The sequence below is a fragment of the Dreissena polymorpha genome, chromosome 5 (genome assembly GCF_020536995.1).
Source record: "Dreissena polymorpha isolate Duluth1 chromosome 5, UMN_Dpol_1.0, whole genome shotgun sequence".
Classification (NCBI taxonomy): Eukaryota; Metazoa; Mollusca; class Bivalvia; order Myida; family Dreissenidae; genus Dreissena; species Dreissena polymorpha.
Window position 1 is genome coordinate 108,382,516 of NC_068359.1, and position 54,836 is coordinate 108,437,351.

General features: G+C 36.5%; 2 protein-coding genes and 1 non-coding gene across 7 annotated transcripts; 1 reads left to right on the forward strand and 2 right to left on the reverse strand.

Moving 5' to 3' along the window:
* Positions 1-3,978: 3,978 nt before the first annotated feature.
* Positions 3,979-30,825, reverse strand: LOC127832242 (hairy/enhancer-of-split related with YRPW motif protein 1-like). 4 transcript variants are annotated; one of them, XM_052357559.1, is made up of 5 exons: positions 30,780-30,825; positions 15,922-16,109; positions 7,479-7,574; positions 6,080-6,167; positions 3,979-5,472 (listed from the first exon to the last, which is right to left on the reverse strand). In XM_052357559.1, the coding sequence occupies exons 2-5, from the start codon at positions 15,958-15,960 to the stop codon at positions 4,334-4,336; spliced, it is 1,362 nt and encodes a 453-aa protein (XP_052213519.1). In that variant the 5' UTR covers positions 15,961-16,109; positions 30,780-30,825; the 3' UTR covers positions 3,979-4,333. The 4 variants fall into 4 exon arrangements, with proteins under 4 accessions (XP_052213519.1, XP_052213518.1, XP_052213515.1 ...); XM_052357558.1 differs by lacking the exons at positions 15,922-16,109; positions 30,780-30,825 and adding an exon at positions 8,861-9,324; XM_052357555.1 differs by lacking the exons at positions 15,922-16,109; positions 30,780-30,825 and adding an exon at positions 8,861-9,324 and having other exon boundaries at positions 7,479-7,590.
* A 10,250-nt stretch (positions 30,826-41,075) lies between these two features.
* On the reverse strand, positions 41,076-51,214 carry LOC127831764 (uncharacterized). 2 transcript variants are annotated; one of them, XM_052356806.1, is made up of 7 exons: positions 51,125-51,183; positions 46,900-47,007; positions 46,378-46,600; positions 45,924-46,076; positions 45,410-45,614; positions 44,964-44,986; positions 41,076-42,360 (listed from the first exon to the last, which is right to left on the reverse strand). In XM_052356806.1, exons 2-6 carry the CDS (start codon positions 47,005-47,007, stop codon positions 44,971-44,973), a joined length of 705 nt encoding a protein of 234 aa, XP_052212766.1. In that variant the 5' UTR covers positions 51,125-51,183; the 3' UTR covers positions 41,076-42,360; positions 44,964-44,970. The 2 variants fall into 2 exon arrangements, with proteins under 2 accessions (XP_052212766.1, XP_052212765.1); XM_052356805.1 differs by lacking the exon at positions 44,964-44,986 and having other exon boundaries at positions 51,125-51,214.
* A 1,880-nt stretch (positions 51,215-53,094) lies between these two features.
* Positions 53,095-53,184, forward strand: Trnaf-aaa (transfer RNA phenylalanine (anticodon AAA)). The gene is given in 2 exon segments: positions 53,095-53,131; positions 53,149-53,184. It is a non-coding gene; the product is annotated as a tRNA-Phe (tRNA).
* The last annotated feature ends 1,652 nt before the right edge of the window (positions 53,185-54,836 follow it).

The following is a 54,836-nucleotide window of genomic DNA, read 5'->3' on the forward strand; positions in this document are numbered from 1 at the left end:
CAAAATTTTTCCGCCATTACACTCCATGTGATGATTATCGATTTTAAAATATATTATTATTATATTATATTTGAAAATATGTTTGAATGTTGACCATACATAAAATATGCATTTCATTTGTTTGTAGAAAATTAAACTGCATCCAAATTTAAAAGAAAAGATACAATTCAGTAATTCTTGCAGCTCTTTACTTCCGATTGCCCTTTTAGCATAAGAGAGGGACCCGCTGTGTGCAGTTTGGAGGTAAACAACTTTTGATATAGCCCTGCGTCGACACAGGTGGTGGCGCACGCATGCGTACTGAGCAATAGCCGGGCGTGAGAAAGGTAACTAAATTGCTTATGTGATATGCCCATTATATTTTTCACATTTAAACCCATTTTTATGACTACCGATGCATAGTAACACAAATGTTTCCCAAGCAAAACAACAGTAACTCGAGATTCAAACCAGTTGTCGTGGGAAAATAATCAGAAACGACTGACAATCATGACAGTTATGCTAACGGGGAATATTAAATAAACGTGGGGAGGAAATGGCATTTTTTTTTAAATTTATGACCTTTTTGGAGTTTGCATAATTATTATTCAACCATTTTAATGATCTGCAGCAAACATATTGAGGAAAGAGAGCATTTAATTTAGATTTTGATTTAACATTACTTTGTTGTACTTAATGATTTCCGGGGTTATATATGAGTATTTAACAGTTAAAATGATAAACTGGTTTGACTCCAATTTCGCTTAAGGCTAGTTGACAGAAAATGACCTATTTGTGTATGTTATTTTAAGAAGGCCACATTGTAAAAAAGTATTGATTTATCTGCTTAATATGTATAATTTGTCATTTCCGTTATGTGTAACCTTCTGTAAATAAAGCTTTTATTATTATTATAAATAATATAGTGGCAAAATATTCGAAAATATACTGTAGTTCGTTTCAGGCAGTTGTAAATGTTTCCTGATAATAATAAAACCCACATGATCAACCCACATTACTCTTTTCCATATGTTACAGCCATGACAGATATCCTATCAACATGGAACCGCCCAATCAGTTTTTTACATTTCAAATGTCTCAGGTTTGTTTAATAACCCGGATTGCCAATAGCTGCATATTTCTGTTTTATGCATCCTTTCCGAAATTTTGTATCGTTTATGCCATGTTGCATCTTAAATGGAACGTTGCATCCTTTATGCCCGATTGTCTGTAGCCACACAAAGTCACTTACAATTTGTTTATGTATTGAGCATTCCTACAAGTAAAGTTCGGTGTTGTTAGATGAAATACTTATGTACGCAATATTTACTTATTCGTTTGTGAAAACAAATAAAAGCGTTGAACAAGTATATGTTTATTATATTGACGATAAAAGTATGTATCTATTAAGAGAAAAACAACGTTACTGCGTAAAAATGCCGATTGCTTACATGACAAAATTAAGTTGCCTCGTTCTCGTAAAACGGAGCTAAATGCTTGTGCGTAAAGTGTCGTCCCAGATTTACCTGTGCAGACATGGAACTCAATGCTTGTATGTAAATTGTCGACCCATATTGGCCTGTGCAGACAGCACAGGCTTATCAGAGACCATACTTTCCGCCTTGATGGTATTTTTCGTTTGGCGATAATACAGTATAGACGGACTGTACAGGCTGATCTGGGACGACACTTTACGGACATGCATTAAGTCTAGGACTTCACTTTACGGACATGCATTAAGTCCCGTTTTCCCAGAGCGAGGCTCAAATATTTTGTAAGTAACTCCTTAATGAGTTAAACATATTCAGATATGCGTTTTAGATGTTTCTGTACTGTTGACAACATACAGTTCGTGTGCGTCACATATGAATCTCTGGCAAAAGGGGCGCGACAATATTTCCATGTAATAGATTTATTGACATTGTACTATCTGTCTGTTAGAATGCTTTTTTTTATATCGGTCAAAAGCTAGCGTCTTTAATTTGTTAAAGCAAAATCTACTGAAACTAACCTCGCGTGCAAAATACATTCACTCAGTGCTTTCAGCCACTGAATGCGATTTGTTTATAATTAATACTTAAATATCCATCAAACAAGTCACTTTCAAAATCGATTTTTTTCTGTCTAGATTTTGGCCTCACACCATCATGTTGTTGTCAAAATTCTTATATAAAATAATTGCACAATGTCCGTTTTTATTTCCTTACACATTTGTTAAATGAAAAAGTAAAAACAACGTTACATTAAACTTCATGTTTTCTTTTCGTTCGGTTAAATGATTTTGAGGTTTGGAAGGGAGAATAGTTATCAACAAAAACACATCACGATGCACAACACAAAAGAAAGAATTAGAACGATGTGCATTTTAGTTTCCAGTTTTTCCAACAAGCAAGTTTTTTTCGCTTTAGTTCAAAATGACATTTTCGTGTTCTGTGTTATGTGTAGAATTGAAAAAAAACATTTTTTTTCTACAAAGTTAAGAAAAATTGTTGAACAATTTTGAACCTTAGCAAACAAAGCGGAGTTTGTTTAGTTTCACTGTCTCAGTTGTTCAATGTATTGTATTGTTGAAGAAAGTGCATACTGGTGTATTATATATGGTCCGTGCTCTCTGGAAATGGGGTTTAATCCATGTGCGTAAAGTGTCATCCCAGATTAGTCTGTGAAGTTCGCACAGGCTTATCAGGGACGATACTTTAAGCTTTTATGATATTTTATGTTTCAAGAAAGTCTCTTCATAGCAAAAATCAAGTTTAGGCGGAAAGTGTCGTACCTGGTTAGCATGTACGGACTGCACGTGCCAATCTGGGACGACACTTTACGCACATGCATCAAAGCCCCTATTCACAGAGCACATATAGTAGACTCTAACAAAATTACATATAGAGAACTTCCCTTAAAGGGGCCTTTTCACAGATTTTGGCATTTTTTAACTTATTCATTAAATGCTTTATATTGATATACATGTAAACATTGGATCGTAAAAGCTCCAGTAAAAAATCAAGAATAAAATTAAAAAAAGGAAAAGAACATTGCCCGGAGCAGGTTTCGAACCAGTGACCCATGGAGAGTCCTGCCAGAGTCCTGAAGTAAAATCACTTTAGCCTACTGAGCTATTCCGCCGAGTACACATACTTAACGTATTTTATACATTATATAAGCAATCTTCGTAGTTGCACAAAATTTAACGACAAAAACAGAACTCTCCAAATTATTCAATCGTTACGCGTTGCAACGCTTTATAATTTTTAGGTTTTAAAATCGTCAAAAGATGCATATAATGGCTATATTAGAGCATGGTAATTGTTCAGTATTACTGTTTCCTCACAAATATCATAACTAAAACGAAAATTTGCGAATCTGAAACAACTTTTTTCAATTTTGTAAATTTACCAAAGCGTGAAAAGATCCCTTTAAGGGCGGTGTGGTAACGCAGTGTTTATAAGCATTATCTTATCACAAATATTGTTATCTTGTCATTAACACAATTGCATAAAATAATAATTATTCAGAACAAAAGTTCTTTATAATCGTTTATATATTTAATTTAGTGTATTCGTTTATTTAATTTGTTTAAAGGCAACTATATCCACTCTAATTTGTGAAACATGTGATGGTAATTAGTACGTTTTGTTTCGTAAATTAAATGCGTTAATTACTCGACTATACATTAATAAAAGTCGACAACACCACGTAGTTTTAGGCAAATTTCAATTTGTTTTCAGCAGAGCGAGCGAATTACACAGTAATTTGTAGACGAATAGACGATCAAAACTAGCGCCTGCCCATGTGTACTGTCCTTACTAAAAATATACGTTAAACAGCTATGAGTAGAAACACTAAACTTTACAATATTTTGTTCTTTTGTACGTTTTAAATACAACATATAATGAGTTGTATTTTTATAGTATATTTGAAGTTGTAACTTCAACTCAATACTTTTTCTACAAAAGAAATATATTGATAAAATCTTTTTCAAATATAACACACGTATAACCATAATATCTTAACTTTTATTAACATACATAGGTCTGTGTAACAACAATATTGCAACTTTACATAACGATATAAATATCACAAACTTGTGGAGATCTTGCACATTTCACGTTTGCCTTGTCGTTCCTTCAAGAGAGATGTGAACGAGAATAGTATTCTTACAATGGTCACCAATGTCAGGGCCGGACCAACCTTCAGTCCGGTCGTAAGATTTAGTACGGTCCACTATGATCAGTTCAATCATCACACAACGCTTCAACAATACAACGTTCATTGTATTTTGGTCGTTTCCGTCCAGGCAGGAGCTGACCGTTATGTTCTCGTCATTTTCGCACAGGCCTTACCTGACCGATATGTCCTACCACGGTCTCCAAACGGAATGATCTTCGGGCCGAGGCTGCTCGGGGTCGGCATATCTCTCGCTTAAACGAGCACGCGAAACATCCGGCGCATCACCTCGGTCATGGTTCATATGAAGGAAAGCAGACCGCGCATAGCTCTGGTTGTAAGACTGAGAACAATATGAAGTGTTTAGAGCAGGCGGTTTGGGCAAAATAGCACATCCTTGCGGGGGTTCCAATCGTTTTGCCACAGGCGTATACACTGGTGAACACGTGAGTTGTGCTGGTCCCGTTGAGGTTCTCCTGATAACAGTTGGTACTGAAATTGTTTTTGAATCGTCAGTTCGTTTTTGCGGCATCTGAGTCTGAGAACTATTTGGCTGAGCAAAGTGTTCGGTCGTGTCCTCCGCATTAGTATTATCTCGATACACAATCACTGGTGATATATTTGTTGTGATACTTGCACTACATGTATTACTATTACTAGTATACGAAGGTGAAATTCCAAACACTTGAGGCATTGAAACAACAGTGTTTATACCGGATGAAATTGTGGTACAATAAGAGTCTAGCGCCGACGCTTGTGGAGAAAGGTACGGAATGGCGCCGCTAAAGGCCACGGGAATGAAAAACGTTCCGCCATTCTGTGTTGTATAAATATTCGCCGGGACTAATATAGTTACCGGAACATTCGGTGCGGCCGACTGTGCAGCCACTAAGTCGCTATTGCCCGCTTCCTGTATCGGAGAGATCTGACGCGGGACTGTACCGGGCAACAGAGGCGGAGGGCGCCACACGGAAAATAGCTCGGGAGCGGCATTGTCTTCTTCGTGTATGTTTTCTGCCTCTACACCGTCTGTATTGGCGGTATTGTCCGTTTGGGCGTGCGCGCTTGGACTCGTCGTAAACTGTTGACGCTCTGAGCATTCATTTACGCGCGGGGAAATCGCCGCAGTGCCAGAAGAACGAAAGTTCGCCGAATGATTAGGAGACGTGCCGAGCCTGTTGGAGATGTGAGTGAGAAGCTTGCTCTTCATCTCTTGGCCCGCGCCGTCAACCTCAGTGGAAGAGAGCACACGCATAACCTCCCCTACACACGTCTCGATGCCGCTCTTGTAGTCACTGTCGCTTGTTGACGGCGTGCACATTCGCTCACCTTTAAGTGGGAAAAAACGTGTTTAATGTTTCTTGTACAACATTCGGATAGATGATTCTTTACAAAACGTCTTTTCTTAAAAATCTTTTCTTTGTCTGACTTCGATTACTTAATAAAGTTATGACACTAGAATTATTTGCATTCATGTGTTTATAAAAAAAGGTGTTTATATAACAAGTCTAAGTAATAAGTGTATTTTTTCTGATCAGTGAAGATAATATATCAAATAATCATTTGATATATTCTCTTCACTGATCAGAACAAAAAATGATTTAAAACTTGAATGCAGCAGTCTAACTGTAGACGTATGTCTTCTGTAAAGAAAGATGAACATAGCTGTGTACATGATTAACCCATTTATGCCTACTGGACTCTCCAATCCTTTTAAATTGGATCAATTTATTTCCAAAATTAGGGATGTCTAGTTCCTTTAAGCAAACAGCGCAGATCCTGATGAGACGCCGCATAATGCAACGTCTCATCTGGGTCTACGCTGTTTGCCTATGCCTTTTTTCTAGACGCTAGGCATAAATGTGTTAACTTGATCGTGTCAACATGTTTATCTATGATATATTGTATTATATATTCAACACACAACAAGTCGTACCGGTACGCGACTGTTTCTGAAGTTGACGCACACAATCGACCGTCATTTCTAAAATGTCTGCCTTTTCCATCTTTTCGAATCTTTCACCCTGCAATATTATAATCATCAGATACTTGTATTCTTCAACACAGTTTAAATGCGCACAAAACATACAATAGAAAAATAAGAACATGTCAAATATATCAATAAAACTAGTATGAGTTTATACAAAAGGCTCGACTTTATATTATACTACAATGAAAACTCTCATTTAATTCAGAAATAATCTGGTGTCCGCATTCCGATCATGGTTGTGTTACATTTGATCACACGACAGAGCTTGTCAAAGATACATTCACACATATATAGTTTAAAATATCAATATATTCAACATACGAGCTAGCTTAAGTCACACGAAATCGGTGACAATAGATCAAGATAATGCAAGATAATGCAACTTACATTATTGAACAGAAAAATATTATTTTCAAATCATGTATATGTAATTGAGTCGCGTTCTGAGAAAATTTGGCATAATGCATGTGCGTAAAGTGTCGTCCCAGATTAGCCTGTGCAGTCTGCACAGAATAATCAGGGACGACACTTTCCGCCTAAATTGGATTTGTGCTAAGAAGAAACTTCATTTAAACGAAAAATGTCATAAACGCGGAAAGTGTCGACACTGATAAGCCTGTGCGGATTGATATGCATCAAAGCGACGACGTCAACGGAGAAGCAGATCAAGGCCTTGAAATGAGCATAAATCAGCCGCGCTTTGGGAACACGGGATTTAATAACTGTGCGTTAAGTATCGTCCCAGATTAGCCTGTGATCAAGTACGCCACTTTCCGCCTAATGCATTCTTCCGATTAGAAGAGATGTACTTTAAACGAAAAAATATAAGAGCGGAAAGTGTCGTCCCTGATAAGCCTGTGCGGTCTTGAAAGGCTACTCTGAGACGACACTTGCATGAAACCCCGCTTTTCCACAGATTGGCTCAAATATTCGTGGAAACATATGGTCGCAAGAAAAAGGTACCAATGGTAGGATCCGTGTAAGACAACCAAATATTTATTCAGTTAAGTCATGATAAGAAGACAAAATGTCCATTGGCGAATTAACACAAAGGAAAATAATCAAAAACGCGCAATGGAAACCAGTAAAATTAGTTACATCAAACCAACTAAAAAAGAGAGAAAATTCCCTGGAGCTACGGCAACATCAGAAATATTCCCGATAACAATGCTAAAAATCTCATTGATTGAAACGTTGGCACCAAATACCGTAAATCCGCCAACCACCCAACCCCACCCTCTAACCACCCAGCCAACCACCACCCCCACCCCCCCCACCCCCACCACCCCCCCCCCCAAAAAAAAAAGGCCCGGACATTTCGCAACCAGAGAAATGCCTTGACTACCTTGTGCGTCACCATGCCAGCCAATATAGCCTTTAGCTCTATGAGACTGTTGTTTATGCGGGCGCGCCTCTTCTTTTCCATCGTTGACTTTGTCACCTGAAGACATTCAGTCCTACATATAAAATGCATGGAGCAGATTTTAAATATTATTTTAAATATAAGATTAAAAGGGTAAATTTTGTGGCATTTAGTTTGGAATGTATGAGCACAAAACTAATCGCGATGTCGACGACGAAAAATGACAATACAACCGTATAGTAATGGTATTTGCAAAAAAAAAAAGCCCGTTTTGCACATTTTGCTGTTTTGCTATAATAGGCGGTTTGTTATGAAATTAAAAAAAAAGTACAAAAAAACATGTTTGAGGTTATATAAATTTTACGAGGGTCAGAAAAAAAAAATTACTTGATACAGCTATTTTTTAAAAACCTTTGTTAAAACCATGTTTTGCTGCCCTCTTAACCCGTGTATGCCTAGCGTCTAGAAAAAAAGGCCTTGGCAAACAACCTAGACCCAGATGAGACGCCGCATGATCAGGGTCTGCGCTGTTTGCTCAAAGGAATTTCTGTAAGAAATATTTTAAATATAGGAATAAATATACAAGACATCCCTAATTTTGGAAATAAATTGATCCAATTTAAAAGGATGGGAGAGTCCCCTAGGCATAAATGGGTTAACGACTTCGGATGCCGGTTCAGCCTGCGACAATGACGGCATCGTGTCGTTCGACGTAAAAAGTTGAACAGTATTTTAATGTCGATCGGACAGTACCCATATTAAGAACATACTTGTTCCTCAGACTGCATTCGATTTCGAAAATAAAAATGTGTGTTTAACATAAGTAACATCACCATTGCCTCGTGTGTACATGTGTTTACATATAAGTCGCGTTCTGAGAAAACTGGGCTTAATGCATGTGCGTAAAGTGTCGTCCAAGATTAGCCTGTACAGTCCGCACAGGCTAATCAGGGACGACACTTTCCGCCTTTATGACATTTTTCGTTTAAATGAAGTCTCTTCTTAACAATAATCAAATTTAGTCGGGAAGTGTCGTTGCTGATTAGCCTGTGCGGATTGCACAGACCAATCTGGGACGACAATTTACGTACATACATAATGCCGAGTTTTCTCAGAACACGACACATATTATTAAACGAATAATATGTCGTTGGCAAATCGAGGGATGTACAACCAACACAACGAAGACATAAAGGTAGATATGTTGTAAAAATAATAATGTACTTTTAGCTTTTAGCAAAAACGATGATATGATGTATTTGTTATAAAACACACCTGACCACACATTAGGTAATATATTTTGGCTGTTGTGAAATATTTCCGCGTATATTCCAAACTCTGATGCAACATCACGTCGGAATTACCTTTCGCGTATCGGACAACGAACTTCGAGGTTTTTCGGACAGCATCTTTGCCCTGCGAGTTTTCCCGAACACAATAACGGAATCGCCTTGAAATCTGTCCACACAATCGCAGTAAAAAGGTTTACAGGTTCAAACACAACATTATTCACATATAACATATTAGTAATGTAACATAAAGAAACGTTTTCATGTGCGTCGACACTGAAGCGTGACCAATTTCTAAGTAACAGTCCTCACTTAAGTTATTTTAACAACGAATGTCCTATCTCCGTTTGTGGCTACTCAATATGTCCTGTTTAGATCATATTTATTTTTTAATGGTCCGAACGTGTACTTTCGTCATCAGGCATTTTCAACAAGTTTCAACTTGTGTGGATTCTTCATATGAACATCTGTGTTAATCATATTCGCATTACAAACTTCATCATCGCCTGACGTGGACCAGCCCAGCAATAATTTTAACGGTGCGCGTGACACACTGTCGCGCTCGTATTGGCGGAAGCGTGCCTCGCATGAGCGACCACGTGGTGCGACATCAAATAAGATCGGTATTTGTCGCCAAACGGGCGCGTGCGACTTTGATAGACATGCGAGGCGCGTGGCAAATTTCGAAACGTCTTCGTGGGAAAACTCCGCCCACTTGCACAGGTAAACGCGACGTTCAAGTATAACGAAATTCCCATTAATCTTACATACCTATGGAGATGGTCTCATAAACGACAGGTGATTATTTATTAAGTCTCTCTTTCGGCTTGCCGTAGCGTGGGAAAGTGGTGACATCAACGGGATGTTTTGCTTGAAATCAGTTCTCGACATGAAGTATATCCAGTTAATTAATACACACGTCTCGAGGTGCTGGGAGTGGATTAAATACGTTTAACAAATAGCACTGGGCCTCATTATGTGACTCATTAATTAAAAATGTATTAAAAGAGTAAACCGAGTGATTTTTCTTGATGAGATTTACGAGGCATATATACTGGTCATGCAATGACTTGAGGCCAACCCTAAGTGTCGGCCATACTTTTGCACCGGCAATACCAACAGAACTAGTAAAACAATTTAATTAAGGCGCACGGGTCTAACCCCAATTGTAATTACGCTGCCTTTCTAAGGAAGCCGAGCTTTAACGCTTACGATCCGCTTGTCGGAATGGGACGATGTGATTAGAGATGGTAAGGTAAACTTCTGGCGTATTCATCTATAGACACCGTCCGTCGTTGTATTTGATACAACCAAATGAGACAGTTACAAATTCGTTTGGTTTTAAGTTTCATTGGCAGGCGGGCTTAAATTTCAGTTTTAATTGTGAGATGTTATCGTTTACGAGATAAAGAAAGGTTCTCATTATTCACGATGGGGATGACCCATTATTAAGTGAGGGTGCTTAAGTAAATGTAAACAGTTATATGGATCTTCCAAAGTCACTTCTTGTAACGTGACGGCGCATGAGTTGTATTTAACTGGTCCCCCGTTGAATATAACCGTTGACTCCGTTGACTATAATATACAACAGGTACAGGCTAATGTATCGGCGATTTTAATTGGATAACGCGAAAACCAATCGGAACGTTGTTTATTACTGTCGGGAATTCATGACGTTAACGTTTATCCGCTAACATGCACGCGACGTCATGTATACTATCGACGTCACTTTTCATGTTGTATATTAAACAACTTCGTATGAACGTCTAATAAAATGTCGACACTAACGCAACTGTTTTCGTATTTCGCAGTTTTTTAAAACCATACGATCATCATACGCAATAATAACGATCTTTTATTCTTACCTGTCAGCTGTCAAAAAGTTCGGGAAATGTTTTGTTTCCGGTTTGGAAATGGTACACGGATTACTTCCCCTAAACCTCGAATAATCTCGCGATATGTTAACCGGTCCAAATTTGGACCGGTAAAATTAGCCTGTACCGATCCCTATATAGAGAGTATGCGATAGATAAGGGGAGGTAACCAATCTAGAGTTGTATATAACGTTTTTACCAAACGTCATAAATATAAATTAGCGGGTTTAGATGATGTATTATGTATTATGTATTTCTTTTTTGACATTGAAGTCAAGGATAACCCATGAAAGTGCAAGCACTTATTTCCAATGGGGTCGTTTTTTGCTGAAGAGACAGCAAGCAGAAGAGACAGTTTTGAGATACAAAGAATCCGGGTGCGATACCCTCGCTCTTTGCGAATAGATCCCTTGGTTCTTTTACGTGCTGAGTGTATAGCACCGATACACGCGAGAATAACCTGGGTTTCATACCAGTACATCTCATCTCATGATCTGTAATTGTGTATTAGTTTTGAGGGTCGTTCAAAATTAAAAACCTGTGGCAACCATAATTGCATGTTCAACTAGTGGTTCATGTCAGATTTAATGCATAGGACATGTGAAATAGAGTTGGTCGTGTGACATTGTGTATTTTACTCGTGAATATTGTTAATAAAACTGTGGGCCAAGTCTCAATAAACACATGTGTCATAGTAGTTGTATATTTTATTAAAGTGACGCATAGTACATAAATATCATTGGTATTTACAGCATTAATACCATATATATTGATATATATATATATGTATATATATATATGTACAAACATTGTACTACCCAGCCATATAAATGGCTTACGAGTCACTGAGTTGACATGTTATCGGTGAAGTCATGTAATCACATCAAAATAGTGCAGGAAAGATCACGATAATAAAAAGAGTTAAATTGTATAAACATGGATAGTTTATATCAATAACTTCTGTTCATTATAAACAGATGTACTTAAAATATTAGTATTGCAAGTTCATATAGAAGTAACTAATATTCTTTACATAGGTTATATAATTTACATAATGGTTTGTTTTAATTTATGTCGGATACATATAATGCTTCCGATCGTTTCACATAGCAATCTTGAATGAATAATGCAGATTTATAAATAAGTCGTTTATCAGTCAGCATACATGCTAGCCTCTCGCTATACGGGATGGTAGTTATGTTTGGTTTAATATTTGATATACAGTTATAAAATGATAATCTTAAAAAAAGGTAGAAAGGACATTCAAATAAGAAATGGTATTCTGTCTCGACCTTATTGGGTTCTTTACACAGAAGGCAGAGTCTTTCTTCGATCTTTAAGTTTCTAAACCAACCGGTTTCAATCCGCAGCGGTAAGGTACCTGTTCTTATTTGAGCAATGTAAGATCTCAAATGCTTTGGTAGTTGCATAGACACATAATTTTCACAACCAAGTTCGTGTTTAATTTGTCGGTTAGTCCTGAGCTTGGGTTGGGAAACGAGATCTTGTTGCAATTGGTCAGCATATATACGTGTAAATGTCTCTTTAGCATGGCACAGCAAATTGTCCAGCGACAGGTTGCTCATGGATTTAATACTGTACAGGTGAAGAAAATTTAATTGTTCAAAAACACGTTTCACGTCCGAACACCATTCATGGCTGTGTGCGTTATCCCACAAAAATACTTTCTTCGTAATTCTGTCATCTGGCATTTCGACGAGGCGGTCCCATAGGCGGAGCATGTTCAGGTGATGTCGCATTGTGGGCGCTTGCCATCCAGTATCGCCATTTATCGCCAAGTTCGACGCATGTTTATGGACGACTAGAAACGACCGGATGGCCCTGTGCTGTATCTGTCATATGGATCGCTATTTTGACTGGTGGGTCGTGTGACATTTCGCCTTTTATCGCGGGCCATGTCACATTAAACCACTTTGGCATCTGACACTGCGTATTTTAATCGTATGTCATGTGACATATAAAATGAAGGTCATGGTACAGAGCGTATTATGCATAATGGTCATGCATTACACGCGAGAATCATAGCACATTTAACATCTTGGTTGTGTGATATTGCGTGCGGAACTCGTTTGTCGTGTTGCATTGAATTTATAGTTCGTAGGTCGTAAAATATTTCGTTAAAACACACGAATTAGGTGATGACACGAATAAGGTGATGACGCGTATTTTATACTTGTATAGGCAGAAGTATTAGGGAGCGGGAACGACGTACGCCTCGAACCCTTATACCTAATGCTTACTTATTTGATTGAAAACTTCGCTGATTGCTTATTTTCGTTGGTCTAGAAACCGTTCCGAATTAAAAAATACGTTACCGCGCCATTTCTGCCAATTTAAATGGACCTATTCACGGTTTGGTAAAGTGACGAAATTGCAACAAAAAACTGTTGCAAATTTTCGTTGAACTTACGTTATTTGCGAGGAAACAATAATACTGAACATTTTCCATGCTGAAAAATATCCATTATAAGCATCGTTAGGCCATTTATGGATCTGAAAATTACAGAGCGATTCAAACGCGAAACGATTGAATAATTGGGGAATTCTGTTGTAATCGTTACATTTTGTGACGCTACCTGGATTAATGAAAAAAATAGTAAAACACTTAGTACTTAGTACCAGGATGGCCTATTGGTTTAAGCGCTATACTATTACTACAAAGGGTCAACGGTTCGCCATGATTTGGATGACTTGTTTGTGTCTAGAGGGTCAACGGTTTGCCATGATTTGGATGACTTGTTTGTGTCTAGAACTTTTTCTTGTGTTGTGCCGCAGAATTTAGTTGCTATGTTTACATTTGTAAATACATAATGATACATTGCAAAATATGCCAAAATGTGTGAACAAGTCCCTTTAATGATATAACGTGTTTATGTGTTATATGTTTTAGCGGTTGGAAATGGTTGCCTGTTCGCTCCTAACATCCAACAATTTTGTTTCAGCCCCTGACATGTGCCATTTAGCATTTTGTATTAATCACATCAATTAAGCAAAATTGCGTAAAAGTATGAAACACACAATATTAATGCATGATTAAAGAACATAACATGTTATGCCGTCTGATGTTGCGTTTGAAACACACTGGTCCTTCGACATTAATTCCTAAGCACTTATGTCGTGTTTAAGTGCGAATTACGCACAATGTCATAGGACATTGGTTATGACCGGTCGTAATGGCATTCACGGTGAAGATGCATATCGGTGGCCTCTCTGTCAAAATGCTGCCTCTCTGTTCATTCTCGGCTGCCTCTCTGTTATAAACATGAACGATGGATTATCGTAATTCACAAAAGAGATAAGAAAATCTAAAATTAAACCCCGTGAACACATGTGTGCATAAAAAGAGGAGGTCCACAGTATTCCGCAGGTCCAACCACTTACCATGAACTCTATCGAAGATGGAATGATGACGAGGGTGGTGGAACAATCGTGCCTACATGACACTTTAACATAGCTTTTCCGTAATATGTCAAATATCTAATGTCATTGAATTATCATCTCTATGATCAAAACTTTACGTTCAATATACGCTATATAGTAATGTTCGTCAATTTTACTTAAAAAATGCCTACTTTCGCTTTCGTTGTGGCACGGAAAGCCTCTCGATCGGCTCACTTTTCTGGCACGGGATGCCTAGTCGTCGAACTAAACCGATTGATTTACCATACTTCCCTTCTCGAGTGGATATGACTTATTATAGGCTAGACTTTTACAAAATTGAATCTTGTATGTGTGCAATTTTAGCTGTAAATATTTCATTTTTTAAATATATCTGCACACAATTTTGTGTTTTGGCTATTGGCGAAAATTTAAAGATAAAAATTGCTATGAAATGAATAAATTTTGATACCAGGGCTCAGTGAACCAGGAAACAATACGTCCTGGACAGGGAAGTCATGATACTTATTGACTGGTTCATCCAGTTGTAAAAAGACGTTTTAAAAGGACCAAATATATAATGGGCATTTTTCATAACCTGAGCCCAGCCGGCGACAAGTTACTTGACTTGCACGAGAAAATCCATGAACTCATGGCAGTTAACCAAATCTTTGCTTATTGCATTAAGTACTGTAATCACGTTGTCAATGTGTGTTCATTATTTCTGCAATTCATCAACGCGATCTTCATTACTGACGAATTTATACATGTACATTAATATACTTCAAATATGTAGCCAATAGCGTTAGTCCAAATAATTACGTTAAAAGTCCCCTTTTGCCTTTGATATTTACATTCAATATTCTGACATTTTAATTTTTTACTATACATCAATACTTTTAACAAATGTTAAACTAATTTTACTTAGAAAAATAAAAATGTCAATCGACGACTAGGCTTCCCGTGCCAGAAAAGTGACCACCCTCGCCATCATTCCATCTTCGATAGAGTTTGTGATAAGTGTTTGGACCTGCGGAATACTGTGAACCTGTAGCTTCAACTCGTGGACCATCTCCTTTTATGCACAAATGTGTTTACGGGTTTTAATTTTATATTTTCCTATCTGTTTTGTGAATAACAATCATCCATTTTTCATGTATATACCAGAGAGGCAACCAAGAATGAACAGAGAGGCAGCATTTTGACAAAGAGACCACCGATATGCATCTACACCGTGGCATTGGACATTGTGTTATCAACGGTCGTAATGTAATAAGACATTGGTAATCAACGGTCGTAATGGAATTGAACATTTTGTATTTAAGGTTATGATGGCATAGGGCATTGCTGACGCTTATTTATGAATCCAGTTAAAAAGTGTGAAGCATATATAAAACTAGGAATGACATGCAATATCATATATATAATACTGACATGCTATATCACAAACGTCTGTATAAATAAAGTTCATGACAGAAACATATGGATCATGTCTCATTTTAAATAAAACACAGACGTCACTTGATACTCTTATACTAGTTAATGTTTATCAAACAACAGGTGTGTAAACTTATTTATACAATATGACATTACGTTAAAAAATACCCATGTTCAGTTTCTTATGATGACATTGCAACTGGTTAGTCATTGTCATATCACTGTAACAAGTGAAAATTTAATGACCTAAATATGCGTTAATCACGACGGAACATGCTTATTTACATACGTGAACGCATACACTAGCAGGTCACGGCGTTTGTTCGGTAATATGCACTGAACAGTTATGAGGACACACACCTCCCATACCATGTTTCAATATATGATGCAGGCAGGCCAACTTAGAGCTATAGGACACTTCCTTACATGTTGAGAGAGGCTAGATACGGAATGGGTAGATTCCATGTCAAGCAAGCGAATGTCTCGAAAGGTTCCGGACCGTGTAATCACGACTCATGTTGGTCCAGCAGTATTAGTGTCGTCAGACGTTGGGTTTAACTTTTTCATCAAACCTTGCAACTGATACTTCAACCATCTTGCCGGTGCAAGTGAACCTGTAATTACATAAGGATACGGTTACCGTGTGTTTGACATGCGAAATTGTTTACTGTCGTACCCGCCATCTATCATGGTGTGTGATACCGCAATTAAAAAGCTGGCACCGCTGTTTCTCGGTGTCACATGTGACGCGCGTTCATGACCCTGGCTATCGGAACACAGACCTTCCTGTCTATGCACCATGTATCAAATTATATGTCATCTTTCTTAATGCTTGAACTCTCTTGTATCAATTACTACTGTCATTACGGCTAAATTATTTCAGAGATAAGATGTGCTGTAGTTGTTGTTGTAAGGATTGTTTTTTGGTTGCGAATAATTTATTTTATAAAACTGCCTAAGAGGCATACGTATAGATATAAGGCTGGAGAACATTTATTTTGAGATTCTTATCCGCGAATGCCCGTTTTAAAACCGCAGCCCAGAAATGGTAAATTTTATTTTTTAAATCATAAAAAAAGATAAACGCAAACTAGAAAATTCAAACATTGGACACAGCGACCGTTTCGCTTACTCCATTCTGTAGCTTAGTTTCAGATCCCGAATGCAATTCTCACGTTACACCTGTATGTGTTAGTGTGTTCCGAATGCTATAAGGTATTTCGCGTCTGTGGTGAGTTCCCGAGTACTCGGAGTGTGTCGCAGCTTTCTTAAGCAAATTTACTTACAAAACTCACGAAAGTTAGGACGATTTTTTTATATTATTATTGCAATGTCCAGCTATTTAGTTGTAACTATAGGATATTTGATGTTGATGTTATTGCAATGTCCAGCTATTTAGTTGTAACTGTAGGATATTTGATGTTGATGTTATTGCAATGTCCAGCTATTTAGTTGTAACTGTAGGATATTTGATGTTGATGTTATCTTAAGATATCTTAAGTTGTTATCTTGTGCAGTGGGGTCGGTCGTAGTTCCTTTAGGGAACCCTACCTGCCCGGTATTCCCTTAGGAACCCCATCTGCCCGGTATGGTGACCACCAACCAAACTAAGATGCGCCTGGAGCGGAGAATGAACCCGGTGCCCGTAGGTGAGAATCGCGAATACCAACCACTGATTGACAGCATCTCACTTGGCACGTTTATTATAATTAAAAAGCTTATTTCACATCCCGTTACGAAGTTAATGTGTTTTTTACCAACTTTCTTCAAAAGATTACATCGGCGTCAGGCATATTCCTCGTCGCCACTGTGGCAATCTCAAGTTGACACTGGTTGTAGTTAATGAGTTAGAAATATCATGATGTAAATGATGCGGTCAGAAGAAATAATTTCCTTTTAATGACTGTGTTAAGTGATTCCATCAACATGTTAGTTGGGTCAAGACAAACAGCCGTATGCAGATAAAAAAATACTACCATTGTGCAGTGATTGTGAAGATGCACTACAGGGAAAAAAGTGCAGTGATTGTGAAGATGCACTAGGGAAAAAGTGCAGTGATTGTGAAGATGCACTAGGGAAAAAGTGCTGTGATTGTGAAGATGCACTAGGGAAAAAAGTGCTGTGATTGTGAAGATGCACACGGGGAAAAAGTGCAGTGATTGTGAAGATGCACTAGGGAAAAAAGTGCAGTGATTGTGAAGATGCACTAGGGAAAAAAGTGCAGTGATTGTGAAGATGCACTAGGGAAAAAGTGCAGTGATTGTGAAGATGCACTAGGGAAAAAGTGCAGTGATTGTGAAGATGCACAATGGAAAAGGTGCAGTGATTTTGAAGATGCACTAGGGAAAAAAGTGCAGTGATTGTGAAGATGCACTAGGAAAAAAGTGCAGTGATTGTGAAGATGCACTAGGGAAAAAAGTGCAGTGATTGTGAAGATGCAGTAGGAAAAAAGTGCAGTGATTGTGAAGATGCACTAGGAAAAAAGTGCAGTGATTGTGAAGATGCACTAGGGAAAAAAGTGCTTTTCAGATAAGCTGATAGTTGTTAAATGTAGCCTGACAGTGACTGAGAACTGCGCATTCAACATGAATTGTAAATGTAGTTGTTAACTGTAGCCTGACAGTGACTGAGAACTGCGCATTCAACATGAATTGTAAATGTAGTTGTTAAATGTAGCCTGACAGTGACTGAGAACTGCGCATTCAACATGAATTGTAAATGTAGTTGTTAAATGTCGCCTGACAGTGACTGAGAACTGCGCATTCAACACGAATTGTAAATGTAGTTGTTAAATGTAGCCTGACAGTGACTTAGAACTGCGCATTCAACATGAATTGTAAATTAATATTTCTTTAATATGCGTATTTAAGAATGGGTTAAACTGTTTAACACTGTGTTTTTATTTAAATAACGCCGCAAAAAAGTTGTTACTTGATATGCTGGTGTTACTATGTTGTTCGGTTGCTAGGTGGTTTTGTCAATATGTAAGTCAGTCGATCAGTCCGCATTAAATGTTATAAGTTTTTTGAACGAACTTCTACATTTCTCCAGCGATTGAATTGAAACTAGAGACTTATCAGCACCGTAAAGTTTATTGCAAGACACTGTTTTAATACCCAGTGATTCTAACGTTCGAGTTATATGCCATTGAACAGGGCAATTGTTATGACAGAATCATTAATTGTTGTAAAGTTTGGGAGAATTTTTTTTCACATCTGTCAGTTCTTAAATTGAAACTTATATGTGTCATCACTATAAAGTGTACATGCGCAAGATGTTTAAAGTAATATACTCGTGAATTTAACCTAGCATGACTGCTGTAACTGTGGCAAAGTGGTCCGCGGGTAATTTGTTGTTGTGTCGAATATATAGTTTATAGAAACAGAAATGGAATGGTTTGTAAATCATTTTTCAAGTCAAAGAATGTATATTGTCACAAAGTTACACACTTGCAAGTACATATATCAATTAATTATTAATCGGTATTCATAACGCAATATAATTATTGACATTCAAGAAATTAAAATAATGGTATAATATAGTTAAACACATTTACCTGATATAATGCAAACGCGCCAAAGCAAGTTTGTGTTGTTGTGTCCTTGCACTTCAAATCCGCCTACGCGCTAGAACGTTGCCTACGCGCTAGAACGTTGCCTACGCGCTAAAACGTTGTCTACGCGCTAGAGCATTGCGTACGCGCTAGAACGTTGCCTACGCGATAGAACGTTGCGTACGCGCTAGAACGTTGCGTACGCGCTAGAACGTTGCCTACGCGCTAGACCATTACATATGCGCTAGAACGTTGCCGACGCGCTAGAACATTGCCGACGCGCTAGAACGTTGCCGACGCGCTAGAACGTTGCGTACGCGCTAGAACGTTGCCTACGCGCTAGAACGTTGCTTATGCGCTAGAACGTTGCCGATGCGCTAGAACGTTGCGTACGCGCTAGAACATTGCCTACGCGCTAGAACGTTGCGTGAACGCTAGAACGTTGCCTATGCGCTAGAACATTGCCTATGCGCTAGAACGTTGCCGACGCGCTAGAACGTTGCGTACGCGCTAGAACGTTGCCTACGCGCTAGAACTTTGATACGCGATATATCGTTGCCTACGCGCTAAAACGTTGCCTACGCGCTAAAAACGTTGTCGACGCGCTAGAACGTTGCCTAAGCGCTAGAACCTTGCCTACCCGCTAGAACGTTATGACAAAATCAGCCAATTAGCATGCGTGTCCGTTTGCGATTGGCGACTTATTCAATGTTAATTGCTCCCCAGATGATTCCAAATCGGTTCAAAACTTGTTGAACAGAAATTGTTCATATATGTACGTGCATCCAGAAAAGTATTGCAACCGAAATTGAACATGTATAGTCTTAGCCGCGTTAGTGTCAGGAGTTTTAGATAATTTCACAGACATGTAAATGCACGGCGGCACAACAGTTAAATATTTGGGGACACGAAGTAACTATCGCGCGCACAACAAATAGCTATTTCGTATGCATACAACTATCAATTTAAAAGATAATACGTTACGCCCCCCCCCTATAAAAAAATAATCATAAATAAAAACACACACACACACAAACAAAACAAAACCGAAAGTCATATTCATAATAATGCATTTCTTCGACTGAAATACGTGCGTTTGTCTGCAAGACATGAGGCCAATATTCGGAAAATTTAATTTCCCAACAATTGTTTCGTAAAATACGATACAGCTATCGGGGAATTCCCGCAATAATGTATTGAACTTAAAATGCGATGCTAAGATGCACACAGAGCCGCGCCAGGATCTACCCTGTCCGTTATGAAGTCAGACAATGTTCCGTGGTCAGATTAGAGACATCATGACTCGTCATCAGAGTATACCGATGCAGGGGGATACATGGAAATGCATTTATGGGGCTACACTTTTCGGATATGCCATAAAGCCAATTTCCGCAGGACGCGCCTCCTATCTTCGACTGCACTTTTCGTATATCCCATTTATGCCGAGTGGACTCTCCCATCCTTCTAAATTGGATCAATTTATTTCCAAAATTAGGAATTAGTATTTCTATATTTAGAATATTTCTAAAAGAAAGTCCTTTAAGCAAACAGCGCAGACCCAGATGAGACGCTACATCATGCGGCGTCACATCTGGGTCTACGCTGTTTACCAGGGCCTTTTTTCTAGACGCTAGGCATAAATGGGATATGCGCCAAGTAACGTTTTCGCACGACGCCGCTCATGTACCGATTGAAATGTTTCCAGAAGTACTCCTGTGTAACTTACAAAAGGACCATCAACGCATGATTGTGTTTTGCAATGCGCCAGTTTTCATATTAAATGACAAATATTAGTCAGAAACGCAGCCGTTTACAGGTATACGCGTTTTTAATTTCTATGGACTTTTCCACTTTCCTGGCGTCATAAAACCAAAGAAACAAAACAAAATCCATATCTAACTGCCAGTGTTCAGTGACAGTCATAATATTATGAAGAATGTTTCTTTTTTTTCACATGTGCAATTATTATTTCAGCTATTCCGTGCGTGACGGGTGTTAAATTACCAGGCGACCATACAAAGGCGGTGTATTAGTTATTAACATCAGCTATGGTTTCAACAGTTAATCTGATGATATTGCGATTTCAGTGGTAAGAAAGCAATTTCATTTTTAATCTTTCCATTTAGGAAATTGGTAATAAAACTTTTACAGCGACATTTATTAGTTTGCGGAACATATTTCAGCGCATCTTTGCGCTATCGTGTCATCTTTCCTGTTCGTCACCGACTTTGATTAAAGCACGGTAGGTAATCTTGTGCCCCGTCGAGCAAAACACAGTAGGAATTCATATGCCCCGTCGCATGATTTAACAGCGCGCATCGCATCTTACTATATTCAATTAGACTATTTCAAATCACTGTCACCTTCATTAAATCACTCGAAAATATATATTGCATTAAATCCCATCAGCTTTGTCTGCAGAATTCAATCACTCTTCTCAATTATTTACTAACGTAGATAAGTATGCTTTCATTATATCCACGTCGCCGTGTCTGCATCATAAAGGGGAGGTGTGTACGTACAATTAAAAAATAAATATTGTTTTTATTGTTTCGAGTTTTTGATCATCGGTAAATATAACAAAAATTCAAGCGTTGATAGTTAAAAGACTTCGGCTTTCCGTCCGGCCGCCTGCCCGGTATTTATACAAAGAAAAATTATCCAACGTATTTATTTAAAAAAATAAACATTGTGCTAAGGTTGATCATATCTGATTTATGTGTTAAATCTTACGTAAAACTGTCAATAATAAACACGCAACGTCCTTTTAGATACTTAATAAAAAGAAAACACTCGCTTTGATATATGAAACATAACAGTTTAAGTATATTAAACATGATATCCGCTGATAACGTTTATTGCTTAACTTAATAGTTACTCAATGAAAAAAGTCATGGTACTTTGTAGATGCATATAAACGTTTTGTACTGATTTGGTTTAACCGTCATGGTAATGAGTGTTGTTATTTGTTTTACTCATATGAATAACTCGTACTGTTCTTCTGATTGAATGTGTTTTATAAATTTATATTATAAAAAACCTACTGTTAACGGACAAACTAATTATTTGTAAAGCGACCTAAAAAAATGCCAAGCATATCAAACAGGCAAGAACAATAAGTCGATATTAAACGTTTTGGTAAATTGACAAATTTAAAATCTGTTCCAAATTCGCAAATTTTCGTTGTAGTTATGATGTTTGTGAGGAAACAGCAATTATACTGAACAATTAACATGCTCTAAAATATTCATTATATGCATCTTTTAACGATTTAAAATCCTGAAAATAATAATGCGTTGCAACGCGAGACGATTGAATAATTTGGAGAGTTCTGTTGTTGTCGTTATATTTTGTGACACTACGATGATTGCTTATATAAAGTATAAAATACTACTGTATTCTCATTGTATGAGCACGGATGACCGAGTGGTCTTACTTTTACTCCTGGGCTCTAGGTGTCAGTGGTTCGAGCCCAGTTGAGGGTTAATTTTTTCGTTTTTTAATGTATTCTTGTTTTTTTTACTGGAGCTTTTAGATCATATGTTTACATTTATCAATATAAATCATTTAATGATAAACTTCAACACATGTCCAAATCTGTGAAAAGGCCCCTTTAAAGGGACCTTTTCACGTAATTGACAAAATTATTAAAAAAATGTTCCAAATATTCGTTGTAGTTATGATACTTGTGAGGAAACAGTAATACTGAACATTTACCATGCTCTAAAATATCCATTATATGCATCGTTTGACGATTTAAAAACCTGAACATTATAAAGCGTTGCAACGCGAAACGATTGAATAATTTGGAGAGTTCTGTTTTGTCATTATATTTTGTGACACTACCAGGATTGCTTATATAATGTATAAAAGACATAATTGATTGAATGAGCCCAGATGGCCGAGTAATCTAAGCGTAAGACTTTTACTCCAGTGGTCAGCGGTTCGAGCCCAGTTTAGGATTAGTTTTTTTCTTTCTTTAATTTTTCTTGTTTTTTACTGGAGCTTTTTATGTAAAATGTTTACATTTATCAACATATACCATTTAATGACAAACTTCAATACATGTCAAATTCTATGAAAAGGTCCCTTTTACCTTCAGTGTTTGCATGATAGTGGGGGTATCGCATGTAATCTCTGGCGAGTGTTTGCATGATAGTGGGCGTACCGCATGTAATCTCTGGCGAGTGTTTGCATTATAGTGGGCGTATCGCATTTACTCTCTGGCGAGTGTTTGCATGATAGTGGGGGTATCGCATTTACTCTCTGGCGAGTGTTTACATGATAGTGGGCGTACCGCATGTAATCTCTGGCGAGTGTTTACATGATAGTGGGCGTACCGCATTTTCTCTCTGGCGAGTGTTTACATGATAGTGGGCGTACCGCATTTACTCTCTGGCGAGTGTTTACATGATAGTGGGCGTACCGCAAGTAATCTCTGGCGAGTGTTTGCATGATAGTGGGCGTACCGCATGTAATCTGTGGCGATACTTTACCGCATGTAATCTGTAGCGATAATTTACCGCATGTAATCTCTGGCGATTCTTTACCGCATGTAATCTCTGGCGATACTTTACCGCATGTAATCTCTGGCGATAATTTACCGCATGTAATCTCTAGCGATAATTTACCGCATGTAATCTCTGGCGATAATTTACCGCATATCTCTGACGATACTTTACCGCATGTAATCTCTGGCGATACTTTACCGCATGTAATCTCTGGCGATACTTTACCGCATGTAATCTCTGGCGATACTTTACCGCATGTAATCTCTGGCGATACTTTACCGCATGTAATCTCTGGCGATACTATACACCGTATGTAATCTCTGGCGACACTTTACCGCATGTAATCTCTGGCGATAATGTACCGCATATCTCTGACGATACTTTACCGCATGTAATCTCTGGCGATTCTTTACCGCATGTAATCTCTGGTGATACTTTACCGCATGTAATCTCTGGCGATAATTTACCGCATGTAATCTCTTGCGATACTTTACCGCATTAAAATCTGGTGATTCTTTACCGCATGTAATCTCTGGCGATACTTTACCGCATGTAATCTCTGGCGATACTTTACCGAATGTAATATCTGACGATACTTTACCGCATGTAATCTCTTGCGATACTTTACCGCATGTATTCTCTGGCGATACTTTACCGCATGTAATCTCTGGCGATAATTTACCGCATGTAATCTCTGGCGATACTTTACCGCATGTAATCTCTGGCGATTCTTTACCTCGTGTAATCTCTGGCGATACTTTACCGCATGTTATCTCTGGCGGTACTTAACCGCATGTAATCTCTGGCGATAATTTACCGCATGTAATCTCTGGCGATACTTTACCGCATGTAATCTCTGGCGATTCTTTACCGCATGTAATCTTTGGCGATACTTTACCGCATGTAATCTCTGGCGATTCTTTACCGTATGTAATCTCTGGCGATACTTTACCGCATGTAATCTCTGGCGATACTTTACCGCATGTAATCTCTGGCGATTCTTTACCGCATGTTATATCTGGCGATACTTGTCTTTGATGCTGCGTACGAGCCGCAGGCGCTCATGAGAAAACGGGATATTCATGAATGTGCGTAAATTGCGGACTGCACAGGCTAATCTTTGACAACACTTCACGCACATGCACATGTATTAAAACAAGTTTGTACAGAACGCGCCTCCATAAATTAGTGACACAACTCTACTTCCCACATGGTTTTAATCACAGGAAATGTTGTTTTTTTAAATGTGGATGGGGAGTACGGGTAAGTTTAAAATTACGTTGACCCTATTACCCTGCGGTAATATTTACCACATTTTTCAAAGGGGGCAATGTAGTACGATTCTGAAATGTAATTAGTCATACGATGTAAAGACAGATGCAATTATTTTGCAGTTTGATACGTGAATAGTTTGAAATGCTGTGACATGGCGGAATTTGAACCAGATAAATGTTTCTGCCTGCGTAAAGAGCAAATTTATTGTAACAGTAATGGCATATAATGCTTTCTTTTTATTAGCATCACCATTATCGAAACCAACAGAGATGTATTGTCGTCCGTAAACTATGCAAGGGACGTCAATATTGAATAAAATGTGCTTTTATTTGGATATGACGGTCATATTGCTGAATACGAAAGAACAATACCAATATATCATTGAGACCGTCGAAGTTAAAAGTGAAACAAATCTCTGCGCATCCTATCTTTCATTACTTGAGTAATCACAACTAATAAGAAACTGCAAACGACGTATTAATGAAAGGCAAATTTAATTTACATCGGAGAATATTTCACCGTCTTTGAAAAACGAGTTGAAATTCGTGGACTTGAAGGATGGTATCATCAAGTCACGTGGCTTCAACATTATGCGTGTCTATATTTCATATAGAAACCAAGAGAAATAGGTGGCCACGTTCAACTTGGGTTGAAACTGCATAGTAAAATAACACGAGTGTTCCAGGCCATTTGGGGCAAAGAAGTATTAATAAATGGGGTAAAATTAATCGACTAAATAGGACGATTAGGCGGTTGTGTCGAATTGTGTCGCGGTTGTATTTTTTGCACTTAACATTTTTTAACTGCAACACAAATCATCACAAAACGTTTTGTTTTGTCCTTAAAAAAATTTGACCTAAGTAGTAACTTAAAATTGTATTTTGTTATATCTTTCAACTTTAAATCTCATATTTTTTCACTGGATTTTTCAATCATCCGATCACGCACTATTTTGCCAAGACCCTTCTTGTAACATATTTACATAATTAATTTTGAAGCGTGTTGGTACGAATCCTAACATGTAGATGGCACTAAATATGAAGCCTTATTTGCATACTCAGCGTATACATTACGACGGCATGACATATCTCGACCAGAAGTGAAGACAAGCATGTGACCGAACAAATATATCTTCAAATGTCGACACGGTCACTGCGGGGAATCACGTGATCACAAAAGTACATCGTACGCACAAAATGGCGGAAAAAGCTCTCGCTTAATGACGAAAATCAAGGTATTCTCATATTTTATAATATCTAAATTAATGATAACTATGCGCATAGTACCCGCTGAATCTCGTTATGTACTCTGGTAATTGTCGTTTTTCTTAGATTTCTGTAGTTTTCTCAAACATTCAGACACAATAAACAATGAAAATTGTACATCGTCTGAACATACTTTATTTTGACGCGTTTGCTATTCAAGATGACAAACAAACACATAAATACAACAGTTTTTGCTTTCTATCATGATTAGAACATTTCGTACAAGGTTTTCCACGTTGTTTAAGCTTTTTTGGATCTGTTGCGAGGGATTCGGAAAATAGTACATTGTCTGAACGTTTTTTGTTTGAGTACATCGTCTGAACGGTTTTGAGTACATCATCTGAACTGCTTCTGTTTTTACTTTTAATGCGATGTTTATCATAATAAAATTGTAATAACATCTGTGATCAGCCAAGCGATTTTTCGTCCAAATGACGTTGCGTTCTATGATCAGAAAACACAAAATCCTGTGTTATTTTATACATGTTTACATAGTGTTTAATTTTATTAAATTAAATTAATTCAATTAAATACAAATCACGCTCGAAAAAAGTTGTTATTTATATATTTAAAAGCATGAAAATAATGTAATAGGAGGTATGTCATTTGGACGAAAGATTCTTGGCTTTTCGCATATTTATATTTAAAAAGACCAAATGTAGTTTACAGTTAAACTAAACTGAACTTAACATTTCTATTTACATACTTGGCGCATGTGACATTTTTTTTTACATACTTGGCGCATGTGAAAACTTATTAAAAATATAATGCTCGGCTCGAAACAGTGGCAGCTCTGAGCTTGCGGTGATTTTGTCAAATTCAATAATATATGTAGTATTTAATATTAAATGTAAATTGTTAGTCTGAATTACATGTATGTGGCAATCGATATATATGTGTATATATATATATATATATATATATATATATATATATATAGTATATATATATATATATATATATATATATATATATATAAATATATAAATATATATAATATATATATATATATATATATATATATAGTGTATATATATATATATATATATATATATATATATATATATATATATATATATATATATATATATATATATATATATATATATATATATATATATATATATATGTTATATATAGCTGTTTTGTTATTTCAGAATACGCCAAAAGTCAAGTCTATCACTTCATCGCTTGAAGAGAAAGCGCTTGAAAACATCGCAAACATTACGATTAGTTACACCAAAATGTATTTCGTCAACTACATGTCACACTGGAGTTTGTCTGCAACAAATTACACCTGTGTTAACGCCCATTAAGTCACCATTTCGTTCACCATTGTATAAAGTATCTCCACCCAAAAAGCGAGCAAAGAAAAGCATTTCTGCGAGGGCTCTTTTTGAGCAGCAGCCATCTTGTGAAAATATGCCGTGGCATTCATGACGCTACTGAATCAGATTTTCTTCTAAACATTAACAATGGATCAGTCAAAACGAAAAGCAAACAGTTTAGTGGAATCGATATCGTGTGAATCTCAGTGAGAAGCTATGAGAATACTACAACACAAGCAGGCAATTTAACGAGATACATATTCGTAAAATAGTTTGTACTAATGTATCTAAGATATGAAATAGTTGTATATCTACATCTCAAATATTAAAGGGGCCTTTTCACAGATTTTGGCATGTTTTGAAGTTTATCATTAAATGCTTTATATTGATTAATGTAAACATTGGATCAAAAAAGCTCCAGTAAAAAATCAAAAATACAATTTAAAAAAAGCAAAAAAGTAACCCTCAACAGGACTCGAACCACCGGCCCCTGGAGTCCTGGAGTAAAACGTCTGCGCATTAGACCACTCGGCCATTCTTCCGTATACAACTACCTAAGTATTTTATACTTCATATAAGCGATCCTAGAAGTTTCACATAATATAACGACAACAACAGAACTCTCCAAATTGTTCAATCGTTTCGCGTTGCAACGCTTTATAATTTTCAGGTTTTTAAATCGTTAAAAGATGCATATAAAGTCTATTTTAGAGCATGGTAAATGTTCAGTATTATGGTTTCCTCACAAATATCATAACTAAAACGAAAATTTGCGAATATGAAACAACTTTTTTCAATTTTGTCAATTTACACAAACGTGAAAAGGCCCCTTTAACTCTTATCAGATTCTACCACCTCCTTTTAATACCAATTTTATGAATTGTTATAGACTTTCCGAATGCTTTAAGAATGCTTTGTGCTATTTTATGCCAAATACAAATTATGTTAATGCTATGTCATGAAATAAAGTTTAATGTTAATAAAGAAGTCATTATGACATAGTGTTATAATTTATATGCAACATCATATAGAGGCCCTCGAATACATGTATGTGTTATTTAATCTTGACTGGGGTCAGAAGTTGCCACACGCAGGAAGTAAAATATTGTATTGAAGCTAAATAACTGATAATATAACTACCTACCGGACATGTGCCCAATTTGATGGGTGGGGGGCAGATATAAGTGTAACGTGTTCGTCGTTTCTTCGGGGTATATACGGTGGCTCCAAACACCAGTGGTATGTTTCAACACACAGCTTTTCCTAGGGCTTTCCTTAGATAATCAACTGCCTCATTTAAGACTGGAATCAATGAATATTCACACTGTAAATGATTTGTTATTGTTGTACCATTGGTATGATGAACGTTTAATTACTTTACAAGCCGGTTTCATATGCCATGTGTGACTTGGGTTGACTTGGGTCAACTTGGGTTGACTTAGGTGTCTTGGGTTGGCTTGGGTCGACTTGGGTTGACTTGGGTCAACTTGGGTTGGCTCGGGTAGACTTGGGTCGTCTAGAGTTGACTTGGGGTGTCTTGGGTTGACTTGGGTCGACTTGGGGTGTCTTGGGTTGACTTGGGTCAACTTGGGATGACTAGGGTCAACTTGGGATGACTTGAGTCACCTTGGGTGTCTTGAAATGACTTGGGTCACCTCGGGTGTCTTAGGTGACTTGGGTCACCTCGGGTCGGGTGTCTTACACATATAGCAACGAGTGTGCAGTGTCTCCCTCTGTGTTACGCAAGGAAGACAATCGGTCAGTGTAGTACAAGCGACAATAAGTAGCTTGACAGACTCAGGCTGACCTACGAGACCAGACACGTGCACTAACTGGAATGGAAACCTTTGACCCGGACTTATATACGAGTCTATAGGCTACCCAGCAAGCTATGGTATGTTGAGCGCAAAGTTGCCAGGGTCACCCTTCACTCGAAAGTATCCAAAGTCACAGAGATGTCCCTTGCTCAGGCTGAACTGAGAGACCAGAAACGTGCACTGGCTTATAATACCAAAGGAGACCTTTGTCCGGACTAGTATGAGTCTCAAGCTTACCCAGCAAGCTATGGTATGTTATGCGCAAAGTTGCTTGGGTCACCCCTACTCAATAGGCATCCAAAGTCACAGATACTTCCAATGGTATTTGGTCTCTAATTACTATAGCTTATTACACGTTGTGTTCTGTTCGACGATCGAACGCAGACTGCAAGCTCCCGTGTGTTGTTGTAGTTTATTTACAGGTCGTTCCCGCGTCTTCACGACTACATTTGGTATCGACCTGCCCCTGTGATGTTTCAGGGGAGACAATCTCCAGATAAATTCTTGTCTGGACGCCTCCGCCAAGGGAGTGCAAGCACCGCTCTGCCTTTATGGCCCCTCTCGCTGTCACCGGCTGTCGTCTTCATCCCCGAGACGGTTTCCCCAGCGCGTTGAGCGCACTAGGTACCGCCGCCCCGGGGTCCCTCTTTAAAGCCACACCCTCGATGTTCATGGGTTCCCTCCCACAACGAAGGAACCCCGAGTCCGTCCCGTATGTCCTTCCACTGGTGGTCCTGCTGTCCCGCCGTACCCGTCCCTCTACAGACGGGACCTCTGGACCGGTACGGGCAGGCGAGCTCTCGACGACAAACAGCGGATTGGTCAGATCCGCTGCATCCTGGAGAGGACAGCAGTCTCAGCAGTGAAGAAGACGTCCGCCTCGAGGGTGACGGACTCAGCTGGATTTGCTGAGCCGTCAGCAGAAGATCAAACCGCGAGAATCAATCTTCTGCAGGCGGCTCCTGGCCTCGGTCGCGACGAGCACGCTCCAGCTGCTGACCGAGACTGCTCGCTCCCCGTGTGTGTGTGTGTATTTCCATGTTTATGAGGTCCCTCCGCGCCAGAGGCTGCATTAGGTGAGGACCCGGAGTGTGTCCCAGCACTCCTTCCTAATCAGATTTTAGACTCACGAAAGTTGGGACGAATTTTGAATAATAGCTGCAATTTCCAGCTATTTATTGTTTTTACTGATTTTTTTTTAATTTAGGCGTGGTCTTGTGCTGTGGGGGGAAACCGGAGTACCCGGAGGAAACCCACCTGTCCGGTATGGTGACCACCAACCAGACTCACCATAATAGCAGCGCTTTATATACTGATATATATACCACGTGATCCGCTATCTAAAGACATCACCCTTCTATTTCATGTAAACACAACCCTACCGTTTCAAACAGTAATTGTATAATACTGTGGCTATATTATGAAATACATATTGTGCATCTTAATAACCGACTTGTATTATTAAATCATCAAATTATGAACATAAAAATACAATGATCAATCTAAAATACACACGCTATTTGCGAGGAACTTACCGAATAGTCGAATGGTTGCCCGCGGGAAACGTACTTTCGTTTTAATGTAAACAATAGGAATGCACTCAAAGAATAATGAACCTAAAGGTTAAAGTACCGGATAAAATCGTCACATAAGACATAAGGAAAAAACAGCAAATACACTTTACAAAAGTTATGATGCTTCAAGAGAAATGTACTGGATTAAAGCATTTTGAGGACTTTTATATTTATTATCTATTTTATATCTATTATACCCGGTACATGAAAGTCTTCCTATCAGAATATACTGTTGTTGATAGACTAGTGCAATGTTGAAATTATGCATTTGTACACTTCAGCATGTGGTGCATTACAACTAGTGTTTTGTGTATTTTCTTCATTGTCAGATATTTCCGATAGACAACATCAGTGCAGTAATATTTTTTTATAAGCGATAGTGTTAACAAGGTTTTGCTATAGCCATACACGGTAAACTGCCCCGCTTCTTGGTGACCATGTTTTTCAACGGACCGTAACAATTTTCGAATTAAGCCGATGTATCATAACAACAAAATGTTCGGACCAAGTTTAATGAAGATTGAAGCATAAATGTGACTTCTATAGTGTAAAAAAGGTTTTACTATAGCCATGTGTGCAAATATGCCCCCCTGGCGGCCATCTTTTTCAACGAACCTGAACCATTTTCAAAGAAAGCTGATATATCATTAAGACATACGTTGTGACCATGTTTCAAGTTTCGAACACGACAAAGATATCACTGGGACATTTTTTCTTACCAAGTTTCATGACAATCAAGCAATAAATTTTACCTATAGAGTTCTACCAAGGAAAAATGTTGACGACGCATTAAGTACAAATGGTGATGCTAAAAGCACACCATGAGCACCTTGTGCTCAGGTGAGCTAAAAATAAGAAACTAAACGTTATATGTTTTATGTAACAAATGTAATTTTTATTTGCACTAAACTAAATTTCCAGTGCTTTGTATTGGTTATGTCATAGTCAGAGAGGTAAAGATTATGCTCATATACAGTACATAGATTGGCATGTTCACAAATTCAAATATATGAATGTAAGATTAAATAAATTCTTTTTCACAGTCATTCTCAAGATTTATTAAAGTCATATCATGGTGATAATTTTCTCACCAATCCCTTGACCGGTTCGGCTGTTTGGGGGAATGAGGGGCAACAATACAGAAATCCTTCTCCAGTCAGGTCTGTTGTGTGCTGCTTAGAGTAATTCATCCATAGAAAGGGATGTCCACTCTTATATTATCCGTCCAGCTTTTCTTCTGACGGTCTCGGCGTCGACCTCCCTATAACGTGCCCTGGATAACAGTCTTGCACAGAGATTCGTGCCCGGTGACGTTTCCAAACCAAGCCAGCTGTACCTAAGCACAAATATTCGTGGTCATGGTAGTGCAGTTGTAAACATGCCCTTACTGAAGCTTGTTTCATTCCGTTCACTATTGTCTATTTCTCAATATGAAACAATCAAAAGCAATCCAGTGTAATTTGTCCACTTCATATTGAGGGCTTAATTTATTTGCCAATCGATATGTAGAGAGAACATTACCGGAATCGATTTGCTGTTGGCATACATGGCAAAGTCTTCTTGGACCATGTGTAGTACAATCTGATCTCAGTTCTGAAATTTAAATATAATAGCATACAGTTGACAATATAACAGCAAATACATTTTTAACACATTGAATAAACACACATTCACAGATGGGCATGAAGAATGTCTTTGCCTATTGATTTTTGTGGTAAAATTAAAAGAATACTAGCGTTAAAAATAAAGTTATTGGCTGATCACAGATGTTATTACAATTTTATTATTATAAACATCGCATTAAAAGTAAAAACAGAAGCAGTTCAGATGATGTACTAAAAACCGTTCAGACGATGTACTCAAACAAAAAACTTTCAGACGATGTATTATTTTCCGAATCCCTCGCCACAGATCTAAAAAAGCTTAAACAACGTGGAAAACCTTGTACGAAATATTCTAAGCATGTTAGAAAGCAAAAACTGTTGAATTTGTGTGTTTGTTTGTCATCTTGAATAGCAAACGCGTCAAAATAAAGTATATTCAAACGGTGTACAATTTTCATTGTTTATTGTGTCTGAATGATTGAGAAAACTACAGAAATCTCAGAAAAACGACAATTACCAGAGTACATAAGGAGACTAAGCGGGTATTTTGCGCATAGTTATCATTAATTTAGATATTATAAAATATGAGAAAACCTTGATTTTCGTCATTAAGCGAGAGCTTTTTCCGCCATTTTGTGCGTACGATGCATTTTTTTGTGATCACGTGATTCTCCGCAGTGACGGTTGCGTTTCTTTTTTTTCTAATTCATCATTTTTTTTCAACTTATATGCATTTATAGAGTTTTGTGTTTTTATCGTCAAAAATACTAGAAAGTGACAAAGTTTAAAAAGGCTTACTATGTTATGATCAACTTACAGGCATTTTCTCGCAATTTGGTAAAATAATACGATTAAAAAGACTGAATAGATTATACATAGATGTTAAAGGGACTGTCCAACAGATTAAAGCGTCGTTCGACGCGAATCGATAATTTGGGAAACTACGAAGATTAATTATATAGCGAAAAAATACCTCCGCATTTGACGTGAGCGTGTATGGTCGAGTGGTAAAGTCGGGAGACATTTTACTCCAAGCTTCCATGACTCTAGGGATCAGTGGTTCGAGCCCTGTGGAGCTTAACGTTTTTTCTTCTTTTTTTTTAAATTGTATTCTTATTTTTTTACTGGAGATTTTTAGTTTAAATGTTTAAATTTATCAATATAAAGCATTTAAAGCAGTAATAACAAGCTTTAATACATGCCAAAATCTGTTGTACGGCCCCTTTAAGAAAATATGCAATTGTATTGCAATTCGATACGTGATTTAAACAGCGATGTAATGAAATATGCAATTACATTGCATTTCGATACGTAAATACTTCAAAGGGGCCGTCAACCAGATTGACAAAAAAAGAAAAGTTACAAAATACCGTATTTTTTTACAACCATTAGTATATATTGATATTTCATATTTTCAGTATATTCGGTAATACAATTTTACTGAGTATGTCTACCAGGTAACTTTACCAGTAAACTATAAATAACGCAAGTAGCTTGATCATCATCGTCACGTGGTAAACCCAGAAATGCAAATTGTGCATGCGTAGTGAATTGTATATATTTAATATATACAATATCCAATCTACTTGCGTTATTTATAGTGTGTATATCGTGATATCACCTATTTTCGCGATGTACTTTCGATTTCACATCGCGAAATTTTATTTTAATCAATATAAACTAATAATTGTAAAAAAAATACGGTATTTTAGAACTTTTCTTTTTTCGTCAATCTGGTTGACGGCCCATTAAAATTTTTGTGACATGGCGGACTTTGAACCTGGTAATTGATTAGTTTTCCTTTATGAGGAGCAAGTTTACCAGCAATTGTATCAGTTATTACATAAAATTGCTAGTATGACTTATATCGCCACCAACCGAGATGTTATGGTCGTTCGTGAACAAAGCATGACAGTATTGATTGAAATGTGCTCTTTATTCGAGATGATGGTCGTGATTTGACGGCTAATAGGATATGGAAGAACAGTACGAATATATTATCGAGCACTTTGAAGTCGAAATAAAAACAAATCCCTGTCCGCTCCATATTTTGTGCCTGAGTTACCCGTACCTCACCAATTACAAACGCCGTAAATGAATGGCATATCATCTGTTAACACAAAACCAGTTCAAAATGAGATTTCAAACTGAAATGTTAATGAACTGAAAATATTTATTTTCAATAAAGCCACTCATAGTGTTGAGAAACGCCCCTTTTCGGTTAGTTATAGCTTATCATAAATGCAAAATAAATAAGTCAATATATCAAAACTGGCAATAGCCTGCCTTATGTCGGAAAGAGTGCGATGAATTCAAGAAATCATTTAAATAATTATTAATCGCCCAAAGGGATCTTTTCCTCAACTTAAACACATTTTTTTAAAGGTAAACTTACTTCGCTCAAGGCTGAGTGATGGTTTTTATCGGGTTTGTGATTGAAGAATTGGCCGCGAAATAAAATTAGCTTTTTACGATGTGTTTTGGGTTGTGTGGTATTAATATTGTGTTTACTGTGTAATGCGTGTGACGTAGTGGTGGCCCTCTGTGCTATGTTTCTTTGTGTTTTACTTTTCATAACATTGTCTACGATCGTTTTGAAATATTGTTTATCAGTTCCGGATTCCCCATTCGGCAGGGTAGGCAATGGCTTAGAGGCCCCGCGTCTTTAAAGCCCCGTGAGACATTGAGAATATTTTTTTTGTTACTTACTTCGCCCAATCTACTAACTTGTTTTCTTAAATTCTTAATTATCGCGTCGTATTGGCATTACGGTATTATAATGACAGTTAATGCATTTGAAATGTCTTGCCAGCCTTAGCATTGACTTAAACGAATTTAACCGAGTAAAAATCGACAGGGCACTGGCGTTCTAGAAGGCACTAGGTCGACCAGGGGCCTTGGGCGTTTGTGTGTGTTGCCCTGTTGGGGATACTACTTATAGTAACTCCAAGTTATCGGGCATTGCTTTTTGCTTTGACTTGAATTTGTGAGATATAAATGAACGTATTAATGGTTTCTTCTTTCTGTGTTGTATTTGGGTAAACCGTTATTGCCATATTTGTCATTGTTTTAAACTGTCGTTCTCGTATGGCAAGCTGATGCACGAAAGTTTATTGAACGGTAGACATTCGTGCCGTCTGCAAACATATGAATACGATTACTGACATTTATTGACCTGTAAATTTGGCAAGTACTCATGATCGACAATTAACACAAGCATTTTAATCAATTTAAGTCTTTAGAACTTATCACACAGCACTTCGTATACTAAATTTTTAAGTCTATATGCCAGGACGAAATAACATCAAAATTGTATTTTTAAAGTGATAGTGCTAAATATGGTTTGTTTTGGCACCAGCCCGGTGATTAAAGAAACCCGGGCATCTTGCTTTTGTATCGCCTTTGCGTGATATTCACTGTTATAATATTGCATTTTGTCAAGATCACGACATATATATGACGTAAACTGATTTGTTTTTCAGGCATCGATGTTGTAAAATCTTCATTCACTTCAAACAGTTCTAGTTTGTGAACAAGTTCACAATGATCGACTTTATCTAAATCTTGGGCATTACCACAGGTGGTTAGCGTGTGGCTATGATATTAATTAGTAAAATCATCATTTTGAATGATAAATAATCATATTATAACGAAAAATTAAATTTCATGAAAAAAAATTCACTATCAAATATATATATAACTATATATATTTGATAGTTATTTTCTTTTTCATGAAATTTAATTTTTCGTTATAATATGATTATTTTTCATTCAAAATGATGTTTTCACTAATTAATATCATAGCCACACCCTAACCACCTGTGGGCATTACTTATGTCCAATATGTAACAAGCATGCATTGACCTTGATCTGAGCTTTTAACAATGTATTGTATAAAACAAAGGAACTGCGTATCACTGCTGTGTTTTGAAACCATATTGCTGAGGACAGTTCACGTATTTTGTGTTGGCCACATTATGTCATCATATTGGAGACAATTTTGTTCCTCTTTATTATGGCTTCTGTGCATCTCAGTGATATAGATCAATAATTAGTGTGCTTAAATCTGTCTGTATGCTTTTTAGATGCTGTAATGATTCCAAGCATTTTGGTTTTAACTTTCCGTCTTTAAATGTGTATGTACATGTAATTGTAGACCGTTTAATGAAATTGCAAGTACAATTTGATACGTCATCAACAACATAATATAAATAATTACATGGTCAAGTGACAATCAATCTTCAGATATTACATAATGAACTATTAACCAATCAGTCAATAATTGCATAAACAATCGGTTATTACTTTACATTGACACTGGCATTTTTATGTTGCAGTTTATTTCACTTATCAGTTGATGACGGCAAACGATATTCTGTTCTATCCCAGGCACAGCTGGTTAGCATGTGGCTATGATATTAATAAGTAAAAACATCATTTTGAATAAAAAAGAATTAAATTATAACAAAAAATCAACTTCCCTAAAAAATAATTAATTATCAAACATATTCAGGGGCGGCTCAAGGAATTCTGGTTAGGGAGAAGGGCAGGATATTGAAAGATTTGCAGATTTGCTGGTGGGTGCAGGCCAATTCCCTGCTAGGGGTTCCAGGGGGTTGGAGGCAAAGACCCCCGGAAGCTCCACGATTTTAGTGATTTTGAAGGCATTGACAACCACTTCTCGAGCATGTCACGCCTTATGTACTTTCATCAAAATACCTTCTTACAATGCTTTGGCGATTTTAGGGGGGGGGGGGGCGTACGCCGTATCAGCTCCCCCCCCCCCATTTGAATCCGCATATGAACATATTTATATATTTGATAGTGATTTTTTCTTTTTTTATAGAAGTTGGTTTTTCGTTATAATGTGATTATTTTTTCATTGAAAATGATGTTTTACTTAGTAATATCATAGCCACGCGATAACCACCTGTGATCCTAAGTAGACACTTAAAATTATATTGTATATGTATTGTTTACAACGTTTAATCACAGAAATGTTCCCTGAATCTTTAATCAGCGCATAATGCACTTGATTAAATTTTTCAAATACCCTACCGTTAATCTATTAACATAATTACTTTTTAAACAAGCTTGTACAAACCATATTACTTAGATGGCATTAAATATGAGGTCTTATTTGCATACACAAGAGATACATTTCTGACTGCATGACATATTTCGACCGGGAGTGAAGACAATTACCTTAGAAAGGCGTATGACCAAACAAAACGGGATTATCTTAAATGTCGACAGGGTCGCGTTTCTTTTTTAACTTAATCATTTTTTCAACTAAGATAAATGTAAAGAATATGTGTTTTGGTCGTCAAAAATAATGGGAAGTGACAAAGTTCGTACAGACCCACTGGTTTACGATCAGCTTACAGTCCTTTTCTCGTGTTACAGTCTAAACCAACCCCTGGATATGGATGGCCGTTTTATTCAAATGGACGTCGTGAGAATGTGCTTATCACCGTGGCACGCGCCCTCATGTCATGGGCTAGCATTGCTTGTCAGATCAGCTCTTGTTTGATAAAGTGAATATTGTACAACATATCAATAAAATGGGAGACGGTCGTTGATTAATGGTTACTTTCAGTTGAGCCTTTGAGTTTTGACACTTCTAACCACAATATACTGAATTCAAATAGGTACGGTGTATTTCAAAATGTGTAAACATATGACGTTAATGTAAGTTCATTACGTGCCAATTTGTATAGATGTGCGTGATGATATTGGCATGCATTATTGATCTTTATTTTGTCAGCATTTTTTTTATTGACTGGTTTGTTTTTGTTTTGATTTGTAACATATCGGCTAGTATTGTGGCTAGAGATATATGCTATTATCTGTATTTCACTTATGTGATAGACGTTCTGGCATATTACTTTGCTACGAAACACTATGTTTAGAGTTAAACTTCGATAAATGCACGTCTATGAAAATTTGGTTATCTATGTATTTTATCGTATACGAACGTTAACTGCAGTTTTAATACGCCGTGCACATGCCATTTCTAAATTGCAATCCCAACATTACAATCTGATAAGGCCTATCATAAAACGAATGACGTGTATATTTCGTAATAATGTACCATCATGCGCTTCATCTATGTGATGTTGTATAATTATACCTCTTAAGTATGATAACAGATTTACATCTCAGATTTGGTTCTCATTAAAATACTTCGAAAACAACCAGCTAGTTTTCATACCTTGAAATAAAAGCAAAAACCGGACGACTTTGTCTCGCGGAATATGTTACACCACAGAACTCGTGAACGACTTTGTCTCGTGGACTATGTTACACCACAGAACTCATTGACGACTTTACCTCGTGGACTATGTTACACCACAGATTTCGTGAACGACTTTGTCTCGTGGACTATGTTACACGACAGAACTCGTGGGCGACTTTGTCTCGTAGAATATGTTACACCACAGGATTCGTGAACGACTTCGTCTCGTGGAATATATTACACCACAGAACTCGTGGGCGACTTTAATCGTGGAATATATTACACCACAAATCTCGTGGAAGACTTAGTCTCGTGGAATATGTTACACCACAAAACTCGTGGGCGACTTTGTCTCGTGGAAAATGTTACACCACAAAACTCGTGGACGACTCTGTCTCGTGGAATATGTTACACCAGATAACTCGTGGACGACTTTGTCCCGTGGAATACGTTACACCACAGAAATCGTGGACGACTCTGTCTCGTGGAATATGTTACACTACAGAACTCGTGGACGACTTTGTCCCGTGAAATGCGTTACACCACAGAAATCGTGGACGACTCTGTTTCTTGGAATATGTTACACCACAGAACTCGTGGGCGACTTTGTGTCGTGGACTATGTTACACCACATAACTCGTTGACGACTTTGTCTCGTGGAATATGTTACACCACAAAACTCATGCAAAACAATTTATCAAAGAGAAAATCAGACTTGTTATATTATTTGTAATATAATATATATTATTTGTATAAGTTGTACCTTATGATATATGACTAGCCCATACGTCTTATGTGAAGCGCAATGCACGGCACGGCCAACATAATGTTATACAAGAGCACCGCATAGCGGTAGCCAACGCTCTGCTGTGGGTGCAGTTTTGAATAAATGAAAGCTTGTCAGAAGTGACCATGACCTTTGACCTAGTGACCCAAAAATGGATGTGGCGTGTAGAACTCATCAAAATGCATCTACATATGAAATTTCAAAGTTGTATGTGGAAGCACTTTGATTTTAGAGCCTGTTAAGGTTTTAGCACGACGCGGACGGCAGACGCCGGACAGCGGACGACGAGCCGACTATGGCAATACCTCGGGTTTTCTCCGAAAACAACCGAGCTAAAAATTGCTGGTTGCGAATATATTGACACCATAAATATGTGGTCAACCGTGTAAACCTTACTCGTGACCAACCAATAAAGTCAATTATACACTGAGCTAATTTCGGCTTAAAGTCTGATGTTCAAACATTCAGTAACAAGGGGCATATAAAAACTATCGCCTTTATTAAATATGTTCGTGTTCCATCCCGATACCGATTCTAAATATTCATTGCAGATAAATCGATTTAAACATCGTGAAATTTAACCAACTTAAGTTGTCTACCTTTATGTAAAATTTAATAGTCAATATTATACCGTTCTAGTAAAAAGCCTATTGATTTGCGTACAACTGCAGATAAATAATCTCTAAATTGAATCTTTCGTCCTTGTATAACTTTATATGAATGTTGTTCATCCGGTTAAAGCGGGGGAGGGGGTAGCTTTCGTCAAAATACAAGATAATCTCTGGAAACTAGACAGCTGAGTGTCCAGGAATACGGACAAAACCCCTCCCGCCATCCATTTTCATATGGGGCGAACAAAAACCCTCCCATGAAAAAACGGGGGCGGACAAAAACCCTCCTATGAAAAAACGTGGGGGGGGGGGGACAAAAAATCCTCTCGTGAAAAAACGGAAGCGGACAAATGCCCTCCCGTGAAAGAAGTTAAACACCGACAAATGTAATTGTTTCACACAGTGTTGCATTCATTAATCCGAAAAATTTACCCATTGTGTGTATTGTGTTTTCAGGGGTGTGAAATTGAAAGAAGAAAATGTGTATCACTTAACTGTATACATACCGCTTTTCTAATGTGCATATATATCCGATAATCCAATATTATAACAACATCAATTAATACATAAAATGAGGCCATTTAAAGACATGTGAATTTAAATTTAGATTGAATGCAATATAATACAGAGCAACACTTAATCGCGTCATACGCGCATTTATTCAAAAACCTGCTTCCTGAGGACTCAAATTCTGAAAACCCTGCGAAAATGAAAGTTTACAATTAATAATGCGTTTGCATGTAACTAAATTGTTTGAATTACTTATTTATCTTTGGTACTTTAATTCGCGGCTCAGATTTCACGGGAGGGCTTTTGTCCGCACCCGTTTTATCATAGGAGGGTTTTTGTCCGGACCCGTTTTTTCATGGGAGGGTTTTTGTCCCGTCTCTATAAAACTGACGGAGGGTTTTTGTCCGGCATTCGAGTGTCCAGACATGGGCTTTGTAGGACAGTGCTCACGGACTTTTACCAGATACACTGAACATACACCTACAGTCACACAATACAACTAAATAAGAGTTTTCAACGAGTTTACTCCCAAGATAAATATATATAATGCTGGCTCATAATACACTAACTATATAATTAAAACTACATAAAATATAAACACATTATACAATAAAACAAGAGTGACAAAATTTCACAAAATACACACATTAAAATTAAAAATATCTACAACAGAAAACAAGAATTAAAGCTATCACAGATGTAGTATAAAGTAAATAGTTTTGATTAATATATGTTAATACCTATGCAATGCAATATATACACAGTTATTAGATCCATAACCCAATTACAAATGATAATTGATTACTTATATTTTTTACTCTAAATGTATTATCTGGAAAGATAATACGAGTTGGCACAAAAATCAATATCAAACTGAATGCATAGTTTTATAAAATGTTTTGTCACCTGTATATCTGTCAATTATTCCATTATGATACTATGCAACAAGTGTTAGTCAATGTATACTTACATCTATCTTACAAAAATGCTTTTTTTGTTTCCGTCAAGCTACTTTTAATAACTAATAAATTCTCAATATGCATACAACCAGTGAAAATAAGTCTGTAAATCAGCCAAAGTCTTCATCACAAATTTATCAATTTACAATATTGTTGTCTTCAATGTTTTTTCATAAAACAGCAACACAAACATGAACAGGCTGTTTAAACAACTTAATACCTGTGATGATAGTGACAACACAGCATTACGACTGGGGGCAGTGACTGAGTGATTCATGCCTTTTTGGCATATGACAAAACATGTATTTATAACATATTACTTATTTTAATTTTCGTGCATTCGAGCACACAAAACATGCACCTGGTGAATTACGAAAATGAGTAACCATTGAAAGAGTGAGAAATGGCTCATACATGACTCTATTCAATAAGACATGTGCTATACTGGAGAGGTGTCAGATAATATTTTTCACAAAAGTATGCAGAATAAGATCTCAATTTTGAAATGTCAATGAATTGGAAAGTGGAAATATCACAGCAAGGGAACAAAATTAAAGCTTATCCAAAACTGCATGCCAAAAAAGACATTCAAGTACGTGTTGAATTATTCTCAGTATTCGCAATTTGTCAATTGTCATCAAATGGATGAAGGTAATCTTATTTTCACCCACGTGCAAAAACATACTATTTCATAAATGTGTTCCTACAAAACATGCTCCTGATGAAATTCTGATAATTGATGGTGGTAGTCACATAATCCCAGGAAAGGGCAGGGGAGGCTACTCTAGGCCCACAGTGCGGCTTCTGTTAGATTCTTTTTGCGGGTGGTCAACCTGAAATTTCGGTCAAAAGAGATAATACAAAAATGTACTTTGCTTGCCAGCTAAAAGAATAAATTAGAATGATGGACTAAAGCACAATACATGCACTCATGTTTAATGTGTCTTAAGGTGCAAATATGTAAAAATTAACTGTTAATAAATGATATACTTTAAAAAAAAACAATTGCTTTGAAAAGTATGCAAGTAGATATATTATATGCAATGAAATAAACACCCCTTATTAACCAATGAGTCCTCTGAGCAGACTCCTTAAAGTCCACCTATTAATTGGGAATTGTATGACTGGATTTGGGAAGAACGTGATATCTATTGGCATAGGGAATATGGGCCAATAATGGCTATCAAATCAGCTAGAGAGCCCAGTTGTATTGTATGACTTTGCAGGTCTGTTAAAGTCATACAATACAACTGGGCTTTTTAGCTGATTTGATTTCCCAAATCCAGTCATACAATTCCCAATTAATAGGTTGACTTTCAGGAGTCTGGAAATGGTTTAAAAATAAAGACAGTTGAAGGTTGGACCATGCAACAGACTTGATTGATAATATCTTAACATTTATTAATAAACGTGTATTCACAATTTTTTGATTTTATCAAGCAATCAGAATAACTTAGCCCAAACATTTTTTCCAATTCAACAAGTTCAATTCAATTCAAAGTCCAAAATGGTAAAAAACTGTAGAGCAACCTTTACATAAGGTCAATGTTAGAACCTGGGTATAATATCAATTATATATTTTACAGTACTTCCCATATCTTTACAATCATAGAGCAATGCAACAAACATTTTCACTTCTATAACATCATTCAATTTGGTTTGAATTTGAAAAGAAAGTTGAGCAAAGCAACCAAAAACACACTTTTAACTAGCAACAATTTTAAACTGAAATGTGCTTGATGTATTTAACACAATTGATATTAATTAGTAACATACAAACTTAACTAACAAAACTAATTGTGTGCTACTTTAGTGATAAGTGTACACATTATGTTGTACAGACCATAATGTACATGTGCATTTTCATTTGATATACATGTATATTTAAGTAATAACATTATCTGGAATTATTTGTTATAAGACAGTATGCATATATATGTTCCTGTGTTATTATACACATATTCCAAAACTACAATATACATGTTTGATTAAAGAACTGTCTTATGAAGCAAGCAAATGAAAATATTTTTTTTGCATTGAATTTCATTGTAATAAAGACAAGAGTTATACTGTAACCATAGAAATTTAGAAGTTAAGTATTGTTAAAATCATTGCTATTAAACACATGTGTTCAGTTCATTCAGTTTTAATCCATTGAAACTGTGAAATTCGTTTTTCAAATTCAGGGGTATATGCAAAACAACAACAAAACAGAAATGCACTAGATCTAATATGTGTTCAGAAGCTAATAAATAACAAGAGGGCCATGATGGCCCTGAATCGCTCACCTGACTAACCTTGCTACAATCTCTCATTCACACTAACATATAGTATAAATAATTACTTTATCAACTTAATAACTCATATAGTTTATATCAATAAATTAAGTTGCACTAGTGGTCAAAAATTGAAGGTCATCAAAGTGCATAAGTTCATTTTTAGGAATTGAGTTGAATTATATATAATCCCAAACCAGATTCAATCAATATGAACATTCTGACTAAATTTCATAAAGATCTGATAAACTGTGACCTCTATCGTCTACAGGAAGTTTTACTATGATTTGACCAGATGACCTACTTTATGACCTCAGATGACCCATATACAATCCCAAGCCAGATTTCATCAACTAATACATTCTGACATCGATAAACATTCTGACCATATTTCATAAAGATCAGATGAAAACTATGACCTCTGTAGTCTACAAAAGGTTTTTCTATTATTTGACCTAGTGACCCAGTTTTTGACCCAAGATGACCCAAATACAATCCCAGATGTCATCAAGATTAACATTCTGGCCAAATTTCATTAAGATTGGATGAAAACTGTGACCTCTACTGTCTACACAAGTTTTTTTAAACTTTGACCTAGTGACCTAGTTTTTGACCCGAGATGACCCAAATTTGATCCCAACCCAGATTTTAACAAGACAAACATTCTGATCATATTTCATTAAGATCTGATGAAAACTGTGACCTCTATTGTCTACACAAGGTTTTTCTAAGATTTGACCTAGTGACCTTGTTTCTGACCCCAGATGACCCAAATACAATCCCAATCCAGATTTCATCAAGATAAATATTCTGACCAAATTTCATAAAGATTGGATGAAAACTGTGACCTCTATTGTCTACACAAAGTTGTTCTATTATTTGACATAGTGACCTAATTTTTGACCCCAGATGACCCAAATACAATCCCAACCCAGATTTCATCAAGATAAACATTCTGACCAAATTTCATTAAGATTTAATGAAAACTGTGACCTCTACTGTCTACACAAACAAATTGTTTACGGATGCACGCACAACAGACGCCGGACATCACACGATCACATAAGCACACCGTGTCACTTTGTGACAGATGAGATAAAAATGTGAGCTGCTGGCAATTCTCAATCAAATTAACGGTGCCTGAACAATAACATACTTACCATGCTCTCAATAAACCCAAACGCTAATAAGTATGCATGAAAAATAGTTTTACATTAAATTTTTCCGTAAAATGGCATAAAGGATAAAGGACAAAGAACCTGTAATAGTACAACAGTCTCAAAATATAAATAAATAAGGACTGAAAAGTAACTATTACCATAGCTAGGCATATAATCTTAAAGTTTAATTATAATTGTAATCATATTAACCATAGTTTAAAATATAACACTACTGTATAGTAAATATTTTGAAAAAAAATTATGAGTAACAAAATCATCATATCGAAGTATAAAACATACTTTACCAGCTTGTCATAAACAGTAAAAGTTCAACTTTCTTTGCTTAGTTTCAAATTCAAACCTGACAATAGAGGCTTGGACTTGCTCACATCAGTTCAGTGCATAAAAGACATAAATATTTATTAAATATTTCAGCATGTACTTACGTGTTGATTAATGGATCTACCCGTGTGCCTATAAGCATTCTGTCAGTGTATTCACTGTAGTTTGGCCACTGTGTTTTACGTGTCAGCATCTCTTGTGACTTGGACTCGCGTATCTTAGCATACTCAGCTATTGTTTTGGGACGTATGTCTTGAAGTATCGTAGTTCGGTTTAGGGGTACAGTTGAACCAAACCACGTCTGGGAATCTGGTAAACAAAACCTGGTATAAGCATAGTTATTGGCATCTTCTAGAGTCACAGCATGTTTTCCATTATCAATCCATTATTACACCTAGCAACAACTGGACTTGAGAGAATGCAAAATCAGGATAACAATACGTTATTGCATGCAAAGAATAGCTCCACCAATGTTTGTTTCCATAAGGGATTTGTTTACAGGACACTAAATTCCTCTTAAAGGATTAACCAATGCTTTTGTGATGCAATCAATCTAAAATGAATAGGTTTAAATTTAAAGTTGACCAATGAATAGGCTGCAACAGAACTATTGCATACTTGGATTTCTTTGTGCATAGTAGCCCTCTGAGGGTCTGCCATAGTCCTGCCACACATCCCCTGCTATGTTTGTGGGGTGTCTCCGGTACACTTCAGGTTTTGTGAATCGTTTTGGATCTTCAGCTTTGTTAAAATGTTGAACGGTTCTTTCACCTAAAATAATAAACTTTGCAAAAATACAACTAAAAATTAATTTACAATCTAACTTTAATTTCCACAAACAGCATTATAGCAATTAACTTGTTGTATTTTTTTATATTCTAACACACATATAGAAATAAAGAGCTTTGTCTTTTATTATAGAATGCAATTATGAATCAAGCATAAAGTAAACATTACTTTGCCTTTTGTTTTTTTGCAATTTAAGATGATTCAAACTAAGTAAGTGAACCCATGACCATTAACAGCAAAAGCTAAAAAATATGATTTTGAATTAAATAGATCCGGCCCTTACCAACTTTATCTGGCCCCCATCTTTCAGCCCCTCCAAGTCTCGCTGTGTTGTACATCTCCGGAGGGTCCCTCTGCCACTGCTTGTCAATCCAACAGAAGGGGTGTGTTGTGGGCGGTCCCCTCAGAAGGTGCTGGTTTGTATTCGTGGCATATCTGTCTCTGTGCCAACCTTTATCCGGATAGGCCCTCTCGGGTCTACTGGACATGAAAAAGGCTTGGGGGTCCTGAATGAATTTAAAAAACGCTGTTTATGGCTTGTTTTAGATCAGGGATATGATTCTATTTAATTATATATTAAATGATTCATAGAATCATGCAAAATGTGCTTCTATTATTCTAGGCAAATGTTTTCAAATCATATGTTAAAACGAGTTATTTTGACACTTCTTTGGTTTAAATAGTTACTAACAGTTATTTGAATAATATTTTTTGACAATTCTGAAATTTTAGCTACCATGCTCTTAACACTTAAGACAATTTTTGGTTGAACATTAAAAAAAGTTGCCACTGTTCCTTTAAGTACCTTAGGAATATTTTTCTTCTGTACATTTGTTAATGTTGTGTACGGATCCCGAGGAGTTCTAGGTTTCTTTGTTATCATGTCAATCCCAAGATCTGGTCGTGACGCCATCTGAAGCAAATTAAATTGCTTGATATGGAATGAAAAATGCAGTTCTATAATTTGTTTGTTTGTTTTGCTAAATATAGACATTTTTACTAAATAGGGATATTGAATTTCTGCACTCAATAATCCAAAGACCTATAAAATACATGTGTATATATAACTATATAAATATTTAACTGATCATGACTTTATATCATTGATTGAGTTGGACCAAAACCAACGTAAAGGAAAATCTTGAAGAAAGCAAAATCAGTAATTAATTTATAATATTCACTTATGGTCTCTTCATTATTATAATAATTTGCTACTATTATTCATGTAATCAGTTAATTGGTAACTAGAATGCATTTCTTTTAAACATACTACTGTAGAGTGCATGTGTAAGAACTACTAGCAGAATGGGCTCAGTTAAATCAAGAGCACCAGCATTATGGATATGTACAGTGGAACTATGGTGACATCACCGCTCAAAATAAACAAAAAGTCGGGAAAACACAAGGTTTTTTTTACCGTAGCCCAAAAAAAAATTAACTCGGGGATACACAAAATAAGTCTGTTTTCAGGAGTAATTTTTTTTTTGGCGACGGGAAAACAAAAGTTCTGTTTTCACGCCTATTTTTTTTTTGGAGCGGAAAACACAAGTTCTGTTTTCCCGTCTCTTTTTTTTTTTTTTTGAGAATTGAAAACACAATCGCTATATTGTGCGCACAAGATTATCGGCCAATCACAGACGCGGATTATATGGAGGGAACATTTGAAAACGTCCTAAAGGCAAGTTCTGATATAACAAAACATACTACTACTACTACTACTACTACTACTACTACTACTACGACTACGACTACGACTACGAGTACTACTACTACTACTACTACTACTACTACTACTACTACTACTACTTACTACTACTACTACTACTACTACTACTACTACTACTACTCTACTACTACTACTACTACTACTACTACTACTACTACTACTACTACTACTACTACTACTACTACTACTACTACTACTACTACTACTACTCTACTTCTACTACTACTACTACTACTACTACTACTACTACGACTACTACGACTACTACGACTATGACTATGACTATGACTATGACTATGACTATGACTATGACTACTACGACTATGACTATGACTATGACTATGACTACTACGACTACTACTACTACTACTACTACTACTACTACTACTACTACTACTACTACTACTAGTCTACTACTACTACTACTACTACTACTACTACTACTACTACTACTACTACTACTACTACTACTACTAGTCTACTACTACTACTACTACTACTACTACTACTACTACTCTACTTCTACTACTACTACTACTACTACTACTACTACTACGACTACTACGACTACTACGACTATGACTATGACTACGACTATGACTATGACTACTACGACTATGACTATGACTATGACTACTACTACTACTACTACTACTACTACTACTACTACTACTACTACTACTACTACTACTACTACTACTACTACTACTACTACTACTACTACTACTACTACTACTACTACTACTACTACTACTACTACTACTACTACTACTACTACTACTACTACTACTACTACTACTACTACTACTACTACTACTACTACTACTACTACTACTACTACTACTACTACTACTACTACTACTACTACTACTACTACTACTACTACTACTACTACTACTACTACTACTACTACTACTACTACTACTACTACTACTACTACTACTACTACTACTACTACTACTACTACTACTCCTACTACTACTACTACTACTACTACTACTACTACTACTACTACTACTACTACTACTACTACTACTACTACTCCTACTACTACTACTACTACTACTCCTACTACTACTACTACTACTACTACTACTACTACTACTACTACTACTACTACTACTACTACTACTACTACTACTACTACTACTACTACTACTACTACTACTACTACTACTACTACTACTACTACTACTACTTCTACCTAGTGCCACCGTACATATGAGCCCTGCACTGGTCTTAGTTTTCCTTCAGAAGTTCAGTCCTTCTTCCCAGCTAGTACAAAAACGTTCTTAGAACGTTGTCCTAATGTTAGCCAAAACGTTCCAGAAACCTTGCACTGCAATGCTCTCCTAACGTTTAAATGTATGGTTTGCTTAAATTTCCCGAAACCTTGCAAATAACGGTATCATTTAACCTAAAACAAACCTAAATCTAACTTTCATGTTGAGGTTGAAAACCAACACATATTTATTCTACACAAGTTTATTGCATGAATGTAATTCATAAATAAACATATCATCGTATTGTGGTTCTTTTTTGTCTTGAATCCGGATCTGTTCGGGTGTCTTCCCAGTTGTTCTGGAAGTACAAAAAATATCAGAATGACCAACTGTTCTTTTTTTAATAAAACAGAGAAAAAATGACGAGACATACATGTACCACATGAATAACACCAAGAAAACACACATATATGGGACATCTTGAACACACACATATATAAAACCGAATGTTCTATCATACATGGTAAAATAATCAAGCGTTACAACATCTTTGAATTTAATAATGTATTTTATGACTGTATCAATTCATAACTAAATTTGAAATTAACCTACAAGATCAATATTTTCATCATGTCATGACCAACAAACACTTTTTATAAACTACATTTTACATAATTAAATATTTCAATTTAAGAATTTAATAAAATTAATAATTGAAGTTGAGATAACATTTTGAATTGTATTTCTTTTTCAATTAACGGTGAATTCGGATTATCGGTGTTCGAAATAACGGTGTTGAAGTGTACATATTTATTTTCATGTAACTACATGTGTTTTCAAGAATGTTTTCAACAACAAATTGCTACCAAAAAATGACTTTAAGTTAGTATATTCAAAAGTGGTACGAAGTCTCCATGGTACAAATTTTCCGAATTTGAATTTAAAGCAAGTGCATAATAATAAATATTACAAAATGAAATAACAATAAAAACCTACCTCACAAACGTTCATCGTCGATTGTAGGTTCCATCTTTTCTTATTATTGAACAAAAAGGTTTACAATGTACAATTACATTCCATAACAGCAAAGTTTGAAAATCCAATTAGCCAGAAGGTCGGTGAACAAAGTGACTCATACGAGTGGCACACACGCAGGAGATCTGCTGGTTTAAGATAACAAAAGAACCGCGCTTGCAATCATTCGAAGATACACAAACGGGTCAAAATGCAAATCTACTTATAAGCGTATTTTGTACAAAACAAAACAAAAAAAACAACAACAAACAACGTCAAATTCTTTATGAAAACATATTTAATGTACATGTTTATATTGTGTGATTTTTATAAGTTCTCATAACTTCTGCAAACGTAAGAATGTAACGTTGAAATTTGGTTTCACGATAACTTTCCGACAAAAACGTTGTAAGAACGTTACAGGAACGTTACACTTTTAAAGCCCACCAATACATCCTAGGATCGTAAAAATATACTGTTCAAATGTGACATTCATAACATATATTTCATATAACTAAAATAAGTTACGAATACTGATAGTTTGATTTTTGTTACAACGCTCTTAAAACATGGGAATGTTCTGTGTGATCATAACCTAAATAGAACTTAAGTGTAATCTTATCTGAACGTTACGTGCATGCTGGGTTGGTTTCTTTACCACATTTTTCATCTCCTAGTTGCAATAATCCAACTCCCAGCTATTGACCCTCCTGGTCCTGGGCGGTACGTATGTACTCATAAAAGCTCAGAGCATTCAAGAAGAACTATTTCATCTTCCAATTCGGTTTTGATCTATGCAAATTATTAATCTAAAATTTATGGTAGAAAAAATGTCAAAATTTTAAGTAAACTACCACGATGAGATGCATACACATTACAATTTAATTATCATCATTATGTCTAAACAGTAATTGACGATTTCAAATAACACTCAACAGGTGCTCTGTTAATTGCCAATGAAGCCTTTGGTAAACCGATTAATTTGCACATTCTGACATGCTTTATAATAATATAATTAATGCAACTCCGCAGTAAACTTCGCAAAATTATGAAACAGAAAAAATTACCTTTTTGCAACAACTATCTAATTTGACCGGAAGAAAAGTGTATTCGTTGCTACACAATACTTCCCTTTCGTTGACAACCGCCGCTGCCGAATATAACGAAGCGGAAGATTCAGATCGAATCGGTCGCAAATAAAAACGGCCAAGTACCCTATGATAAAGAGCCCTCTACACGCCATTATCATCCAAAGTGTGAATTCCTACATTTGTATAATATAATCAAACAGTAATGCGCTTGTAGCATATTTATTTGGTAACAAAACACTAAATAGCTTAACAAAATTAGTTTATCATTGTATAATGAAAGCAAACGGATTTCAATGTTTTGTTTTCTTTCACATATTTAAAGGGACCGTCAACCATGCAGATTGACGATAAAAAAGTTCTTAAATACCGTATTTTTTTACAATTATTAGTTTATATTGATAAAAATATCACGACTGGTATATTACATTACTTGAAAAAGTTATATCAGTATATTCGGTACTAAAATTTTCCTGGGTATGTGTACTAGGTAACTATACCAGTTAACTATAAATAACGCAAGTAGATTGATCATCATCGTCACGTGGTAAACACAGGAATGCAAATTGTGCATACGTTGTGAATTGTATATATTTTATATATAAAATGATCAATCTACTTGCGTTATTTATAGTGTGTATATCGTTATGTTTCCTATTTTCGCGGTGTACTTTCGAATTCACATGGCGAAATTGTATTACCGTATATACTGAAAATATTAACTTTTTTCAAGTAATGTAATATACCAGTCGTGATATTTTAATCAATATAAACTTATAATTGTAAAAAATTGGTATTTTAGAACTTTTTCTTTGTTTCGTCAATCTGGTTATCTTTGTCACTATGGAATTAAGTACACGACATTTTGATATGATGAATTATCATTCAACAAGACGCAACGAGGCCGGGCAAGCATGCAAGCAAAGCCGGGGTTCCATAAACCGCTATCCGTACCAATCATTTTGAAGCTGTATACCCCCACGATTGGTGTCTCGCAACAAAATTCTGATCAAAGGGAGCGATAAGAAGAAAGCGCCGAAATGATGCTACGAACGAGAGAAAAGCAGAATCTGCGGCTAAAAATCAGGCACAAACATGGTATACAAAAAATATCATACTCGATCAACGATCAAGGAGTAATTAACGAACCTTCCATAGCGTTGCGTGGATGCAAACTTATAGTGCATCAATTTTTAAAATTTCATTGACATACCTATACCGTTACAATCTGTCCAGCCTTATACTTCTATGAAGATAGGCCCCTTATCTATATATCATCAACTGCCATGTGAAGTATACATTCGGACCTTCCATCTACCCTTGTCTGAAGTGCCCTTACGGCCCAGAGGAAGCATCACTTGAGAATCATTGGGAGACGTCAAGGTAGTGAAGCAACTTTTGATGATGTACATATGCGCTCCTCACATTTTCATTGGCGTCGCTCTGGAGAGCGGCGACTAGTATGTAATGCAATTTTTTTCGCTTATGGGAGGAGAAGTTATTTTACGGATCAATGTAAATATTTTTGTTTTAAGAATATCTTGCATTGTGGTGATTTTTTGTGTAAATTAGTGTAAATAAGTACTGCATTTGTGCCTATTACATTTATTACAACATTTATTGCCAATAATGCAAAGCTAATTGTTTTAATTATTAACTGATCCACAACTGATCACAGGGGAAATATCACAGGGACTGGGCAAATACGCGAAACTTTCTGGTTTTGTATAAAAACAAAACATTATCAAAATATATTCATTTTGTGGTTTTTCTAATTTCCTTATTTAATGGAGAATCAATGTAGTACGATATTTGACGACCTATCGCGCAAGCAAGTTTATTGGAAGGCGTAGTGGTACGAAAACGTACAATGTATTAGTTTATTAATAGACATATGATAACGATCGCTATACACGACTTAACCAAATAGCAGTACATAAATGATGTCAGCCGGAATAGCTCAGTTGGGAGAGCGTTAGACTAAAGTTGTTTACGCAACAATCATCTAAAGGCCCCCGGTTCAATCCCGGGTTCCGGCACGAACGGAACATTTCGGCGGCTGACAATTTTTTTAGTCAGGTTAATAATAATTATAAAGCTTTATTTTATGTAGACATTTTAAAATCCATTTAACTACAATTGGACATTTTTATTAAAATTAATGGATGCCGCGTGGTGACAACGTTAATTAAAATTTCTTACATCACTTAAATATCTTATAAAAAAATACACGTGTTTTTATATTAACAAATAAATGCAAAATGCAAACAACACATCTATTATCCATGTATTTTTATGGTTGTCTTTACGTTCGGTAGAGACGTAAAGACGTTTGCACAGCGCATAATGATAAAACTGCCACACATAATGTTGAATGTACAGAACGTCAAGAAGTTTGGACAGAACATTATGTTGTTACTACTTCGCGAAATGCTGTAACTACTGCATACAATGACGAATGTACCGAACGTAAAGAAAATTGCACAAAGCATAGTGTATATTCCACTGAAAATAATGATTAATGTACTGCAAACAACGACAACACTCATATGAAGTCAGTAATGGCCTTCCATACGTCAATATATTCTGACAATAAATTCGGCGCACTAGTAGTAAAACTGGCAATAAATAAAATAACTACATTACGATATCATTGTTTATTGATCTAATATTTAAAATAATAAACAAGAAACATCTTTAAAAAAAGATATTCGGAGCATGTCTTGACTTTTAAATAAATTTTAAAAATTTACTTTTCTAAGTTATTAAATTAAAAAGAAAGGTTTAAATATCGTTGTGTTTTTTCACTTAAAAGTCGCATATCCACCGCATGATATGTGTGTTATGAAATGCACGTATATTAAAAACCTCACAATAGTATTCGTGAAAACAAATTTTACTCCGTGTGAGTTAATCATATGTGTCCTCACATGGCCGATTATGAATGTATTTTTTTCGCAATCAAAACATTTTATATTTGATTAAGACACAGTTTTATTTCCACACTTTTGTTTTCTTTCCACACGTTCAAATGACACTGTTACTTCCGCGTCATGCGAAATTTGGTCTTATGGCATATGCGCAGTCTGATCAGGGACTCCGCTTTCCGCTATACAAAAGCACACGAGGTTTCGTGGTATCTCATTAGTATTTTCCTCAGAGGAATATCCTGACAAGACTTCGCGGATGCGCAGGCTGGACTGGAGCTACAGTGGCATCATAAGTCCCATTTCCGCTTGACACAGGTCTGATTGCGTCTTGTAAATGGAACATCAAACCACTATACTTTCCGATAAAAATTGAAGTCATAATGTGTTATTTATCGCAAACTGACCGCGTACGCCACACATGTGTGGCTAGGTACATTAACGATTTCCATTCTGCCATGGACGCTAATTATGGAAGTTTTGTCTTAAAATGCAAGACAAATGGAATTTGCCGATAGGTTTTCACTCATGTATTTCCCCTAAAAATCGTGTTATTTGATATCTTGTAAGCAATACTGTGTTATCAACATAAGGCGTTTATTGATTGTACATTTCGTCTTCCTCTTACAATTTACTGACACAGCACAGACCCTGAAAGTCTTGGTGATGGAATTAACCGGTAATGCGTAATTGTTAATGAAACAAAACATGTGTCTATGTTTCGTATGAACATGCGGACAGTAGTCCGCATTTCTCTACACTGT

What these genes read in the sequence shown, in the direction of transcription:
- LOC127832242 (XM_052357555.1), bottom strand. Translation starts at nt 9,018, where the DNA reads ATGTTATATGTGAATAATGTTGTGTTTGAACCTGTAAACCTTTTTACT. An exon ending in CGTTGTCCGATACGCGAAAG is followed by an intron (nt 7,591 to 8,860) that starts GTAATTCCGACG and finishes TTTTATATGTAG; the next exon opens with GACTGAATGTCTTCAGGTGA. An exon ending in CTGGCATGGTGACGCACAAG is followed by an intron (nt 6,168 to 7,478) that starts GTAGTCAAGGCA and finishes ATAATATTGCAG; the next exon opens with GGTGAAAGATTCGAAAAGAT.
- LOC127831764 (XM_052356805.1), bottom strand. Translation starts at nt 47,007, where the DNA reads ATGGCGTCACGACCAGATCTTGGGATTGACATGATAACAAAGAAACCT. An exon ending in ATGGGGGCCAGATAAAGTTG is followed by an intron (nt 46,077 to 46,377) that starts GTAAGGGCCGGA and finishes TTATTATTTTAG; the next exon opens with GTGAAAGAACCGTTCAACAT. An exon ending in GTAGATCCATTAATCAACAC is followed by an intron (nt 42,361 to 45,409) that starts GTAAGTACATGC and finishes CCGAAATTTCAG; the next exon opens with GTTGACCACCCGCAAAAAGA.